This window comes from Dipodomys spectabilis, unplaced genomic scaffold, assembly GCF_019054845.1.
Source record: "Dipodomys spectabilis isolate Male_0828 unplaced genomic scaffold, ASM1905484v1 ptg000519l, whole genome shotgun sequence".
Classification (NCBI taxonomy): Eukaryota; Metazoa; Chordata; class Mammalia; order Rodentia; family Heteromyidae; genus Dipodomys; species Dipodomys spectabilis.
Window position 1 is genome coordinate 152,839 of NW_024871196.1, and position 72,089 is coordinate 224,927.

Genomic DNA, 72,089 nt, shown 5'->3' on the forward strand with positions numbered 1-72,089 from the left:
TATAGCTTGAAGTTTTTGAGTTTTGTTTTTGTTTTTGTTTTTTTTATGGTTGTGGGCCTGAACTCTGGGCCTGGGCACTGTCCCTCAGCTCTTCAGCCCAAGGCTGGCAGGCTAGCACTCTACCACTTGAGCCACAGCACCACTTCTGGCTTTTTTCTGCTTATGTGGTGAAGCAAGCACTCTACCTCTGAGCCAGCTTCCTAACCCCATAGCTTGAAGTTTTTAACTGAGCATTACCTTTTAAGGCCTGAAAAATCAAGCTGCTTGAATATTCAAGAGTTAAAAAAAAACCCGACCTGCCCGTGATACACATAATGTATAGAATAAGTGAACCAACAATGTTTTGCAGGCAGCCATGAGGAAAAATGTTTTTTTTTTCCCCTTGTTGTATACTAACAATCAGAGATGGTTCAAATAAGGAGTTGCACAAGTTTTGCAGTACAAACCTGCTTCCTACTTCTTTCACTTGTCTTTTCCATTTAGGAAATAGGTTGAGGCAGGCATCAGTGGCTCATGTCTGTAATGTTAGCAACTAAGGAGGTTTAGATATGAGGATCAAGGTTCAAAGCCAGCCCATGCAGGAAAGTTTATAAGACTTATCCCAATTAACCATAAAAACGCCAGAAGTGAAGCTGTGGTTCAATTGAGAGAGTGCTAGCCTTGATGGAGGGAAAAAGAAGTTAAGGGACAGTACTCAGGCCTTGAATTCAAGTACCTTCACAAAAATAAACAACAACAACAAAAAAAACAAACCAAAGGAAATGGGCTGAAATGTTATTGTGGATTATGAAACTGTCTTAGGAAACAGAGGAATTCTGTCTTTATAAACACAGAGAACAAAATATATCTACCTACTATAACTTGTGAGCTGGTTTTGAAGGCTTGGAAATGATCATGAAAGGGCTGTACAAAACTTTCACTTTTGTGATATGGAGCTCAAGAAAGGAAAAAAAAATCTCATCTTTAGGGGTGGGGTTTGCTGGTCAAAGAGCACTTCATGAGGGAGATGATGCTGAAGAGGCACTTGATATGCTGAGTGTGAGTTGAAAAGATAAAGAGAACGAAGTCATTCTAAGAAGTGGGAAGAGCAGGAAAATGCATGGCAGTGTGACTCTAGGAATGAGAGATTGAAGAGCCCATATACAGATGTCACAGAAAATGAAACCTGCAAAACACCTTTGGCCTACAGCTGGAGTCTGGCACTAGGTGGCAGAATTTAGATGTCACTGGTCCACATTTGCTGTGGTTTGGATATACATATATCTCCTAAATTCTTATGTGAAGACTTAACTACCCCAGGTGATGGTATCAACAGGTGATGCCTTTGGGGAATAGTGAAGTAGAAAACTCTGCCTTCACCAATGGAATTATGCTGTCCTTACCTAAAAGGCTGTCAGTTCTTCTGCCTTTCTTATCACATGAGGGTGTTATAAGAAGGAGCCCTCACCAGACACAGGATCTGCTCTCACTATTTTCTTGAACTTCTCTAGCCTTTAAAAGTATGAGAAATAAATGTCTATATCCCATAGATTACCCAGGCTAGGGTGTATTGTTGTGGCAGCAGGATTACACTAAAAAGACATACTGAGAATGAATGCAATTCTCAGATTCAAAATATTGCTCAAGTTCTTGCTTATAAACTGAACTTCAAGATATAATTGGTGAAGGTAGTACTCCACCGAGGAAGCAGTGGTCAGGGCCTGAGTTGAGCAGAGAGACCAGGGCAGTGATGAAGTTGACTATCCTACATTATCCAAGTGAGAGAGACTTAGTTCATGATAACAGCCTGAAGTACTGGTTCTGTCCACCCGTCAGGAACAGCTAAGGTGGTACAGGCAGATGCCTGTTCCCGAGGCATCTCCTCTGGATCTGGAAACCTCCAACGAATTCTTCTTTTCTTAAGGCTGCCCACTATCCTGTCCCAGTCTGACGCCTATTAGAACAGGAAGTAAATAGTATATTCTGTGTCAGACCCTGGGTAAAAAGTGTCATTTCCCTTGAAGTTGACCATTTAAAGTTCAGTCCTGGAGCCTAGTACCAAAACACCGTTCATATTGATGAGCATACTTTTTTTCCTTGCCTGATCATGAAGAAGATGAGTTCTCAGCATGTACTAAGATATTAGAAACACATTAATATCTGTCTCAGAGAGCTGGAATAAGAATGCAATGACTACCACTTCTTGGCACAGATATTCAATACCAAGTTCTCTTGGTGATATGCTCCCTATTAAGTAGAGAATATACTGTACCTGTCACTGCTTGTGAACTGGGGCTCCTTCCTGCCTCTTCTGCCCCTTCTGCCCACCTATGGCTAGTTTCTATCTGTGACACAATGGTTCAAACAGTTCTCATTTCCCCTGTGTCCGAACTGACTAAGAAAGAGAAAAACATTCCTACACTGTGAGCTGCATATTCCAATTCTGGTTTTCAAGGCAAAAAATTTCTTTGGCGTTTTATTTGGGGGGAGGTTGGGTTTTGCTTGGTTTAGCAGCCACAACTTGCTCTTGACTATATTTAGCTTCTAGACAGAAGAAAACCCTGAGCCCTTTTTCTATTGTTTGAATCTATTGTTTGAATCCAGTAAAAAACCTTTTCATATACTTTAAATTCCATCAAGTTAGATTCATTGTTGCCATCCTAGATTTTGGCACATTAACTATTGTGTCCTGTTACCATCCATATATCCTCTTCCAGTTAGATTGATTTTCTTTCAATCGTATTCTTTATTGAAGACACTACTAAAAATGTTTAAGTAGGACAGTGGGCAACACAAAGCCCGTGATTTGTCACAAAAAGCCTTTTAAAAGGTTGAAAGAAATTCATTCATTAGCACTCTGTGGATATGGGTATTCAACTGGATCTTAATTCACCTAATTGATCTAGAATCCAGTTCACATTATTGGACATTTCCTAATGAGGGATTTGCCAACTGCTTTGTCTAAATCTACACACACATTTTACACTGCATTACTCCATCTTCCCATCTAGAAATGCTATAAAAATGAAAACTGATCTGAAACTTTGAAATGGCTACAGAAAAACACAGAGAAAACTCTGGAAAGATAGTTTTAGGTAATTATATTTTGACTAGGTCTCCAAGTGCCCATAAAATAAGAGCAAGTATTGACAAATGGGACTCATTAAATTAAAAGGATTCTACACATCAAAAGAAACAGTTACTAGAATCAACAGAAAACGCACAGAATGAGAGAAAGTCTTCACTAGCTATTCAATGTATAAATTATTGCTATCCAGAATATACAAAGAACTCAAAAACTAAACAACAAAAGAATAAAGAACCCCATTAATAAATGGGCTAATGGAACTGGACAATTTTCAAAAGAAGACACATATGGCTGATGGATACATGAAAACATGTTCAATATCTTTAACCATAAAGGAAATGTAAATGAAAACTACACTAAAATTCCATCTCTCCTGATTTAGAATGACAAATATCAAGACATAAAACAACAAACAAATGCTGCCAAAGATGGAGGGGAAATCAAAGGGAAGAAAAAGAACTCTAACACATTTTTTGGTGAGAATGTAAACTAATACAACCACTGTGGAAATCAGTATAGAAAAAAACAAAAATAAATCTATAGATGCCTCTGTCATATTCCTTTTGTGTATAAATTCAAGGAAATACAAATCAATATATAAAAGATATTTCATACCCATATTTACTGCAGCTCTGTTTCAATAGTCAAATTGTGGAATGAGCCAAAGCACCAATAACCAGAGAATGAATAACAAAAATGTTATATATACATAGATCATATACTATTACATATTACACTATTAGATAGTATATGATACTGTAATGCTATTGTCTGGTATATAATATATTTTATATATTATATAATATGTCATAAAGAAAAATAAAATTATGTCATTTGCAAAAACTGGATGGAAGTGGAGATCAGGTTGAACAAAGTAAACCAAGTTCAAAAAGCCAAATATTGTATGTTCTTGCTTATTTGTGGAATCTAGACCTAAAACAATGATGCTAGTTATGATAATAATGGGGCATGAGAGGGGGGAGTTGTAAATGTTTCAAAAAATAATTACCAGAATCCCCAACTACTTAACTCTCCCCTTGGAGGGAGAAGAGAGAGAGGGGAAAATAAGCAGTGCTGAGGAGTAAAGAGGTTCAAAATATGCCATACAAATAGCATAATGAAATCCACTGATATGAGAAAGGAAGCGGAAAGGGGCAGAGTGAAAATATAAAGTAGCATGCCCAGTACAAGCTGTATACGTATGAGAATACCACAGTAAGCTCCCATGTTCTCAATGTCTGTGAATCTAAAAAGTGAAATTAAACTGTACAATGGCTTTCTCCTTGTGAGTACCGTTTTTATCTCCCACCCCCCATCTCAAATTCCACAGAGGAGCATTGTGCTCCAGGGTCCACATCCAGGCTATGCCTATGTGGACAATTTGCCTTACCAATTTGTACCCTGACTTCCTCATCAGTAAAATATGGAAACAATAGAACTCACAGGAAAGGACAGGTGTGAAGACTGAATGACTTCATCCTTTTCCAAGCGTTAGAGGCATTTCTAATCCTTTAGTAACAATTTATGATTCCAAAATCTAGAGAGAAGTTTTGGCAGGAGATAAAAACATTGAAATCTTTAGCTTCAACTTGATTGTAGCTACTGTAGCTTTTCTAAGTTACTGCTTTTCTTAGTTTATACAAAAATATTTATTGAGCTAAATCAAAATTTATTCTCTCGCAGCTAAGTAAACCAGTAGTCTGAAATCATGGGATAGGTTTCTGGGACTGTTAGAGAGAGAATCTATTCTAGGCTTGTCTACTAGGTTCTGGTGGTTGCCAGTAATTCTTGGTACCTGATCCAAATAAATTTACCTTCTCAGGTGGAGGAATTAGGACTTGGGCAAATTTATTTGGATCAAAGTCATTAGAGCTTTAATTAAGAATGTTGGCTCTGGGCTGGGAAGGTGGCTCAATGGTAGAGCGCTTGCCTTGCATGCATGAGGCCCTGGGTTCGATTCCTCAGCACCACATAAGCAAAAAAAAGAAAAAGAAAAAGAAAAAGAAAAAAAAGAATGTTGGCTCTGTAAAGCACCTTAATAATAACAATTAAATTATATTAAAAAGAATATTGGAGATGGAAGAAATTAAGAATTTTGCAATGAGGTGATCCTGGATTTACAATGTTCCCTAAATCCAGTGATTGGCGTCCTTATAAGGAGAAGGAAAGATAGAGTTGAGACACACAGAGACAAAGATGAACACAAGATGAGGATGGGACAGAGATTGGAGTGTTATGTCTTCAGGTACCAAGAATTATTGGCAATCACCAGAACCTAGTAGACAAGCCTAGAATAGATTCTCTCTCTAACAGTCCCAGAAACCTATCCCATGATTTCAGACTACTGGTTTACTTAACTGTGAGAGAATACATTTCTATTGTTTAAGTCACCAAGTATGTGATAATTCCTTATGGTCGCTGCAGGAAGTTGACACCAGGAAGGGAATTTATGTTTTAGTTAAGTAAAATGAGAACAGTGGAAGAAAAGACTATGCCATATTCTTGGGTCTAGGGAAGGAGATTGGGACCAGTTCAAGTTTCTGGAACTGTAGAACAGTTCTCTAAGGTTTTCTAGGAGAATGTGGCACCTCCAGACACCAGACATCCTGATAATCTGGAAACCTCAAAATTATTTTGACTCCATTGTCTCATTTCCATGTAAGTGTCTGCAAATATTTTGTTTTCCAGGAAGTCATACCCATAAGGTTTAGTCATCCTAATCCAGTAGTCTAAGAGCTGGCTTGCCAAATGTCTATACTAAGTCTGTCCCAAAGGAGGGCAGCCTTACTGACATGTGTTTGAACCAGGATTGTTTCCTCTAGAATGAGAAGAGAGAGCCAACACTGTACTTTAAAGCTTTTACTTTTTTTTTAGTCTCTATGTACCCTCCTCCAATGAAGGGAGTTCTTTCAAGATTTCTCCAAAGTCTGGCTCTGCTCTTGAAACACAATATTAATTTTGTTTTATTCTGTGTTCTCATAGAAGTTTGAAAGTCTATTAAAAGACTTATTACATTCTTTTATGGCTTTTCTTTTTTCAGGTAAGTGATCTTACCTGAAACACGATAGAGAAGGCATGACTTATTCACATCTGAATCACTAACACTTACTTAATGTAGATGGCTAGATTAAGTATTTATATACTTTTATATAAATTATGAAAAGCATTAATTTAAAAAATCTACTATAACTATCATCAAGTTTTTCTAAAGCATACAACTGCTGTGATTAACTTTAGCTCTTTAATGTTTCAAGTCATTTACATTTGGCAAAGGAACAACAATATCTGTGTCTTATATGAGTTTCAGAATTAGGAGGTGCTGACTAACATCTTCTCTGCAGATGCAATGGGCAGTGTCATGAGCTCACTGAACACATGGAAGGTAGGCTCTTCCTACTTGCAATAAGATCTTCACAAATGCTTTCCAGATTTAATCACCAAAGAAACCCACCAAGCCACATTTCTTTTGTCTGGTCACTGCAGAAAGCCAGATAGCACTCAATTCAATGTTATCATCCCATGGTTTGTCCAAATGTCTCCTTTCATCATATTTCACCTAGAGTTTAATGTGTTTAGAAATAGCAGAATGAACCAGGTGCAGGTGGCTTATGCCTGTAACCCTAGCTACTCAGAAGTTGAGATCTGGGGACCCTCGTCCAAGCTAGCCTGGGCAGGAAATTTCATGTGACTCTTATTTCCAATAAACTACTCAAAAGAGCTGGAAGTGGCACTGTGGTTCAAGCGGTAGAGTACTTGCCTTGAGTGAAAGAAGCTCAGGGACAGTGCCAAGGCCCAGAGTTCCAGCCCCAGGACTGGCAGAAAGAAAGAAAAAAAGAAAGAAAGAATGAAAGAAAGAGAGAGAGAGAAAGAAAGAAAGAGAAAGAAAGAAAGGGAGAGAGAGAGAGAGAAAGAGAGAGAGAATGAACCCCCAGTTGTACAGAAAACTCAAAGCTGCTCTAAGCTTGCATGCAAATATGCCCTCCAAAGAGGAGGTGAAACATTGAAGTCAACAGAAGTTGAGAGCAGAAATACAAAAGGAAGTCTGGGGTAGGTAAGTGGTGAATATTCCCATGGGAACATGTAGCTGCTGCCAACAAAAGCCATGGGAAAAAGCCACAGACTCTTTCTATGATTCAGGCTAGAATCAAATTTGTAAAAGAGTCAAAATATACATGAATCATCCCCTTTCATCCAGCATCCTCATGACTACCACCAAGTCAAAGCTGGCCAAAAGTCACCATGAAAACTGTGTGATGATAGCAGATGTCTGCTATTCCTCAACAACAGCTTTTAACACCCATCACCTAACACAGGAACTCCTTAGCTTATTAAGACCATCATGATCTGGCACCATAATCTCTCTCCTGCTGAATTTCTGACCACTTCCCATTTTTGTCATGGTGGCTTCCTTACTCCCCCTCAACATGCACGATCATTCCCAGACCCCATTTCTCTCACAGTTTGTTTCCTTCTTCTTCATCTATTCAAGCCTACTTATCCTTCGATTCCAGTTCTAGGGCCAATCTTTAGAATTCGTCCTGCTTGAAAACCATATTAGTATATCTCTGCGCTGAATATCTGTAGAGCTCCCAAGAGCTAGAAGGGCAAGCTAATGTTTCGATTTGAAAGCACATTATCATATATGGACACTCTGGTCCACATGCTGGGCTAGTCGCATTAGTGAGGTTTTTTTGGTTGATCTTGTAGCTATTTCCTTTCACCATTTTAAACTTTTCTTTTACTGTCCCAAAGACTATCTAAGTAACTAAGGGCTTTTTACTTAAAGAACCCTACCTTAGAAGAAAGAATCGGTGGATTCTAAGCTAGTGCAAATTCTTAGGAACTTCAACTTCAATCCCTTCCTAATTGAGGGGCTCTTGAACAAGTCTCAAATAAAACCTCAGTTACCAATTAGAGAAATGTAGAGTACAGGTTTTAGACCCTTTGACTACATTTTGGATGTAGTGATTATGGAGGTTCCAATCGACATCTCCATTGGTATGTGCTGAGTTTCCTCCCAGAATTTACAATAAGATAACTTTTGACAGTATCTAAACCTTGCTGGGGGTGAGGGTGGGGTGGGGGTGGGGCAGGACGGGAAAAAGGGGGATGGATTTAGGTTTCAAAGCCCAGAAATCCCAAACTGAACTTTAAAGGAATTTTTCATTGCCCCACCCCCTCTCCCCAAACCAATTTCAATGAAATAGCTTCTTTACAGTAGTTGTGTTAATGTAATAGGATTATGTGGCAGTTTTCTTTTCCAATGTGTTCAAATGTAGTCATTATACTTAACATGAAATCATATGAAAAATATGCAAATGAAAAAACTATAGTCACGGTATATTACATGCATTTGTAGAAATATCATAATAAAGGTCATTACTTTGTAAAACTAATACATGCTAATAAAAATACCATATTTTTAATTTTAAAAAGTCCCTGGAAGCTGGGTACTTGTGGCTCATGCCTATAGTCCTAGCTACTCAGGAGGCTGAGATCTAAGGATTCATATTCAGCTTGGGCAAGAACGTCTGTGAGAGTCTTATCCCTAATTAACCTCCAAAAAGCTAGAAGAGGAGCTATGGCTCAAGTGGTACAGAGCGAACCTTGAATATAAAAGCATAAGAGCAGTGCCTAGGCTCTGAGTTCAAACCCCAGGACCAGCAAATAAAAAAAAGACCCTGAAGGATATTTATTTTGACAAGTCATCAAACTAGTATCAAGTTTGAATCTCTGAACTTTAAATTGGATTTAAGTATATACATTGAAATGGATAGAGGCAAGAAGTATCTTGGTGCCAACAGATCCCTCAGGTACAGAGTTCTGACACTGATTCTATTTGGTGACACTTCTCTGATTCATCACCTCATAAAAATACTATGCAGACCCTCTGGGCACTGGTGGCTCACACCTGTAATCCTGGATAATCAGGAGGCTGACATCTGAGGATCACAGTTCAAAGCCAGCACAGGCAGAGGAAAGTCCATGAGACTCTTATCTCCTATTGATCGCCAGAAAGCCGGAAGTGGCTCTGTGGTTCAAGTGGTAGAATGCTAGACTTGAGCTGAAGAGCGCAGGTATGACGTCCAGGCCCACAGTTCAAATACCATGACAGACCCAAACAAACAAACAAACAAAACCCTCAAAAACAACAAAGAACAAAAACAAAATAATAGAACTATGTGGATCCGCTATTTAGCAAAGTTATCAACCCACAGCACATCCATAAACCTAGAATTTTTTTTTTTTTTTGTCAGTTGTGGGAGCTGAACTCTGGGCTTAGGCGCTGTCCCTCAGCTCTTCACCTCAAGGCTAGCACCATACCACTTGAGCCACAGTGCCATTTCCAGTTTTTTCTCCTTATGTGGTACTGAGGAATCTAACCCTGGGCTCATGCATGCGAGGCAAGCACTCTACCACTGAGCCACCTTCCCAGCCCAAACCTAGAATATTTTAACTGTTGTTAATGTGTGCAGGGCAGGTGATGCTGAGGTGGCCTTGGCTTACATGCATATCTCTCTCTCTATATATATATATGTATATATACATACCTACACATGTACACATATACATGTGTAATATATCCACTCATACATGCATACATGTACAGTGGCATTAGCCACATCACCTTCAGCAAAATGACTCTCACACTCTGCTTGTCACAGCCCCAAATAGCTAACACCAGAATGTCAATACATGAAGGATGTTTTTATTGTGCACAGAAAACCACAATATGCTAGAAAACAGTATTATATATTATACTAATTTGCTTTGAGATACTGATTAGCTGACCATCCATCATAGTGTAAATATGTAGGACATTCTTCTTTGATTGTTTGATTATTTCTTTAACCGGTTTTATACTTGAGGTGACAGTCTCTAACATTTATATTTCAGGGATAATACCAATAAATTCAAAAGTAGTAAATTCTAAGCCATTACGAATATTATATGAGAAATGAAACATTTAGAGTCTTAGATTTTCTAACAGCATGCTCATCTTATTATTTTATTAGTGAATTTGTGGGACCTTAGATTCTTCACAGTAGTTCCTAAGACTAGGACTGCAGGCTATAAGTTTATTTAGAAGGTAGTCCCAGGGTTCAATGAGAGACAATGAGACTGAGAACAACAGAGTAGAGGATACATTAATGAGTAGATTTCTGCCATTGGAAGCTGGAGCTCATTTCTACTGGCAACCCTGAAAGGTAATGGAAAGCATGCCTCAGAATTGTCCCACCTGAAAGGCAAGAATTTAGCTACTAACTGCCATCTGCCAGGGGAAGAGGGGCCATTCCAGTGACCTGTAGCTCCCTTGTATTTCCAGCTTATCTAATACCCAGCATACTCCCATGGTAGAGGTAGCTCGGAGGTGAAGGGATGTAGGCATTTTCAGAAAGCTATCAGTTTCTTATAGGAGAATGTTACGTGTGGAGGACATATGTAGAAGACACCAAATATACCTACTTCAGAGGAATAACTGATTATAAACACACTATTAAAATTACTTCTTAATAGGAGAAGCACAAAAACCAAGTGATTCAAATGTAGTTAGATAATAAAATCATAAAGTATAGTCCTACTTTCTTCCTTACAGGGTTCTTAAATAATTCTTTCAACTTCCAAGTATTCACTGAAGTTTAGGCAAAGGAAGGCCAGAGAAAAATCTATTTCTCTTCTCAGAAAACACTGTGAACAGGTCAGAGGAGGAGCTTTACAGAACACAGCCAGCAAGAGAATACGACACTTTTTTCATCATTTCGTAATGCCTTATTCTAAGAGGATAATGGTTCTTTCTCAGACTGTAAATGTGAATCCTACTGTTTTTTACATGCTGAGAGCCATACAGATACTCCTTTCAAAGGGAGATTCAGCCTTTCAGATACAGGATTCATGTACTAGTCTCTACAGATTATTTACTTTTTTTTGGTGGAACTGGGGATTGAACTGAGAGTTAAGTAGCCCTAGAGTCATGCCATACGCTCAGCCCTTTTGTTTGTTTTGTAACCAGGGTCCCACTAATTTGTACTGGGTTGCCTCAGATAAACCACAATCCACCCACCTCTGCCTCCCAAGCAGCTGAGACCAGAGACATGCACTATCATAGATAGCTTGCCTCTCTTTAGACTTTATGGGTACCTCTCCATGGGTGTGCTAGCCTCCAAAGTTTTCTTTTTGTCTTCTAAGATCAGACGGAATGACTAACTATGAGTTGGACTATTTGTATTTTCTAAATAGAACTGGGAGAGGTTCCATGGAGCTATGTAATGGTTGATGTTGATTCTGGAAAACTAGTTCTCATACAACTTTGAAGGTGACTTCTAACCTCCTAGCTTCACTGGAAAGTATTTTTTAATAAAGTGAGGAGGATAAGAAGGCACCAGTGAATGTCATTTACTAAAAGAAAAACAAAATCTGACTAGCACAGTATTTTGCTTCAAATAAAATATCTTCATGTTATTGCTATGGTTTAGTTGATGGCCAAAGAGATGTAATTATTTAAAATGTGCAAATCAGAAAGATTACAGTGGTCGGAAAAGTAGAAGTGACCAGGAACTTCTGCAGCATTAACTAAATAGAAGCAAATCAAAGGCAAATCATGTCTAAAAATGTATGTCTTTTTTTTTTTTTGCTGGTAGCTTTCTTTCTTATTGTGAAAATACCATACAGAGAGGTTACAATTACATGGGCAAGATAGTGAGTACATTTCTTATCAAGCATTGTTGCCTCCTCCTTTGTTTCCCCTTTCCATCTCTTCTCCTCTCCACCCCCCCACTACCCCACCCTCCTATTATCCCTCCTCACCTCCCCCACCCCCCACCCAGCCAAAGACATAATGTCTTGTACATCTCATTGTTGCAATGGGTCCACCTCTATCCCTATTTAAACAGCTTGTTTTTTCCCTTCCCCTCCACAAATTATATCAACATCAAATACAGTGAAAGCAGGGCTTATACCCTGGGGGAGGTACATACAAAGCAACAAAAATCATCTTATAAATATGTTGGAAACAATCGCAAGAAAGAAAAAAACATTTGAACCTTTACCTTGGGGTTCATAAAAATGCATGTCTTTCCAAAGAAATCAGTTTCCTCAAAAAAAGTTGCATTTATGTACTTTTGAAAAAATGTGTGATTATAAATCACTACATAGCTTCACATTTATTGAATTTCTGATAGGTGATTAAAATGAATAATAAGCTTTGATCAACCCTTTCAAATACATTATTTCCTTTAACTTCTAGGATTTATAGCACTATTGTAGATAGAGAAAATGACTTGAAAATGAGTCTAAGTTGTATCTCAAGAGGTTTCTCTAATGTTGAACCACTCCATTCTTGCTCAAACAGGTAAAATGTAATACTGATGATATCATATACTAGTAAGAATATTCAACAATTAGAACTTGAATATATGTATAAAATGACATAATCATCTTCATAAAGAGTTTCTGATGAAGGTAAATACACATTTACCTTCTGATCCAGCAATGTCAGTCCTGGGTAATTAGTCAAGATAAGTAAAAATACAAGTCCATAAAAGGAAGTGTTCAAGAATGATTAGAGATCTTTATCCATAGTAATAAAAAAATTAAGAACAGCCATGTGGCCATCAACAAGAAAATGAATAAACAAGCTGGAGTGTATTATCATTCAGGGACATAAAGAAGCAAGTTACTGAACGTACAGCATGAATGAATGACACCATCCTGGGAAAAGAAACTGGATATAAAGGGTATGTGATGTATGTTTCCAGTTATCTGAAGTTCTTGAAAAGGTAAAACTAAGACAAGATGGAAATACAATACTGCCTTTGGGGGCTGATGATCCAAAGGGAAGACTATCATGAGATAAAAATGTAGTAAGGGTACAGGAACATGGGAATAAACAGTTGTCAAAACTGGCTAAGACTTGCATATTTCAGTATATGTAAATTTTACTTTAGAAACATCTAAAAATAGTAACAGTGGGAGAGTTTGGGGATTGGTGGCATAGATGAAACTACAGTGGCAGAATACTGGTAATAGGTGAATTTTTCCATCAAAAGACAAATAAAAATAATCAAAAGCGAAGAATAGTCCAGGATGGCTGAAACAGAGACTTTTCCACTCTTTCATCTCATAGGAATTTTCCCAGACAGTGGTATCCTGAAAACACCAAATCTCTTAGTCACCTCTCATTCCAGAGCGTGGATGGTTACAATGACTGGCTAACATAAATGAATAATTGAAGACAGAAGAAAAGATGTTTATGTCTCAGATCTCAATGATTTACCAAATATTGTTCCCTCGGGAACCTGGTAGTAATCAGAACTAGAATTTAAACACAAGGAGGCTGAGATATGAGGACTGCAGTTTGGAACCAGCCTGGGCAGAAATGTCTATGAGATTCTTATATCTAATTGCCCACAAAAGGCCAGAAGTGGAGCTGTGGCTCAAGTGGTAAAGCACCTAGCCTTGAGCATAAAAGCTCAGGGACAGCTCCCAGGCCCAGAGTTCAAGCCCCATGACTGTTAAAGCAAACAAACAAAACAAAACAAGAATTTAAACATGAGCCATGTAGTAGAACATGGACTTACTGGTGCAGGTTCAGACTAGTATAATCCCCTTTCATAACTTGATAAAAGCTTCTAAAGTTGTAGTAACTAAATTATGCCACATCCAACCAACAACTATTAAAAACAATTATAAATATCTTATAAGATTGTGTTCTGAAAGTATATAAGAAACATTTTCAATAAACCATCCTACTTATCATTTGTTATTTTAAAACAGACTAATGTTAATGCTGTGTTTTAAGAATAGACTATGTTAAATTTCTTTATCTCGGGGGCTGGGAAGGTGGCTCAGTGGTAGAGTGCTTGCCTTGCATGCATGAGGCCCTGGGTTCGATTCCTCAGCACCACATAAGCAAAAAGAAAAAAGCCAGAAGTGGTGCTGTGGCTCAAAGTGGTAGAGCACTAGCCTTAAGCTGAAGAGCTGAGGGACAGCGCCCAGGCCCAGAGTTCAGGCCCCACGACCGGACCCCCCCCCCCCAAATTTCTTTATCTCAATGTAATAAATTGTGTGTGTGTGTGTGTGTGTGTGTGTGTGTGTGTGTGTGTGTGTGTGTGTGTTGTGTGTGAAGCTGGGATTCTGTGTAGACTTAAGAGTGAGTTATAGATTTCATTTTTGCTTTTTTCATATATATTTTTATTGTAAAGATACTGTACAGAAGGGTTACAGTTACATGAGTAAGGTAATGAGTACTTTTCCTGTGGAGCATTATTATTCCCTCCTTTGTCTTTCCCCTACAATCCCTTCCCTCCCCACTTCCCCATCCCCTCACTGAAGTTGTAAAGTTCATTTTCAACATAGTGTCTTGTACATCTTATTGTTACAATGGGTTAACCTGTATCCTTATTTCAGCATTTTGTTATTTCCCTTCCCCTCCACAAATTAGAAAACTGTATATATAAGCTGTAGGGCACTGGAATCAAATACAGTGAAAACAGGGGTTATACCATGGGGGAAGAACATACAAAAAAACACAGGACATTATAAGTACATTAAAAAGAACAGCAACAAAGATAAAACCTCTTGTGTCCCTATCTTGGGGTTCATTTCACTTAGCATCATCGATTTCATTTTTGCTTATTGGAAGGTACTAGGGCTTAAACTCTGGCCTTATGTCTGGCAGTCTACCAATTGAGCCTCACCTCCAGTCCAGCTATTTGCTGGTTTAGTGGAGATAGAGTCTTATAGACTTTTCTGCCCAGGTTTTCTTAGAATCAAGATCCTCAGCTCTCAATCTTTTGAGTAGTTAGGATTACAAATGTAAGCCACCAATGCACAGGTCAAAATATTTTTTATCAGTTGAAGGTCATGACTTCAGAAGAAAAGAGAAAGTGAGGAGTAAATAATAAGCTAGCTAGGTAGATATGTTGAATAATAGGAGTGGTTTTTTTTTTTGGGGGGGGGTCCGGTTGTGGGGCCTGAACTCTGGGCCTGAGCGCTGTCCCTCAGCTCTTTTCAAGGTCAGTGCTCTGCCACTTGAGCCACAGTGCCACTTCCGGTTTTTTTCTTTTTGCTTATGTGGTGCTGAGGAATCGAACCCAGGGCCTCAGGCATGCAAGGCAAGCGCTCTACCACTGAGCCACCTTCTCAGCCCCAGGAGTGGATTTTTGTAACCATTTATACCATGCTTTCTTTTCTAAGGGCCAGAGTGAAGGCAAGCAGAATAGATGAAGAAAAATTAAGTTATATATGGAGCAAAAACAGTCTAAATGAAGTTTACCCTAAAAATGAGAAAAAAGAAAACATTGCATCATATTTTCAGGAAATGGCAAGCCTCTCGTAGTAAAGATACATTTCTCTCATATTGTACAGGACCTCATCAAAGAATAAGTACCTAAGTACTTTGGGATACCACAAAGATTGTTAAAGGTGATGTAGCTTCACACAAAAATGTAGGCTTATTTTGGCATTCCATAGTGAGAATAGTAGGTTATGGGAAGAGACCAAAGTCTCCTGACTCTTGCACACACACTATGTATTATTCCACACTACAACACTGAACCGAGTTGATATGAATTGTTAAGTGACACTGAATACCCAAAAGAAGGGGAGGAGGATGCTCTTTGGATTTTTTCTTTCCTTTTCACAGAACTGATGACTTCATACAGAACCTTGTTTGTTGAAAGAAGCACATATTCTCTATGAATATAACCCCTCAATTGTATATTGTTCGAAAAAGATAATTCATACTTTTATAAAGACACAGTGATTATTTGTATGTGTACAATAATTCAACTGTAAGCTTAGTCATTAGAGATGGACACTGCCAAGTTGTAAACAAGAAATACAACTCCAGTTAGAGGTCAAGAAAGAGCTGATTTTCACATCAAACTCTAGTAGCCTAGGAAACACACACACACACACACACACATACACACACACACACACACACACACACACACACACACACAGAGTAAATATGTGAGGAAAAGGTTTGAAAAAGAGAGAAGCATACATGGACAAAATTCAAGGATATGAGTATTTTTGCTGATTGGGAGTGGTCTTAAAAGAATCAAGTCTTGAGCTGAGAAGGTGGCTCAGTGGTAGGGTGTTTGCTGTGCATGCATGAGGCCCTGGGTTCGATTCCTCACCACCACGTAAGCAGAAAAAGTCAGAAGTGATGCTATAGCTCAAGTGGTAGAGTGCTAGCCTTGAGCTGAAGAGCTGAAGTGACAGCCCAGGCCCAGAGTTCAGGATCCTCAACCAACAAAAAAAACATATTACATACTTAGACATTATAAAATGATCAATTAACAAACTTTACTAAAAGGATGAAAGATAAGGAAAGTAAAAGATCAAGATCTATTAATTAAAGTAGAAAGTAGTTGAGTCCAGAAAGGGCTAGTCAAAACATGGGTAATGAACTATTATTTTAAGAAGCAAAAAAAAAAAAAAAGTACTATGAGATAGGATCATCTCTAAAGAGCTCTCCAACATCCAACAGATATTTGAGTTAGATGTTAAACATAGGCTCTAGCTACAGGCTGCTCAGAAGGAAACCTGCCCAGCAATCACTTGGTAGCCATAAATCATTCATTTCAACTCTCCGAGGCCCTTTATTCTGCACTGAATACTGGGCTAATGTGATGCATCTTTCAGGGCTGATGTGAGAGTTAAAATAGACAGTGAGTATGAGACAGTTCACATTTGATAAAGCATGGTAGCTACTGTCTGGTTATTATTATTTTTTAAAACTTGAGACCCAACTGACAGCACCTCACACATGCTTTCTCCTCTGACCACCAGAAAGCAGACCAAATTAGGCCTTCAAAAAACAAAAACCCTCAACTCTGAAGCTTGAGACTTCAGAATGCTCTAGCTGGAAGAGCAAACCAACCTTCTTGAGTCTATCAGTCTTACCAGGACAAAACACTAATGAATATACCTTATGCAAGTTCTTTGGGTTATTTCAGATGAATTGACCACAATAACTCATGATCTCAAAAACTGCACTCACGAATAAATGCCTACTGCATTATAGGTAGAAATGCAGACAATGTGTCCATAGATGAGAAACTTCCATCTCGTGGAATTGGACTGTACCATTGCTGTACATAACGGCCCTTCAGTCCTCCACCAATGAGCTTGCAGAAAATTATCACTTCTTTTTTTGTTTTTGTTTTGTGTGTGTGTGTTTTGTTTTTTTTTTGTCGTGCATGGGGCTTGAACTCTGGGCCTGGGTGCTGTCCCTTCAGCTCTTCAGCTCTTCAGCTCAAGGCAAGTGCTCTACCACTTGAGCCACAGCGCCACTTCCAGTTTTCTGGTGGTTTATTAGAGATAAGAGTCTCACAGACTTTCCTGCCCAGGCTGACTTTGAACGGTGATCCTCAGATCTCAGCCTCCTGAATAGCTAGGATTACAGCATGCGCCACCAGCACCTGGCAAATTATCACTTCTTTACCAACCAAGATCTGGTGCGGCAAAACATTAAGATGAGATAAAGCTGGGATTTAGATGTTCTTCTCAAATCCTTTCTGTTTGAAATATTGAATAACTTTAAAAAGAATGAGTATGAGTTAGTTCTATGAGGAGGTTTATGAAATGTATTTCAGGCAGGAAGAACAGCCAGAACAAGGGCTGAGACAAACTGCCATGCAAGTACAGAGAAGGTGCTGGATAAAGGTGCTTGGCGCAAAAGGAAGAAGAGAGGTACAGGTGGGGGCCGCAGAGGGTTCCACCGTGAGGAAGTGAGAAGCCACAGCTGCTCCCACCCCAGTTAACCACAGAGCAAACAGGCACTTGGTGGGCAGTGTGCATAATTGAACACTGCCTTGGAAGAAGAAGGGAACTATCACACACTAAACACTTGCTGCAAGCTCTTTGCATATTCTATCTCATTTAGTGTTCCTACCACCCCAGAGCTAGATGTCCTTGTTCCTGTTTGACATGAGGATACTGGGGATTAGAGAGGTTGTACTTAACTTGCCCAAAGAACTACTACTTTGCAGAGGAAGGACTCTATCCACATCTGTCTGATTCTATGAGGCCAATGATCTTTTCTTTTCTTTTTTTTTTAAAGTTTTCTTTGATATGATTTCCCGTAATAGTACTTTCTTTTTTTTTTTTTTGCCAGTCTTGGGGCTGAACTCAGGGCCTGGCCACTGTCCCTGAGCCTCTTTGTGCTCAAAGTTAGAGTACTTTACATTTTGAGCCACAGCGCCTCTTACGGTTTTCTGGTGCTTAATTGGAGAGTCTCATGGACTTTCCTGCATGGGTTGGCTTTGAACCACCATCCTCAGATCTCAGCCTTCTGAGTTGCTAGGATTATAGATGACAGCCACAAAGCCCAGCTAATAGTACCCATTTTAATTATATAATTTGATGAGTTTTGTTTAGTACAACTATGTAACAGTCACTGCAAATCAATTTCAGGATACTCCCCTGTCCTAGAAAGTTCCCTTCTGCCTATTTGCAGGTAATCTCTGCTCCCTTCCCATCTCTGTAATTTGCCTCTTTGATTAGTTTTATAAAACTGAAATCATACAATATATGGCCTAAAAAACTCTTTTTATTATTTTATTGTTAAGAGATACAATTAGACATAATTATTATGCTATTTTTCTTTTGAAGAGTACTCAGAAACTGGGCCCATCATTTCATATGCCCTCAGAGATAATGATTCTCTCATATCCACAATTATCATGGTGCATCTCTTCAGTAAATTAAATACAAGTTTTTCAGAACATCATACAAAACATTTTTGTGTTTCTAAAGTCAGAGTTCCAGCTTCATAAAGCCTTAGAAAATAAACCGATGACAGATAATTAATTGAATTATTTCCATTTGGTTCAATGGTATTACGTTATAAGAGTAGGTGATGAAAAATAAGACCATATTTCAAAAAAAAGAAAAATATAAGGGAGGGTTTTACTACTGAATAAGCCCACGCTGCTGCCTTGTGTCTGTTAAGCATGCTTGAGTGCTCACTCTCATCGGCATCTATGGAAGAATGCTGTTCTCTCACCAAATCATATAGTAATACCATATGTCTTATTATTTTTACAAAATAAAGAAGAATAAAGCAAGTGAAATAGACATTTGTTTGTTTTAGTGGCAGTGGTGTTTGAATTCAGGATCTTGAGTTTGCTACGTAGATGATCTACCACTCGAGTGACATCCCCAGTGCTTTAGGAGATATAGCTCAAATGGTGGAACACCTGCTTGATCTCTTACACCCAGATCCGCCAATCTCTGTATCCCAAGTAACTATGATTATAGGCGTGAGCCACCATACTTGGCCCTCTTTCAGATTCAATTAATCAGATGATGAGCATACAAATCATGGCCCAAATGGCATGAGGTATAGGTAAAGTCTCACATGGAAGAAATATACTCAAACATCTATAGGTGTAATTATACCTGTTTTTTTTTTCTTTTTGGTCAGTTGTGGGGTTTGAATTCAGGGCCCAGGTCCTGTCTCTTAGCTCTTTCACTCAAGCCTAGTGCTCTACCACTTTGAGCCACAGCATTGCTTCTGGTTTTCTAAGGGTTAATTGGAGATAAGTCTCATAGACTTTACTGATCAGCCTCCTGAATAGCTAGGATTACAGACATGAGCCATCTATATTTATACATCCAAATAAAATTATATAGGGCTTGGTGTATCACTTACAGTGCAAATTCAGGATGGTTAAGACCTTGGATTCAATCCTTAGTCCACATACATTCAAAAAATTCTTCAGATTTTACAAGTTTCTAGATGCAACCCTGAGCAGGAGGCATCTCCAGATCTGGACAGAGTGTGCTGAGATGGTGGGTTACACAGAGAAAGTGGCCTTTCTCTGCTGTTGCCCACAGGTTTCGAGGATTAGAGTAATTCTAGCACTCTGATATTCTCAGATGAAAAGTATTGGGTGAGCATAAAGATATATGTATAAGGGAATATAAACAAACAGCATTGTAGTAAGTGGGAAATTAAATTTTTTAAAGCAGGTTATTAGAGTCACTTGGAGAGTACTTTCTGGGTACTTAGTCACAATAACTTGTTTATGGCAGGCACTAAAAAGGTTAATTCAGTTCCTTCAAAATTCCTAACCAAATTCTGAAGTTAAACTTAGGAGGCATTCAATGAATGGTGGTTACTTACTGCTTTGGTTTGCTGGTTGAGATCAAATCCTGTACATTTCTGAAGGTTTCACTTAGCTTCTTCTTCCTTTTTCTTTTCTTGCTCTTCTTCCACTGTTAAAAAGGTCAGATACATGAGGAAACAGGAACACAGATAAGCAGAGGAAACAGATGAACTTACATTTTCCATAATGTTCTTTATGAAGCTGTGCTATTCTTTTTTTGCCTAACTGGGACATAGATCCTTTTCCTACCTACCCTAAAATATTTCTCTACAGAAATAACCAATCCTAGCAAGGCATGGTGTCTGGCCTTTGATAGTTGGTGCTCCCCTGGCAAAGAAATATTGGTTATTTGGTATTTTGGCCAGTTCTTTGCAGTGATTATATGCCACAGTTTCCTGAATTCCAGCATGCCATCTTTCTTAGAATCAGTGTGTTTTGGAGCCTGCACCTATACTCACTTCATAAATCAGAACTTGTATACATAACCCCCCATACAGAGTAACCTTCCTTCTCTTGATAACATTCACACATTCTAGTTGCTGACAGATTCATCTATTTCTCTGATCTGCTACCTCACACAAAGCGCGTGTGACAGGCCAGTGAGGACATTTGCTTGATATGAAGCACTTGAGAGGCTGAATAGGAGAATTGTGAGTTCCAGAACATCCAATACAGAACAAAACCAGTCAAGTTCTTCCTAAATTTATAAGGATCCTGTACAGATTCAGATGTAAAATAAAAGTCTATTCTCCTTCATGTTGGATTCATAGAGTTACAGGAAAAGGAGTTTCTCACTGAACATAACATAGCAGAAGCTATCAGAAAGACAGCTCTTACAAGCAGTAGAGAACATGATGTTTGAAAACGGTGATGCCTGGGGTTGCAGGTAGCCTCCAAAATGCCTATACCTAAGGAGAAAATGTTTTAACATTATAATACTCCATTTTAGGAGCTTAAGATGATGATTTCAACAGTTAGTGTGTCATTTGTTGATTTTTTTTAATGCTACGTGCTTTATATTTAAACAGCTTAACCCTCTCTGTGTTGGCTTCATGTTTTCTTAACTGACCAAAGGGTGACCCAGCACTTGTTTTGACCAAGTAACCACATGCCTCTCTCTACCTCGCTCAGTCCCCAGAACCTTATCTGCCAGGAACAGCCTTTCTCTGCCCTAGGAAGGCCTCCCAGTTGCCTGCTTATCTATATGCTATATCCCTGGGGGTAGGGTAGGGGGGCAGTGGGGGCCAAGAGAAAATCAACAATGTTGATTTTGCCCTATATATAAATTATATTGGGTCTTTAAATGATCACTGAGACTTTTAAAGCTGGAACTTATTTACTTTCCACATATTTACTTGTTTAAATAATACAAGAATTTTATGAGGCAGCTACCACTATTCGGCCTGACCAAGACCAATGGTTAGTGCAGAATGGTCAGTACTTTCAGACATTTTGGCTCCACACATCCTACCCACTACATTGTTGTGTCTTTAAATCCACAAGTTCTGTTATCTCCTGGGTGGATTATTATTAGTTCTCAGTAATATGCTTGCATTGCAGATTTAGCCTGAGAGTTAGGAAATGTTGATTCTTATCCTGAGTGTTAAATACTTTTTGTATTCAAGCAGTTTTCTCACATTTTGGGCTTCCATTTTTTCTCAATTACAAAATAGGAGAGTTGAATGGATGGAACTGGAGGAAATTATGTTAAATAAGAAGCCCAGCTCTGAAAGGTAAACATTTTTGGGATGCCAAAAAATGTTGGTTTTGTATAAGTAGATAATAGAATAGTGATTCCTAAAGGGTAGGAAAGGACTACCCTTTGGTATTAGGCAGTTAGATAGGAGTGGTAAGTTCTAGTGGTCTATAACATAGTAGGGTAAATATAGTTTACAACAATTTATTATATGTTTATTATTAGGAGTCCAAAGGTTCCTAGTACAAATAAAAATGTTTAAGAATATAGAAATAATTACCCTATATTGTTCACTATGTACTGTACATGTGTACGAAATTATCACACTGTATTTCATATACTTATTGTTATTATATCAAGTTAACAAAGAAAAGGCCAGACACAGTAGCTCATTCAAGCCCAGCTACTCAGGAAGTAGAAATCAGAAGGATCACAGTTTAAAGCCAGTATAGGAAAAAAGAACCAGCTCACGAATACCTTCTCAGAGATACAGACATATATATATATATATATGTATATATATATATATACATATATATATATGTATATACATTCTTCTACATGCATATGAGGTATTATTTAGTAAAAATAAAGTTGGAGGGAACTTAATTTCATATCTTTTTATTGGTGCATTCATTAGTGAAATAATTCTGAAGCCATGAATGCTGTACAGTGTGAACCTATGGTAAACCAAAGCAACAGGGCCTATTTATTTAGGGAGCTTGCAGAGTGGAGAAAAAGGTAATGTACAATATAAGTACCTCTGTGAGTAGTGTATAGTGAAATGTATAGTGCCTTAATCTAGAAGAACTGAGCAAGGAAAAAGAACACATTTCTAAGAAAATGATCACTCATCTAATACCAACATTGGAGAACACTTCATTAGACCAATTGGTGTAAAAGGGTAGGGGAAATATCTCTGCAGAGGCTTAATTACATGGAAAGAAAGAGAGGTCAACAAGGGACCAGGGACCAGACCTGGGCCTGTTATACTAGATTATGGGTAGCAGATTTTAATTTGACCATGAAAAGGATAGGTCAGAAAATAGACACCAGGAGAAAACAGCCGCTTTATAATGACACTGCTAAGACAGGAGACAGTCCTGTATATGGACAGAGGACTGACTCTGGAGTTTCTTGGAGGGAGGGAGAAAATGTTTTTGCCAAGTTAAATAAAGAAAGAAGAGCCTATGTTAGTGGAAGATGTTTTTATATTTTCTGGGCCAGTTTAGACTTACAGGGGCTCTGTATACAAAGGCAAGACCTCAACATTGCATGGATATCTGTTCTATTCAAGCTATGAATCGAACAATTTTTAAAGAACCATATAGACTGATATTGACTTTTGCATATACACATTTAACAAAAAGAAAGACAAAGAGACAACATGGCTGTAACTCATTGAATTTTATTTCTTATTTGATGAATATGGGACTACATCAAAAGTTGTTATTTGCATAGTATCTATAAAATACGAATTAAATTCATTATGATTGTCCTAACGGAAGTTAATTCAAATTTAGTAACTGATTGGTCTCCCTTTCTCCCCAAACTTCTCCCCCTGTTTTCCTTTCTTCGCCTCCTTGCCCCGCCCCCATCTCTCTGCTTAGGGGGAATATAGCAGGAGGAAGCCATATTCCCAAGAATTACAAATTAGTAATTTGGGTATTTAACTCTCTCCTCAACTGATCAAGTAATTCAGAGAAAATCAGAATTACTAACCAAGGGTGTGTGTGTGTGTGTGTGTGTGTGTGTGTGTGTGTGTGTGTGTGTGTGTGTGTGTGTGTGTGTGTGTGTGTGTGTGTGTGTGTGTGTGTGTGTGTGTGTGTGTGTGTGTGTGTGTGTGTGTGTGTGTGTGTGTTTAAAACAAGGCATAGTTTATATCTAATTTTCTTTTGCTATGCAGCTACTTCCTATATCTAGCTCCCAAGTCCTGGGATTACAGGAATATACCACCACACCCTGCTTTAGAGTTGCCTTTCTAAGTGCTCTTCAAATCATAAGTTTTATTAGTCTAGTGTAGTTGGTGTCATCTTTGCCTTAAATGGGCTTATGAAAATAATTCTTGCAAGCTACCATATCATTATTTGAGAGCTAAAGGGAGACAGAACAGCTGGGCATTATATTGGTACTCAGATAACTACAGAAAATCCATCTTGCCATTAGAAAATAAATGACTTCTAAAATTCTTTAGCGTTTGTAAATATTTATGCCACACAGTCCATGCTTCCATGTGACTAAAATTTGCTTTAAAAATTCCTATTTGACCAAATTAAGATGGAAATTTCTCCTGTCTTACATCAAAACCACATATTTATAAGCCAACTATTCTTAGCTTACCTACAGATAAATGTTTGAAATTGTTCAGGTTTTAGGCAGTATTCCATTGTTATGCATAATAGTAAAATTAAATCCAATGAGCAGATACCATTAAGACTAAATGCAGCCAGGCCCAAAGAAACATAGGTTCCATGGTTTCCCTTATTTGCAATAACTAGTCTGAGTCAAGCAAAAAAGGTCAGATAAGTTGATGTTAGGGAAATGAACCCTAACATATGTATTCAAATGTTTTTTTTTCTTTCTTGCTATTGTTTCTAACACATTTATAAGATTATTTCTTTGTTGCTTTGTATGTCCCTCCCCCAAGGTATAACCCCTGCTTTCACTGTATTTGATGTTGGTATAATTTGTGGAGGGGAAGGGAAAAAACAAATCGTTTAAATAGGAATACAAGTGGACCCATTGCAACAATGAGATGTACAAGTTGTTATGTCGAAAACGAACTTTGGTGGGGAGGAGGATTGGGTGGAGGGTGGGGGGGGGAGGTGGGAGGATGGGAAGGGATGGGAAGGGGAAACAAAGGAGGAGGCTACAATGCTTGATAAGAAATGTACTCATTATCTTGCCCATGTAATTGTAGCCCCTCTGTACAGTATTTTCACAAAAAAAAAACACAAAAAAAGACTAAATGCAGCTGTCTTATGGCTGTTAACTTATGGCCGTTTCTATCTTCCAAAGTAAGGATGGTGGGGACTCTGAATAGGAGTATATTACAATGTAGTAGAAAAACTTTCGCCTCTTCTGCTAGACTCAAATGGAAGAGCAGATAACATTTGGAAGTTGCCTCCTTCGGCTGTTCAGACTCAGAATTCTAGTTAATCTTATCCAAGCTAAAATCCAACCATCACTACATAGGGTCTACCACCTACTGGGGTGCAAACTCAGGAGGAATTAATTATCATGCTCTAGGATGGAAAAATGAGATACAGAACAAGCTACAATTAGGTCTTAATGAGATACGTCAACGTGTTACAGAAGTTAAATGAGTGGCAAGATTACCTTTCAAATACATCTAATTATTCCGAGATGAAAGCAGAATAATTCAGAGGACACTAAACACTAGATAGCGAAGCTTCTAGAAATCAAAAAACGGAGAATTTCCCATGTGGTAAGGAAAGGCATCATTCCTTATCTTTCGCTCCTGCAAGGGGGGGGGGGGGGGAACGGGAAGAATCGCTCCCCAGCCGCCAAAAAAATTCTGACACCTGTGCTTCCTTGTGTGGTAGTGGTTCAAACCTTCTAGAAGTTTCCAGGGCCTGGTGCCAAGCTTTGGGTAGCATTTCCATAGCTTTTTCTTTCAAATAATTGTGGCTTCCAAGTTGACCAGTTTCTCTCCATCTACCCATCTTCTGTTCTGGAAGCTTTGGGGGCGTTCCATTCGTATCTTCTCTTCACCCCAAACACGGCCAGGGGGTGCCCGTTTAAGAGCGCTTCGATAAAGACGGAATTAACAAAAGCTTATCCTCCGGCAGCCGCAGGCCTTCGCTTTCATCACGATTTAAGACCTGTGGCAAAGAAGCTCTCTTCTGTGAGGATTAATTTTAATCCGAAAACTCCCCCCTGAGTAATAAGAAATCACCTCGTCTCTTCCTGCCCTCCGCGGACTGGACTTTTCAGGGCAGGTGTTTCCCTCTGACGTAAGCCTCTTTCTACAGCCTCCAACCGTTCAGCCGCTTTCCCGTCGCCCTGGAGACACTCCCGGGTTTGTGTCTCTACTTCCTTAGTCCTAATCCCGCCCACCGGCGATGAGATCATCTTCTTATTGGTCCAGGTACGTGCTCGTCTTCTCAGCAAGCTAATCAATGCCTGGCTTCTTACCCTAGGGATTTGGGAACCGGAAAGGACCTTGGCCGGTCCCGCGGCGGTAGGGCGGAGCCATAAGTGAGTGACGGCGCAACTTTCCAATAAGCAATGCCATAGTCCCTCCCCCCTCCCTCCTCCTTTGGCTTCAGGGCTAGAAAAGTGCGTGGATGCCGGCAGCAGCAATGAGTCCTTGGAGGCGCTGGCAGGTCCGCGTCGCCGAGGAGCGGCTGTTGCTGCTGCTGCTGGTGGCGGCGGCTTCTTTGCAGGTGAGTGGATGTGTTGTAGAATATTATTGCTCGGGTGCTTTCCGCTTTTGAATGACGTGGTGTTCAATTTCGGAGCGCGGAGGCCAGCCCTCCTCCCGCCCGAGCTGTTGGTGGGGATCTGATGTCCTCTCCACCCGCCTCAAGCTGAGCCCCGGGGAGTCCCCCAATCTCTCTCCAGTGTCCTGGGGCAGGCCCAGGGCAGGAGGAAGCCGCCTCGGTCGTGGGTCCTAGGCTAGGATGCATAAGAAGTTAGAGAGATGGTGAACTTACCTTCCTGGACGCCTGGGGCTTGATGCGGCCGAGCCTCCCCTAATAGATCCTAGAAGGAATTGGGGTTGGCGCTGTATCCGGGGCAATGGCAGACCTGGCTGTGGATGGATAAGTCGATGAATAATAATGATGATGATGATGATGATGATATGTTTGAAAGGAGAGGAGGTGAACGTATTCAGGAACCAAATCACAGGTTTACAAGAAGCCCTAAAAATAAAAAAAAAAAAAGGGAAATTTTTAGGGATTAAGGGGATGGGGGTTGTATTACCCCAAAGAGATGCATTGTTGAAGTTCATAGACTTTGAATGATAATTGATTATTAGCTAATTGCACTTAAAAAATTGTGGAGGATTTTATAGCTTGTGAATGGTTCTAGAATGTTAATTGAATGGGAGCCCTATGGATGTGGGGGGGAGGGAATCAAAGGTTACACTTTATCAGTAGGTATGAAGGATTTTTTTTTCTATAATAAAAGCAGATCTAGGATCAGTTTGTCTTTTACTTAAAATTTCTCTGAAGCCAGGCTCACACTTGAAGTGGCTCACACCAGAAATCCTAGCTACTCAGGAAGCTGAGATCTGAGCCAGCCTGGACAAGAAAGTCCTTGTGACTCTTGTCTCCAATTAACTACCAAAAAGCTGGAAGAGGAAGTGTGCCTCAGGTGGTTAGAGCACCACCCTTGAGTGATAAAGCTTAAGGGGCAGTGTATAGGCCCCATGTTCAAGCCCCAGTATGGGCACCAACAGAGAAAGCCTACCCCCTAGTCCAGGTTTTATATAATTTTGTATTCCTGTTGGACCTTACACACTGATGTTTCTCTAGATGCTGGTGGATTTTAGAGAATTCCAATTTCAACAAGTAGCTTGGATTAAGAAATGGTCAGTGAGAAGTAAAGACACTTTCGTTTTAGTCTTGAAGCTGTTACTATTTTTGTGATCATAAACAAATCATTTCATTTTTCAATTTTCATGTCTTTAAAAAATGCAGAAATTGCTTTAGATTGTTTCTGAGGTCCCTTTTCATATTTAAAGCCTTGTTTTAAAAATGAAGATGATTAGCTAATTTCCATTGCAAATATATAAGCCAAATCCCCTTGCAGTATATTATCTGCCCATAGATAAAAAGTTTCCAGCTTCAAAGACATAATTCTCTTTTGGGTCCTTATTTAAACCAAACCAAGCCAATCACTGTAGACAATTTGGAAAGTTCCGCCCTGCAATGTGGAAGAACATGTCATCCTTCATCCCCTCAGAGACAAGCACTGGTAGTGTTTGGGTAGAGCATGTAGTCTCTCTTCTCCTTCCTTGCCTGAGATTAAGAAGGCTATTTCTCTATAAGTGATAATGGATACAACTAAATTCATCAATGTACTCATCTTGGTATATCTGCATCTTAGAAAACAGAAGATGCAGAAATGTTGAACGGAATGGTTTCTTGAACATCCTTGGAATGACACCTGGTATGAGGCAATATTTGTATGAGGACACAAGGCAAAAAGTATTAGTGGTAACCAAACCCCTTTCTTTGAAACTTGGCTACAAATGGGGGCGGGGGGGGGGGGAATCGTACTTTATAGACTATAAATCAAATGTTTTATATGCTTCTAGAGCTGTATTTTTTTCATTACCTTCTTCACCCCCATTAGATTTTATTTCTGCTAATAAACTTCTCTCTAATCCCTTTTCTCATTTTACTTTATTCTTCAGTTTTGATTTTACTCATAACAGCAGCCAGGTAAGATCACTTTCATAAATTTATTGGTGTCGGAGTTACTGTAAGTATGGGGGTTAGATTTCAGGGCCTTGTGCTTGCTAGGCATGTGCTCTACTACTGAGCTTCCACACTATCTCTCACTTGTTATTAGAGGGCTTCACTGTAATTTATTTAATCTTCCCAATAGTCTTTTGAGAACTATTGTTTCTTCTCATCATTATGGATATGGAATCTGAGGCTTAAGGAATGTTAACAGTTTTCGCTGTTAGTAAGCAAGCAGAACTGGATGCATGTATTGTGTTAAGATACTTAATGCATCAAATTTCATTTTCCTTGAGAACTGTTCTAATTTATCAGAGACATTGTTAATATTCCTTTTTCTCTGTCCTCAGATATAGCCAGTCCATCTTTTAAAAGTTAGATTCTGGCTGAGCACCAGTTGTTCATGACTGTAATCCTAGTTACTTAGGAGGCTGAGATCTGAGGATTATGGTTAAAAGCCAGCTTGAGCAGGAAAATCCATGAAACTCGAACCTCCAATTAACTACCAGAAAACTGAAAATGGTGCTGTGGCTTAAAGTGGTAGAGAGCTAATATTGAAGGAAAAAGCTCAAGGACAGTGTCCAGGCCCTGAGTTCAAGCCCTGTGAATGACAAAAAAAGTGAATCTGATCATATAAATAGTATTTATCAAAATGAACTTCAGGAAATGGACACAAGAGTTTTTTTTTTAAAGTGAGCCAGGTGCCAATAGCTCATGCCTATAATCCTAGCTACTCAGGAGGCTGAGATCTGAGGGTCCTGGTTCAAACCTGCTTGGGAAGAAAAGTCTGTGAGACTCCTATCACCTATCACCAGTAAAGTACTAAGAAAAAGCAAGAAGTGGTGCTGTGGCTCAAATGGTAGACAAAAAAAACTTAGATTCCTAGTGCAGAGAATGTTAGAAGTTGCTCAAAACTGTACAGTGCGGATTTGGACCAAACCAGTTAAATGTCCTGGAGTGACAAATATTTTTAGCTAAGTGTAAGCTTTAGATCAAAATAATTCTGGTTCTATGCCCCTTAGTTTATATTACTTGATACCATATTTTGATTGCTCTGGTTTTGGAAATATAAGAACAACTTGTTTTAGGCTGTACTTTATCATTTGCCTGTCCTTTATGAGTTGTGATTCTAGAATCTTAAGTCATTAACTTGCAAACACTTGAAGGAAGCAAAGTCTTAGGAATTTTCAATTGGAAGACAGGATGGGCCTCAGCTGGGGGATATGAGACATCATTTGTTTAAATAAGAGGCAGGTGAAGGAAGTGGAAGCCATGTGTGGTGCTGCACACTTTGGAAGCTGTTGGAGATTCTGAACATCTTACAGATGAAACATCAGCCTTGCATCAGTTTCATTCCCCCATTATTGCCTCTGTTCTTGCCTTGCCAGATGAATGCTAATCAAGAAGCATGACTTCAGTTTTATGGTGGCACTTGAGGAAAAGAAGCATTTGTGCATTTTAGTTAAGTTAGCTTGAACTTCTATGCAGAATATAGAAAAAGGTCTTTGAAAGTCCTCTGTATCACCTAGTTATTCCTTTGTTGCCAAGACAGTTGAATCGGAGCACTACTTCTGAGCAGGTGCGTGCTCACCTGTAGTGAGAAGCACCTTGACACAATTTATGGGGATGTCTCGGAGCGAGGAAGTATCTGAATGTGTGAATGAAGGTGGTTAACAAGGGCAATTGCTTTTTCCCTCTGGTTCTATCTCAAACCTATTCCTATGTAATTCAATGAAACAAAAGTTTGTTATTTAGACTGATGTAAATGTGCTCTCGTTGTCTTCTGTGAGGACTCAAAACAATTCTGAATGGGATTCTATTACTCAAAGTTCTTTCAGTTCTGATCAAAACTAACATCTGGTGATTTGGTAATGTTGGGAGTGTCCTATAAATGGATATTAAGGTCACATGCTAATGTGAGTATGTGATCCAGCTAAGCAGAGATCTGCCTGCCTAAGACACAGCCTGTTTTTGTAGTCTATAAAGTGTGAATGGTTTTCACATTTTGACTTGCTGAAATTAATCCAGTAGTAATATTTAATGTGCATGGAAATTTTATGAAATTCTGATTTTAGTGTCTGTACATAAAGTTTTGCAATAACATTTATTCATTTGTATATTACCAAGAGCTGCTTTCAGCGACAATGACAGAATGATACAATTATACGTAATGATGACAGATAACAAATCCTTAAAAATGCACTATTTGCCCTCATAAGGAAAATGTTGCTAAGATCTAAGATAGGTTGTAATATCTTTCACACTTATCTCTTTCATTTTAAGATGGGGACCAGAATTATTATGTAAACCTCACTAGTATTCATACCCCTCATTCCATCTCTTTCTGGAAGTGCTACCTGATCCTCCTAAAATATGCTGTTAAATATCTATAGAGTTCATATAAATATGAAGCATAATTGTATATATATTTTCTTTGGCACAAAGCCCTTATTATGTCACTTTTCAGTCTTATCTGTTTGGGCAAATCTCCTCCTACTTCCTGGTTATACCTTATACTTAGAGTGACCATATAATTTTCCAAGCAAAACACTTAAGTATGAAAGGAGCCCTTAAGGGAGGAAACAGGAAACAGTCCTGGTTTAGACATATCAGCATATATAGCCACCCTGCTTATGCCTGTATCTAGTTTGAATGGGCTTTTTATTCTTTATATGCACCTGTTCTTCATAGCTCCCTTAGGCAGATTACTTTTCTTTTTTTGATATATACCTTTTATTGTAAAGGTGTTGTACAGAGGGGCCATAGCTACATGAGCAAGGCAATGAGTCCACTTCCCATCGAGCATTGTCACCCCCTCCCTTACCCTTTCCTCCGTCATCCCTTCCCTCCCTACTCCCCAGCTCCTCCCTACCCCTGCCAAAAGTTGTAAAGTTCCTTCTCAACACAGTGTCCCTCACATCCCTTGTCACAGTGGGTCATCCTGTATCCCCATTTTCAGTACCTTGTTATTTCCCCTCCCCTCCCCAAATCAGAAAAATGTATACACAAGATGCAGGATACTTTTCTAAACCTCTTACGTACCTTTTCAAATCTAGCTAAAATAGAACCATGTCCATGAAATCTTACTCAGAGATCTCTCCTTGCCTCCTTTATGAATGAAGCACTCCTCAAATTGTGAACTACGTTCATCTTTAGGAACACACACATACACACCCACACACTCACACACAATTTCTTGAGGAAGGAATTGACTGGATTAGATTGAAGAAACCGAGTATGTGGGGTTTCCCATCTGTGAACTATTCATCTCAATATGACTAAAGCATTGAGAAAAATTAACTTCGAAGGACAGAGCCTTTTCGGTTCCAGTGTGGCAGTGTAGCCAAATGGTTTGAGCCATTGGTGTAGTGAATTCCAGCACAGCCATTTACAACCTGTCTTACCTTGGGCAAGTTAAGCTCTCCTCAGTAATCATAGAACCTTCTCCATGGAATGACAGTTGAGGCTTCAAAATAGTCCTGGGAACATGGTAAGGACTCTATGAATGTTGGCTGTTGTGGTTAACGACATCACGCCATCATACTACCATTACAGGTGGGTAAGAAAGTATCAAGACCCCAAACCAGGATGTAAGAGCTGGAGGAAATGCAGTGCCAAAATTTTAATGAATGACTTTCTGTTGATGGGTGCAGTCACCTTGGGAGAGGGGTCACAGCAGTGTGGGGTCCTAGGAGAAGATGGTGTCCCTTTAGTAAGAAGTAACTTGTACACAGTCTTTTGAAAAAAATCAATTCAGTAGATTTGACAAGCACTTGTTAGAGGTGTCAGGGCACTGGGGAAGTTATAGCTAGGGACCAAGAAAGGGAAGGTGAGGTAGAGTTGTGTAAGAGATGTTTGTTGACTAAACCTTTAAGCCAGCACATACTGTAAAATAATCCAGTATCATGTGGTCCCCTTTAGGGGTATGTAGTAAAACTATTGATTAAAAGTAGTTCTTTCTTTTTTGGGGGAGGGGGACCCAGTCGTGGGGCCTGAACTCTGGGCCTGGGTGCTGTCCCTCAGCTCTTCAGCTCAAGGCTAGTGCTCTACCACTTGAGCCACAGCGCCACTTCTGGCTTTTTTCTTTTTGCTATGTGGTGCTGAGGAATCGAACCCAGGGCCTCAGGCATGAAAGGCTAGCGCTCTATCACTGAGCTACCTTCCCAGCCCTAAAAGTAGTTCTTAACTGTCAATAAGTCTTGCTGAGGGATTAAAGAAGAATCTTCAGAAACAACAGCAGGGCTGACTTCACGAAAAACGAAACACAACTTGAGTTTTTTCAAAAATCGTTTTTCACTTGCGGGTAAAAGGTATGTATATTTTAGATCCATTCTCATAAGTTGGGGTGGTCACTATTTGGCCCAACTCTGTGCCTTTGGATTTATATTTTATGAAATGGCAGCCTATTTTTGGAAGGGTAATTTGTGACTGGAGATGATCCTGTGATGTGAAGCTAAGTGAGCCTAGACCCTGATGCCAAGACTAAAATCCACAGGAGTATGAAGAAAGAAGACAGGGATTGGAGGCAGAATAATTAGGTGAGAGGCCCAGTTTGCTACTTAGTGGCCATTTGGTTTTTGGTTTGTTTGATCATTTTTTGGGGTGTGTGTGTGTGTGTGTGTGTGTGTGTGTGTGTGTGTGTGTGTGTGTGTGTGTGTGTGTGTGTGTGTGTGTGTAATGGGGCTTCAACTTAGGATTTCACACACTCAGTTTTTTTGCTGAAAGCTGGTCCTCTACAGTTTGAGCCATGTCTCTACTTTTGGCTTTGTGTTAGATGATTGGATCTGTCTGCCCATGGCTGACTGAGCCTGGATCCTCAGATCTCAACCTCCAGTGTAGCTAGGGTTACAAGTGTGAACCACCAGCATCCAGGTAGGCCATTTGTTTTTGAAAAAGTCAGGATCTCTGTAGAGATCATGGACATCTGTGAATATACTAAGCTCTCAGCATAAAAGTACGTGCTACAAAGCCATGGTGTATAATTATTCTTGGCGTCTACTTTGAACTTGTCCTTGCTAACTTCTCAACCAGCCAACTGTTTTTGCTTTCATGGTTAGCCTCAGTAGCACAAGTAGAATCTATTGATGTTTTTCTGAGTCTGGTCAGCACACCTGCTGATGCCTTGTGCATGTCAGGTGACACACGAAGTTCTAGAGAGCCAGCTGTAAGCCCTTCCTTGATAGCACTTACTCTACCAGGACACACAGAACTACTGACAAGTGCATGACTATGGCACCATGGGGCAGTGCAAGACAGTATCAAGCAGTCCTGACCTATCCCAGGGGGTGAGAAGGGAGGACAGATCTGCCCCGAGGAGGGCCCTCAAAGCCTGGCTCTCAGGCCAGGAGTGTGAGCATCACCTGTATCTTGGAGGGAGGAGAGGAAGCACTGTTCTCACTGATACTGGGGATTTCCATGCACATTAACCTTTGAGAACCACATGCCTAAAGCTAAAAAATGTTTAGACTCTAGAGCTCTAAAGCTGGGTTGTCCAATCCAATAGCTGTTGAACACTTGAAAGTGGCAGGTGAGATGTGCTTTAAGTGTAGAATACACATCAAAAACTGAGAAAAGGAGTAGAAAATATATCCTTAATAATTTTATGTGAATCATATGTTAGAAGGATAGTATTTTCGATCTATAAAGTTAAATGAAATATGGTATTATTATTTTACCCATTTCCTTTCTTTTCCGTGGTACTAAGGTTTTTTAACAGTGCCTCATACTTTCTAGGCTGGTGCTCTACTACTTTAGCCATTCCTCCAGCCCTACTTTTTCGTGGGTTAATTGGAGATGGAGTTTCAAGAGCTTCTCTGCTCAGGCCCAATGATACTCTGGATCCCAGACTCCTGAGTAGCAGTGATTATAGGCATGAGCCACTGGTGCCCAGCTTCTTTTCAGTTTTTGATGTGGTTTTTAGTAGGTTTAAAAATGACATGTGTGACTTATATTATATTTTAATTAGACCCAGCTGATCTGAAGGATGAACAGAGGTTTCCTAAAGCAGGGAGAGAATGAAGTGGCAAGAAGGTAATAGTGACTGGAAGTTACTCAGAGCATATTTTATATATGAATTTTTAGCAGATGAGATGATCGTTTGGGTGTTAGAATATTTAGCCGTGTGTGGCAGTAAACACTTAGAAGACAGGCAGTAGGATCACAAGTTGGAGACCAGTCTGGACTATATAGTGAGATCCTGTTTAAAAAAAATCAAAAACAAAAAAAGCAAACCAAAAATATTTATTCTTCTAATTTCCAGGTTCTCTCTGGTCTGACTCTAGCTTGTTTACCCTCCATCGACTCACAAACTCGTACACCCATCTCGAGGAACCCATTGTCTGGTCTCTCCCAGGTGTAGGACTAGAGCCTCATTAGCCTCATGGTCATTCTGCCCCTCCACAGGCAGTCCCTGATCAAGCTTTTGTTCTCCTCTGTCCATTCCTAGGCTGAGAATAGACATTGTGCTTCCTAGGCCTCTGAGATGCTTCCAACTTGAGCCCTGAACCCTGATCACTCCCCTCTTCTGATCACTGTGTTTTTTGTTCTCTGTGCACCAAAGTTCAAACCTATTGCTTGACAAGAAAGGGGAATTGTAATTCTATGATAGCCTCTCAGTTACTTGCAAATTACCTCATTTCGGTTTCTTTCCTATCCCTGAAGCCTTATACAAAAGAGGGTTCCCCTTTCCTAGGAATTTGTTAAAGAAATTAGTAGAAACTGCTTATAGATTCCAGCGAACTTGGTCCCTGATGGTTGTATAATTGTAAGTGAATCACAGTTTAAGTGGCACAGAAAATCCCTAGTGAATGGAAGTTGCCAAGAATGGCAGAAAGCGAGACTCTGATGTCCATATAATCTTTCTTCCCAGTGTAGAAAAACACTGAGGTGGAGGAGGAGGGCATGGAACATGTCAACCTGGCAGAGTGTATCAGGGTAGACTTCCTGTAGTCCACTGCATGGAGAATGAATGCAGGCTGGGGCTGGGAAGGTGGCTCAGCAGTAGAGCACTTGCCTTGCATGCATGAGGCCCTGGGTTCGATTCCTCAGCACCACATAAGCAAAAAGCAAAAAGCCAGAAGTGGTGCTGTGGCTCAAGTGGTAGAGCGCTAGCCTTGAGCTGAAGAGCTGAGAGACAGCGCCCAGGCCCAGAGTTCAGGCCCCACAACCGGACCAAAAAAAAAAAAAAGAATGAATACAGGCTGACACAGCCAGGTCTGTAGACATCGATCCTTAGACAAGCAGCTGAGACAAAGGGAATCTGAAATCATTTTAGTGCGGTCTACGCCACTTTACTAGATTCTTCTGCCAAGATGTGGCTGGTGTGTGTAGTGTCTGCCCAGTTGGGGAAGAGGAGGCCGGGCCTCCTTATCAGTGTTGCTCCTCCCACCCCACAGACCTGCTCCCCTAATCTGTTCAGACAGGCAGTCTCTCTGCTGCTTGTATTTGATACCGTGTTTTGCATCCGGATTTATTCCTTCCCATAGCTATATCTTGAGGCCGGTAGAAGACTTATTTGGGTGAGTACCACTTTTGCTGTTAATATCACTTTACGTCACTTTTGATGCGTTTTCAAATATTGAGCCAATGTGTTTACATTCCTAACATTTGCTTGTATGTGGTATAGCCTGGAGCATTGATAAACTAGTTGCTACCAATCAGTGATGCATAGGAGAACCACATGGAGTGGTTCACTGAGTTAACATGTTTACAACTTCCATAATAAGAAGGTAGGGCTGGTACGCATTTCTTTCGCCACTGTGGAAAAGCAAAGAGAGAAGGATGCTGCCAGTGTAGAGTCATCTGCTGGGAGCTGGGAGTTCCTAGCTCATTCATTTACACATCGACAAATCCTTTCATTAAATCCTGTCTACTTACCGTAAGTATTATAAACTGCCTTTTTATCTGGCGGAAACACAGCATGCCATTAGAATGAAGTGTTCTGTTTTTTTTACGTCATACAATTAGCATTACTATCCAGCCATGTAAGTCAGCTAGGTTGTCTGTAATTAACTTTCTGGAGAACATGCCTCTAGGTACCACAGTGTAGGAAGCCCGGATAACTGACGTCAGAATTGTTCAAAGGCGTCTCAGTTTTCTTTAGAAACTGGCTGTTGTCAAATTATGGCCCCATTCCTAAGCTATCATTCGAAGGTGTAAAATAACTTGTGCTTTTTTGTTTTTTTTCTCACCAGATGTATTGCTGGTCTTGAACATTATCCCATTTGAAAACACCAAGGAGGGTCAGTCACCAGGATGTCCAAGCATAAACTTATTATGTTAAGACATGGAGAGGGTGCTTGGAATAAGGAGAACCGATTTTGCAGCTGGGTAGATCAGAAACTGAACAGTGAAGGACTGGAGGAAGCTCGGAACTGTGGGAAGCAACTCAAAGCACTGAACTTTGAATTTGATCTTGTGTTCACATCTATCCTTAATCGATCCATTCACACAGCCTGGCTGATCCTGGAAGAGCTGGGGCAGGAATGGGTTCCCGTGGAGAGCTCCTGGCGTCTGAACGAGCGTCATTATGGAGCCTTGATTGGCCTCAACAGGGAGAAAATGGCATTGAATCATGGTGAAGAACAAGTGAGGCTCTGGAGAAGAAGCTACAACGTGACTCCACCTCCCATTGATGAATCCCATCCCTACTACCATGAAATCTACAGTGACCGGAGGTACAAAGTCTGTGATGTACCCTTGGAGCAATTGCCACGATCTGAAAGCTTGAAGGACGTTCTAGAGAGACTCCTTCCTTACTGGAATGAAAGGATTGCTCCTGAAGTGCTAAAAGGCAAAACCATTCTGATATCTGCTCATGGGAACAGCAGTAGAGCCCTCTTGAAACATCTGGAAGGTATGTCCCTACTTTATGTCCCTACTTAGTAGAGGTAGTTAAGTTTGATATAGAGTTAGCCTTAATTGATGCACTGTTTATATAACAGAATTCCCTTCTTTATGTCCCTTGGACCCTTGAGATTAAGAACCATTTGTTGTATAAATCAAAAGTCATATGCCTTTGGCATTCATGGTACCTATACAAAACAAGTTTTTAGGCTTGAGTCACCAGAGGAGCTCAGTATGATGCGGAATATCAGTTTTTGAGTCAGTAGGTCTGGGGTGCAGCCTGAGCATTTGCATTTCTTAAAACATTTCCGGGTACTGCTGCTGCTGCTACTGCATCTGCAGCTAAGGGTTCTACACTTCAGAAGCATTGATCTAAAGGCCCATAAGACTTTGTTGTTGTAAGGTGAGGGAATTATAAAAATGGAATTGAATGTCTTATTTGACTTTTTCAAATTAAGTGATTTAGTTTTCCCACTTTCTTCCAATTTTAAACCATTACAGCTATGTTTTTAGACCTAGGTTTTCTAGGGAATTCTTTTGTGCCATTGCTGTTTCTTCAGACGAGACCTCCTTACTAGGAGAATAGCTGGTTTATTTATTTATCATAACTCTAAAAGCTTGTTATTGAAAATTGCCTTTGTTTTATTTAAGCTTATCTTTGAAGGGGCCCTAATTCAGTCTGTAATCATTTCCACAAAAGAATTTGTGTACAAACTTTAGCAGCATATTTATGAAAACCAGAAACCAGATCTACCAGTAGATCTACCCAATAAGTGTGTCAATTAAATATAGTCTGTCCGCACAATGGAGTATTTATTATTCAGCACTTAAAAGCAATGAAGTAGGGCTGGGAAGGTAGCTCAGTGGGTAGAGTGCTTGCCTTGAACCCAAGAGTCCCTGGGTTCAATTCCTCAGTACCACAAAAGCAGAAAAAGCCAGAAGTGGTGCTGTGGTTCAAATGGTAGAACACTAGTCTTGAGCTGAAGAGCTGAAGAACAATGCCCAGGCCCAGAGTTCAGGCCCCATGACCGACAAAAAAAAAAAAAAAAGTAATGAAGTATTCACATGCTCAGTAACACAGATGAACATTGAATCATTGTGACCATCATACATGCTATGATTTCATTTATAGTACATGTCCAGAATAGGCGTTGTAAGTTAAGAGTACAGTAGTTGTTAGCTAGCATTACAGTGAGGTAGAGGTGAGGATATTGAGAGTAAATGAGCATAGGGTTTCATGTTGGAATGGTAAAAGTGTGCTAAAGTTATGGTGAGGGTTGCAAAACTCAAACTACTATGTTATTGAAATGTACACTTTAAGTGGGTAAGTTATATCTCATCAAAGCTAAAAATACTCAATGGGATTGAAGGCTAATGGAGTTGTCACTGGCTAGAAAACAATAGCTTGTGCCATAACAAAACATGTGCACAGGTCTAGAATGTACAATAAGAAGAAAGTGAAAACAGCTCTGCCAGCTGGGTGGAAAAGGACTCAGGCTCTCAGAGGTGAGTCGTGTTAGTCTTGGCTGCTTCCAGCGTTTTTCCTGAAGCCTTCTTTAAAAGTCGGAGGTATGAAACTCAGTCTCAGAGATGAATAAAATTGAAATAACCTTAGTTTATAATTCAAGTGTGTATATGTACACACTTCATGAAAGTGTGTGAAAGTGTGTATCATCTGTTTGGAAGATAATTAATTTAAAGCAGAGGACTTGGTGTGGGAAGGAGGAAATTGAAGGAATGATGTCCCTAGGGGTAGAACACAAGAGGGCTGGAAGCTGTCTTCAGGAAAAGGGAGACATTTGAGAGGGACAAGCAGAATGGAAGGGATAGGGTTGGTGACAGAGCAAGATGGCAGACAGATGCTCAGGAGGAAAGTTGGTCGGAAAAGCTGCAAGATGCAATTAGATGCATATGAGTGGGTGTGATGATAGTGACTCATCCACAGAATGACGTGAAGGTAGTTTGAAGTTTCCCCATCAACCACCCTACGTAGGAGGACTTTGTGCCCTTTGGGCCTGTGGTATCCCTCGTGGTACCATTGGGGTGAGTCCCCGGATTCTCTGCTGTTGCTCTGATTCCCCTTTCGACTCAACTCCAGAGGACTCTTATTTCTTCTGCATGAAATAGTCTGAGATGGAATTTAGAATCACTTCATGAATTACTTAGCCTCTAAACTTCAGTCTCCATTAATCAAGTTACTTTTAAAGAATACACTGAAAAATAGTGCTTGCTTTTTCTTCTATATCATCTCTGATAATTTAGTGAGATTTCAGCCATTTAAAAATGTATTAACATGTACAGATGCATTTACTCACCAAAATGGTGAGTAAACAATATTATAACGTCTTACTGTCTTCCACACCTGACCTTCTAATTCCCAACCTTGAAGCATTTTACTGACTTTAGATGCTAACTTTTCAAGTCTCAAAAAAAAAAAAAAAAGTGTGAAGCTAGAAGTGGAGCTGTGGCTTAAAAAAAAGTATGAATCTTCTTTAATTAGGCAAGAAATACAAGATTTTCTTATAAGAAGGATTACCTTTCAATTTCTGTGTGTGTGTGTGTGTGTGTGTGTGTGTGTGTGTGTGTGTGTGTGTGTCAAAATCTATCAAAATTAACCACATTAATTGCCCATTTACAGTCAGGTGATAACTTGGTTCATTTTCTGGTTCATACCTGTTAGCTCAGTACAGTTATTAAGTAACATTGCCTTTTCCCTTCACAAGTACCACAGCTACAGTATATTAACTTTCACAAGTATTAATGATCTGAAATGGACATAACCATAAGCATAGTAACAAATGTCAGTGCTCAAATAGGCTGATGGGCCGACCTCAACCCTACCAGATGACTTATTTATGTAATATCTTATAAATTGTATGCAATCGGAGATTGCTTTACTTTTTTTTTTTTATGTTTTTTGAGACAAAGTCTCATTTATGTAACCCAAGCTGTCCTGGAACTTGTAATCTTGCTACCCAGAAGTAGATTGCTGGGATTATAGGAGTGAATCACCTTGCCCAACTAGATTGGTTTACTTTTTGATATGATAATTCTTAATATATTCAGAAGAAAAAACAAGCCATGAATTTTCTTACTATATAGGAAAAAAGTTCCTGCTCAAGGGTCTACTTTACAGATTTGGGGGAGCATAAACAATTACCTACACTATTTCAATAAGTCCAGGTTAAAGTTGGATCTGCCTCTGACTGGTTCAGACACACTTCTCACAACACACTATGAAACCTTCCCACACAGAGCATCCTGCTCTGTAATGTTCCAGACAGGTTGGTGTTACTTTTTCAGTGGTTGGCATAGTCACTTCCTGTTTGCTTCCTCTGGTCCACACTGAAGGAAATGCCAGGTACTAGGCTGAGCACTGGATATGGTTTACACCTTGTCAGAGGAAATGGATTGTTTAGTCTGGGCTCAAGCAAAGAATTAGGCAATTTCAAGTTTAGACTCAGAATGGCAGCAAGACACTCAGGAAAGGCAGACGTGATCTCTTGGGAACTGCGTGCAGCTGTACACACAGCCAGGCAAAGAACCCTGGAGATGAAATTAGAGAATTGGGAGGAAAGGTCAGCTGGGACTAGCTCCTGAGGACCAGGGACTGACAAGCATGTCACCTTTGGCATTTAGTGTGGTATTTTCAGAAGCAGCAAGTTCAAGCTTTTCTCTTGTGAGCAGATATTTGCCTAATGGTTAAAGTTTTCAAAAGATACACCAAATCTATAGACGCCTTTATTTCTCAACATTAAAAACGATTAAGTACAAAATTAAATGGTGGAATGTAGTCTCTGTCTTATTCTAGTTTAGAATTGACCTTCTTGTCATCACATTAAAATGCTCAAATAACCCATTTTCAATGGCTCTCCTCAGCCTATCTTTAAGTTATCCATACATGGTATGCAAATTTTAAAGTATTAAAATTATGGGCCAGTTGCAGTGGCTCCCGCCTATATTTTCAGCTGTTCAGGAAGCAAAGATCAGAGTATCAAGGTCAGACCATGAGAAAGCTGGTTGTAAGAGCTTATCTCCTCCCTTACAGGAGAATCAGCAACACTGCCGTCCAGGTTGGCCACAATCCTGGGCAAAAACATGAGATTCTATTTGAAAAGTAACCAAAGCAAACAAAGACAAGATGGTGGTGGTGGGTTAAAGGATAGAAGGCTGTATGTCCAAACCCTAGTACCACTGGAAAAAAAAAAAGCAAAAATTAAAAATAGGTCGATTGTGTATGATATTGAGAATCTCTTTCAACTCTTACTGGTGAACACAGAACTGTCACCACAAATGGTTGTCAGTTTAAATTTAATTGTGCCTGACTGGACTGGGAAGGGAGTAGAGAAAGGGTAGCAGCTCACAGTTGAATCCACTGGAGCTGTTTCTGTTTTTCTGGTCCGAAGTGTGTGCATTACAGGATTGGGTTTCCTTTCACCAATCTTTCTGTCTCACTAAATGTTTCCTCCTGTTTCCTGAAGTTCTAAGATGTTTTCAAGCAAACTGTTTAGAGAAAACCAAAGAATATAGAGGAGACATTTTATTTGAGTTGTTTACTTATCAGCAGTAGATAGAAACAACTTTTTGTTTCTATCTTTTGTTTCTTAGTTTGGACTAAGAATCTTCCAGCCCTCTTTTTTTCTCTTGTTAAATTCATGGAGAACACAGTCTTTAATCAAGCCCTTACAGGAGATTAGATTTAATTTGAAAGTCCAGAAAGTTAGTTTTCATTCAATTCACCCATGATGCCCACGGGCCAGAATGGCTCAAGGGACATAAACCGTCTTTGAAACAGATGACTTCCTTTGAGTCTTTTTTTCCCTGAAAATGTCAACAATATTGTATCTCTAGCAAAGACCTAAGAGTGCTTCCCCTTACAGATTTTATAGTAATCCTTACAGCCCTTGGTTGCATGTAGTAAGTGCATTTATCAGCTCATGCCTGTAATCCTTGCTATTCAGGATATTGAGACATTGAGGATCATGGTTCAAAGCCAACCCAGGCAGAGAACTCTATGAGACTTTATCTCTAACCAACAAAATGCTGGCTTGGAGGCATGGCTCAAGTATAGAACACAACGTCTGGGTTCAAGCTCTGATATTGGGATGCACACACAGAGATATTCAAATAATAAATACAATTTAGAATGTCTTTTGTTGTTGTTGGTAGTGGGGCTTGAGCTCTGGGCCTGGGCGCTGTCCCTCAGCTCTTCAGCTCAAGGCTAGCACTCTACCACTTGAGCCACAGCGCCACTTCTGGTTTTCTGATGGTTTCTTAGAAATGAGTTTCACGGACTTCCCTGCCAGAGCTGGCTTTGAACCATGATCCTCAGATCTCAGCCTCCTGAGTAGGTAGAATTACAGGCGTGAGCCACCTGTGTCTAGCTCTGGTTCTTAAAATGTTCCAGTCCTTTCAGGAATTAAAGACAAGTAACATGAGTGGCTCATGCCTATAATCTCAGCACTCAAGAGGCTGGGGTTATTTTCCTTAAAAGAAAGATAATGGGAAGAAACCTCCATGGAGAAAATAGATACAGGGGTGAAAACTGGTTCTCTGAAGAACATTCTTAGACTGTATTAAAAAATCTGAGCCAGTTATCAGAAAGGATGTGATACCTGGTCACTCATTTTACTTTCACATGAAGTTCTTGGTGAATGAGTTTTTAATAAGACATACATTAATACCACTCTAATTGGTTCAGCCTTAGGAGTCATATTTGTTTAACTCTCTTAGGATAAAGAATATTGCTTATGCCTAAATTTAGTAATGAGAAATGGCTTCCCTGTAGATTTTCCTAATTTGCTATTTTAAAGTTTCAATTGCTTAAGTTTCATTGATTAGTAACTGATTATTAACCCATTTAAATATTTAAATATTGATTAATCTATAGCGTGAATGGCTTGAGTATTCATTAAAGTAGAATGTCATTTATGTATTGGGAACACTTCTTATTTAGCTTTTTTTGGTAGATAAAGCATTAAGGTTTGGGTAGCCTTTGTTTAGTGAACTCACACCCAAATGTAGTTAACTAAGCCAGGGAAATGAGCCTTGAGGGTGGTGTTAAAGAGAGGACCCGTTGGATCTGCTTAGATCTGAGGTCATGGTCAAAGAAGCAGGTCCCGTGTGGACACTAGGCCCTTGCCAAACACTTAGGACTTTGTTTCTAAGGTCCAGACAGTAATGCTTATTAATCCTTGTCTGTTGTGGTCCCAGTGTGTTAGCTGATTCTATGGGTTTGAGCACTGGACATTTCAGTTCAAGTCTGGAAATACTGGACGCTGATATCTAGTCAGTACCTACCTAGTTTTTCACAAGGGAAAAGCAAAATATAAATCTTCTCCTCTTTTGTGGAGGTGAAAATGACCATATATAGGTGAAATGAACAGAATCTGAGTCTTGTGCTATGAGAATAAAGAAAAAAAATTTAAGCAAGCCTAGGCATTATCCAAAAAAGAAATGTACTCTTCAGTTGACATATATAACTGTAACCCTTCTATGTATACAGTTAAAAATACCTAAAAATAAAAAAGCAAGCCTGGGTCCATTTTTACTGCCTTAATGGTCTTGTGACTTGAGCAAGCTTATTTAACTTTTCTGGATCAGTTTAGTATTTTTAACAGCTGTATTGTACGTAATTCACCATTAGAAGCCAGATGTGGTAGTGCCCACCTGTAGTTACAACACTGATGAAGATGAGGCAGTAGGATTTCAGTCAAATTCAAATTCAACTCTGACCATCTAGTGAAACTCTGCCAAACAACAACAACAAACAAACAAACAAAAAACAAATAACCAATCACCATTGAAGTGTATAATTCAGTGCTTTCAGTAGATAGTTGTCGTATATACTAGTCCTTGGAATATCAACCGTACAATTTCTGGTCCCTTATATAAAAAGACATAGTATTTGCATAGAACCTACACACACCTGTCCTGTACTTGAAACTTCCTCTATATTTAGTTATAATACCTAGAACTATGTAAATACTCCCCACACTGCATTCTTTAGGGAATAATGACAAGAAAATACCTCTGTGCTTAGATATAAATGTAGTTTTCCCCCTCTCAATAATTTCTATCCTTACGTGATTGACTCTGTGGATGAGGAACCAATGGGTGGAGGACTGACTGTATTCAGAGCTTTAAATCCATGACCACAGTCAAGTTTAAAATATTTTCAGAGGGAGGTAAGCTTGGTCAAGGAATACTAAAAAGCAAAATCCTGGTATGATATTTTACAGGACCGTGTCAAATGATAACCGTTACGTATTGCGTATCCCAGAAAGCTAGAAAAAGGATTTTGAATGTCTTCATCAGAAATGATGGTGATAAATTTGAGTTGGTAGACTGTTCAAATGGATTTAGATTGATAGTGTATTTTTAATTCTTTTCAAAAGGGATTTTGTACTCAGCTGTCTCCACTCCGCCCCCTCCATGTTTCCAGCCCAAGGCAGCAACCAACCTGCCCTCTGTCATTGTGGATAAACATTTTGTATGAAGTGTTTCTAGGTTCATCCATGGTGTAGCTTCAGTCAGGACTTCCTGCCCTTTTATTTCTAAATAGAGACACTGCATATATTCTTTGGATGATAGACACTAGATTGTTTCACTTTGGATTATTACGCAGAATGATGTTCTGAAGCTTTGTGCAGGGTTTTTTTTGTGTGTGTGTGTTTTGTTTTGTTTTGTTTGGTGGTGGTGGTTTTTTGCCGGATATGGGGCTTGAACTCAGGGTCTAGCACTGTCCCTGATCATCTTTGCACTCAAGTCTAGCGCTCTACCACTTGAGCCACAGTGCTACTTTTGTTTTTTCCTGAGTACTTTGTTGGAGATAAGAGTCTCATGAACTTTTCTGTCTGGGGTTGTCTTCAAAATGCAGTTCTCAGATCTCAGTCTCCTGAGTAGCCAGGATTACAGGCATGAGCCACGTGCTCAACTTGTGCACAACTTTTGATGTGGACTTATATTTTGTTTCTTTTAGGTACAGGCCAAGGAGTGGAATTGCTGGATCACATGTCAGAAATTTCTAGATTTTTTTTTTTTTTTTTTTTTGCCAGTTGTGGGGCCTGAACTCTGGGCCTGGGCGCTGTCCCTCAGCTCTTCAGCTCAAGGCTAGCACTCTACCACTTGAGCCACAACACCACTTCTGGCTTTTTCTGCTTATGTGGTGCTGAGGAATCGACCCAGGGCCTCATGCATGCAAGGCAAGCACTCTACCACTGAGCCACCTTCCCAGCCCAGAAATTTCTAGATTTTATTCCAAATAGCCTACAACCTTTTTCACCCATCATTTTACAATGCATAATGATTCTAGTTTCCTGTCTATAATTTGTATATAATTTGACTTTTATTGTAGCCATTCTAGTGGGTAAAAGGAGGAGGGTATCTCCTTGTGGTTTGAGTTTGCATATCTCTGAAGGCTTTTCTGGTGGTTGTTGACTGTTCATTTATGTTTGGAGAAACATTTCTTCACATCTTGTGACATTCATCCCTTTACTTTTGATGTATAATACTTGTTCATATATTTTAGATATAAGTCCTTAATCAGGTGTATGATTTTTTAAAAAGAGAACTAAAAAACCTCTTCCTTTCTAATCTGGGTGCCTTTCATTTTATTTTCTCACCTAGCCCTGCCTAGAACTTCTATACAATATTGAATAGAAGGGCAGTGCTAATCACAATAGAGCTCTGTCTCCTAGAACATGTCCTAAGGTTTATTAGTTAGCACAGAATCTCTAAATGATGAATCCAAAATGTTGATGTGAATTTTTACTTTCTACTTTTCCTGGTAAACTTTAGTGAAGCATGATCATTTTTCTTACTTATTGCCTAACAAATTGATTTCTACAGTAAACATTTAGATTGAAAGAATTTATAAAAAAAATCTAGTGAGCAACATGTTTACAAACTCTGGGAACTGCAAACATGGATCTTGAAGAATAGACAAGTCTTCTATGTCCCCATGACTCCAGGCCTCTGAGCTACCTCTGCTTTTCTCAATCAGTAATTCATTGCTGCACTATTCACAATAGCCAAGTCATGGAAACAGCCCAGATGCCCTACAGTGGATGAGTGGATCAAGAAAATGTGGTACAATAGAATTTTACTCATCTATTAGAAAGAGTAATGTGCCATTTGCAGGAAAATGGATGAACCTACAAAAATTATGTTAATTGAAGTTATTCAGACTCAGATAAACAGCACATGATTTTTCTTATCTGTGGAAGCTAGATCTAAAATGCAAACAGATATGATTAACATATACAGGTTTTATACATACAGACACAAACTGATTAAAGGATTGTACACTTAGGGGAGGAGTCCAAAGATGTAATTCTTCTGAACATCTAATGAACTGTTTAACACAATGAATACCCGGACGCAGAAGCATGTTTTTGTGGGGAAGGGTAGGGAGGCACAGGAATGGAGGGAGAGAAGCTGAGCAAGTGCAGGCAATGTATTCAATGTACATTATGTACAGGTGAGTTACGTAACTTGAATATAGGGACAGGCAAACGAGGGAGAATGATGGGAGGTGACATTGATCAAGATGTATCGTGTACTCATAACTTGGTATATGGAATTGTAATCTTTGTACAGCCACTTCATAATTTATTTTTAAAAAGCAAGATAAAGGAAGTTGGTGCTGGAAGAGAATTTCCAAAGGGAAGAATGGTCATGGGAGGGACACATGTCCCCTACTGGCAATCTCCAGGACTTCCTATTGGATTTAGGTGTGCCAAGTGCTGGATTCTAAAGCCTCCACGTCACCTGGTCCCTAAACTGCATGCTGCTGCATCACCCCATCCCCACTCCCCCCACCCGCTCCAAGGGAGGCACAGGGCACCTGCTGCAGCCAGCTGCCAGCGGGCTTTTCTGACTTGACTGAGCCAGAGGTCCCTTAGGATCTAGAGCATTCACCATCGTCCCTGCTCACCAGGTGCTGTGAAGCCTGACTGTCTGTTCTTGCCAGTGTGAGCATGTGGCGGTGATCCCAGGGCCTGGTAGTCATCACACTAAGGCCAGGGTTTGGCAGGGCAAAGCAGTGACTCAGCAGCTCTCCCTGTAAATCTCCTGCTTAGAAGGGAAAGAAGAAACTGCCACACACATTTCATGTGTTCTCATATAAGGCATCCTTTCCTATCCCACAGCAGGTAGAGATGCTGAGTGTGGCAGAGATCGAAGGCTCAGAGAGATTACTTGCCCAAAATCATAGAGACAGAATACTTGGAAGAGACAGCCTTCCAAAGTTAGGATCCCTTCCATTGAGTATGAACAGTTTCTGTCCCAGACATGAAATCCTTACTGCCCTCCAGCACAGGAAAAATCCACAATAACTCTGTGGGGGTCTTAGCTGGTACTTATGGCCAGTAACTAATTAAAATGACAAAGTATACTGATAACTAACTGGTAATTACTAATTCTTCCACAGATAAGTAAAGACAAACCCTTGGACTCTCCTCAGAACTTGCACTACTTAGATTCAGTCTATTAATATAGAGCAGAAACTATGAATGGACTTTAGAAGTTTAAGCAATTAGTTTTATATATTTTTAAAAAACAGAAATTTGAGTGCTTTTAATCTGCAACACTATCTTCTCCCTCCCTCTCTTCCTGTCTCCTTACCGTCCTGCTCTCTCTCCTTTCCATCTCTCTTCTCATACCTCACTTTTGCCTATTTTGAACTCCAAGCAAGACTTGAGAGCAATTACATTACACAGGAGCGAGGCTCTGTATGATCCTTTTATGATGGCAATGAAGATGAAATGAATGAATACATATAAAATGCTAGCAATATACCTGGTATGTTCTCAGAATGTTAGCAGTTTAGCTCTAAAAGTAGTAATGTCTGTGGCTCATACCGGTAATCCTAGCTACTGTGGAGTCTGAGATCTGAGGATGACAGTTCAAAGCCAGACCAGGCAGGAAAGTCCACAAGACTCTTCATGTAACTACCAAAAAGCTGTGGCTCAAAGTGGTAGAGCAGTAGCTTTCAGCACAAAAGCTTAGGGACAGTGCTCAGGCTCTGAGTTCAAGCACACTGTCACATATGTATGCGTGCGTGCGCGCGCGCGCACGCACACACACACACACACAAACACCACATAAACACCCTCTATTCAGAAGAAAAATTAACCTCTATCTCACAAGTACTTAACAGAAGTACTTTACACTTACCTTCCTCTGCTAGCAGTTGGGGTATTAAGAGACAATAGAGCCAGGCCTGTTTACACAACAAGCTACATAGTCCTTTCTACTTCCCCCAGGCTGTGCATCTGGGCACCTAGGGTAGAATTCCTGCTGGACTGGGCTAGCCCAGGCTGTTCCAAGCTCAGTGCTGGGACACTTAGTCACTTTCATGTCAAAAGAGCTGGATTCAGAGCTTAACAAAGTCCTAATTTTATGAGCAGAATAGAGAAGAAGCTGAAAGCAGCTTTAGAAAGGAAATACCCCAGAACTGGTTACCCAGAAGGCCTGTACTGTTGATGTGAATTTCTATCTAAGTATACTCCTCCTCCTTCCCTTCCCTCCCTTTCTTCCTCTCTCCCAGTTTCTCTATCCTGAAATCATAGCTGTTACAGTTGGAACCTTACACAACACCTGACATAGTCTTAGAAGCAAGGTTAAAATATGGGTCTAAGTCAACAGGTAGTTAAACAATTAAACAGAACCTTCTCCTGAAATTGTGTCTCACCCTGACCCTTCCTCTTCTGACCCACAGGTATCTCGGATGAAGACATCATCAAAATCACTCTTCCCACTGGAGTCCCGATTCTGTTGGAGCTGGATGAGAACCTGCATGCTGTTAGGCCTCACCAGTTCCTGGGTGACCAAGAAGCCATCCAAGCAGCCATTAAGAAAGTGGAGGATCAAGGAAAAGTGAAACAAGCCCAAAAATAAAGTCCTTTGCAGTTCTGTCGAGGAATAGATGCCAAAGGAGTGGCAGGCATGCAGTGTGTTCTGGGTGCTGATCTATTTTTCTCCCTCTCTCTCTTTCCTGATTGCATCTTCCCTGGGCTAGGCCATGTGGTACAGTTGGTGTAGGTAGCCAGGTAACTTAGCCAGGTCCAGAAAAGGCTTTAGGATGCCTAAGTGCTCATGTCATAAGCCTTAGGAGTTAGCTTCCCTTACCAAACCAGTAACCAGTAGGGTTTAATCAAGGTTGTTAAGTGTCTGAGATGAGAAAGTAAAAAGTAGAGATGAAGGTTAAGGTATTTTGTAGTTTAACAAATCATCCCTGAGTAATTGACACTTTTCCAATAAATCAGTTTTTAATAAGACTTTCTGAAATGATAAGTATTTCTAGGTAACACACTATGCATAAATATTTATTTCTAGTCTTTTCCTCGAGGCAAAGGGATGCTTTGTCAGTTAAGATCAGAATGGGAAAGTCACAGATGGGTCCCTTCAAGAAGGCCAACTCCCGCCTGAGGAGCATTAGCAAGGCCCTTTAGCCTCCTTAGCGCAGTTATCCTTGGTTTCACATTCAGTAGAATTCCTCTTTGGCCATTAGAGTGAGCAAGAATATAGACATTGCTGGGTGTTTATGTTCCTTTTTTGTTTTGCTTTGGTGGGTTGTTTTTTTTTTTTTTTTTTTTTTACTTTGATCTTTGGGTACTCGTAGTTGGTTGCAAATAAAATTCTCTGACAAAAAAAATGACATTGCCAAGATGCCCATATGTGTGTGCTAAATTTCAGAGGTAGGCCTCTGAATTTGTCTTTGATTCTTGCCTTCTTGTCAGCTTTGCACTGATTTCAATACCCAGGCACTTCTGGTTTTCTATAAATTGAAGGTTGGGGCCAGTGAAGGTAGAGTATAGTGAATGTGACTGTTATTCACTTGGGCAAGGGGAATGGCATATTAGGCCTTGTCCTAAATGTGTGGAGTCATTAGGTAAGGGGGAAAGACAATGATAAATACTGTAGCTAGGATAGGCTAAGCACACAATTGATTGCTTATCAGTCTTAATACTACTCTCTTCCACAGTATATTGTGAGCATGTAAGCCATCATTTCTTTTAGATGTTTCCTCTGTTTCAGAGCAGGTCCACATATTTCAATGATAAAATCATGTAAAAATCTCTATAACTATTAGAGATATTTTCCATAGAATTCCATTTGTAGATTTATTTGTACCCATCTTATAGTAAAATTGGTATCTGAAGGAACGCACTCCACAATCCAGGCTTCTGCTAGGTCTTCATTTAATCTTAAATTTAGAACTCCCTGGGAATGACCAAAGAAGATGGACAAAGTGAGCCTGCTTTGCTCATAGCTGTCCACATCTGTGCTGTATAACAACATGGAATGTGGATATCAGAGTTAGAATGCGACTCTCAGATCTTCCTAGAATTTCAAATCTGGCTAGAACCATTGGCTATGACCATTTCTGAATAGCTTTCTCTTTGGAATTGGCTTCTTGAGTTTTTCAGCAGGTGCTGGACTCGGATTTTTCTCTTGCCCCTTATCTAGGCATCCATTCTAAAGGACCATGGGCAGCAAGATGTGTTGTACCCAAAGTGATGGACACTTCCAGAACCTCTGGAAACTTAAATACTTCCTCAGATGGGGACAAGTTATACTGATATGTTCTGATATGATTTGCCCTTAATTGTTCTTCATATAAATATGAACAGCAGAGACACTTATGAAATCTTCATTAAAAAATGAATTTTAACAACTCCAGCACTTCAACCTTAGGACCACCTAGTGAAGCTGTTATCTTTACCCTGTTAACGGATGATCTGGGATTTCTGATGCAGTAATCTGGAAACCTATCTGACTTATATCTTAATCTTGACATCCTTCTGAAGCTGGCATAGAAATTAACCTTTTCTTTTGAGGTAAGGGAAGTCAACAATAAATTTGGTCCTTTGAGAGAGAAGCTTACACACTGCCAATCTAGGTTTGCCCTGGGTTCGGCTAGACAAAGTCATCTGTACTCAGGCTGAAATGATTGTGTCATTATGGGGGCAATGTGGTAAGATAAGAAAAAAAGCCAGGGCTAGGATGTAGCTCAGTGGCAAAGCGCTTGCCTAGCAAGTGCAACGTCCTGGGTTCGATCCCCAGTACCAAAAAAGAAAAGACAAAAAAGAAAAAAAGCCAGAGCAGCAACAGCTGCTTCTAGAGATCTAACTTAAATATCTTCACTGAATAAGGTATACCAAGACACTGAACATTTGTTCTCTAAAACAGCATTTGTGCTCCAGAGAAAAATGGAAATTCCTGCACTGTCTAGCACTAATTTCTTCTTAGATAAGAATATGAAAAGATGGTCGATGCGATTCACCTCCAAGTTCACTCAGATGGTTTTTTGTTTTTTCACAAAACCTGCAAGTTATTTCTCATCTTAGACCACGAACACTTAAGACATAGGTCCCCCTGTGCACATTAGTAGCAGTGGTTAATAGCAGTGGTTTACATCCCCTATACCTGTGTGGAGAAGACTTTTGGTTGGAGGGGCGAGTCAGTTGGGGGGACAGGCGGGATTTGAACGTGTTAGAACAAATCTGTGCTGCACTGCACTTGGCTAGCCTGGTGGCTGAAAGGAAAAATCCTCCTGTCATGTTGCCAATTCTGGTAAAGAAAGGTCAGAGATCAAGAACCCTTCCCGCTCTCATACACAGGCACTGGTGCCCACTCTCTCTGTAGCTGTAGACTTTTATTTTCTTAGGTCCTTTCTGGTCTTGACCAAATGAGGGAAAACAGCTTTACTAGACAGAACATTGATGTATGTGCTGTGGGTTTTAAATGCATTTTTACTCCTTAATAAGTGACATGTGAGATTCTTCAAAGTTGAGCTTCTCTCGCTCTGGGAAGCCTTCCTTTGTCCTTAGAAACATACAAACATTGTCTCAACAGGGCAGAAACTGCTCCTGTTTCCACTTGGTCTTTTACATAATTGGGTTTTGCAAATTTGGGGCTCAGTTATCTAACACTCCTCTTTGCCTCACACACAGCAGATCTGTGGTGGCAGGTGCCACTTCGTACTGTAATCCAGGAGCTTCCATGTTTGGCCTGAGAAGTCAACCATGATCCCAAGGGAACTATGAACCATTGGAAACATCATATTTCAGGCTATATGAATGCACCGAATTCCTGATTAATTGATGCTGGTTAACACACACACACACAACAACAAACCATCGAATCTTTTTTAATGACAAGGTTATAAGAGCTGAATTGAAGTCACTCCTTTTCTAAAATTGGCAAGATATTATTTGAGAGTGCTCTCATAAGTGGTTGGTTGTGACCTCCCCCCAAATGTGTTAGGAACTGAAGCCCCTGCCCATATTACTGGTATTTGGAGAAGAGCCCTTAACTAGGCGATCAGAATCAAATGAGGCCATGGGGGATAGCGGCATTAGCAGCTTTACCAGAGACCTGAGCTGTCCCCTCTATCCAAATGCTTGGTGCCCTGTGCTATGTGATGGTAGCATAAGGTCCTCACCACATCCTAGCAGAAATTAGTACCATGCTCTCGGACTTTATGGCCTATGGGCTATGTTAACGCTATAAATTATTCTATTTGTGCTATTCAGTTATAGGGACAGAAGGTGATAGAAGGCAATCTAGCTATATATATGGCCTAGCCCCAGGACCTTGAGTTGCTCAGCCCTCCAAATTATTCTGAGTTCCTTTGGAATATTTTTTCAGACAAGCCAGAGTGCCACATCTTATTTGCAATTTACATGAGTTGGAACTGACTACGTTTTCATTTACTGTGACTTGACAAATTTTAAAATTACCTTTATTATAAATTTTAAACATCTACATAAAGAGATAGAAAAAAAATTACACATTTGCCCATCCTAACTACGCTGTGACCACTGCCATGTGCCATTCACTCCTCTACTCCAGTGAGCTATTTTGAAATGAAAGACAAACATCAAAGAAGGTAGATTTTGGAAACGATGAAAGAAGATAAAAGGTGATTCTGTGTTTTTGCTTTTCAACAGAAAGTATATGCAAATGTGTATGCCTGCGTGTATTTTCTCTTTCCAACAACCCCAGCCTACCCACTGGCTCTGGTGGAAGCCATAACCCAGTAATAATTGTTAGCATGCCTTGTTCTCCAATCTTGATTCCTAAATACCTCAGAAACAGGCATGTTTGGAATGTTCCACGTTTGGGGCAGATCAAATACAAGGTGAGTTTGGAACATTTTAATGAGTCAGAAGACAATGCCCAAATGGGACAAAGAAAGTTGACTGAGAGGACCAAATTTGGAACAACTTGGAATCAAGGGAATAAAAATGAATGAATTTTTAAATAACCTATCTTTTAAAACCCATAGATTTTATTTATTTTTTTTTTTTTTTTTTTTATTGTCAAGCTACTATACAGAGGGTCACAGTTACATGAGTGAGGTTATGAGTACACTTCCTCTTGAACATTGTTACCCCCTCCATTGTTTTCCCCCTACCATCCCCTCCCTCCCTCCCTTCCCCGAGGTTCTTTTTTTTTTTTTTTTTTTTGATTGTGATTAAATGATTACATAATTTCAAAGTCACAAGTTCATTCTAACTTCCCTGGAGCAAATTGTCTACCACAGTCTGTAATATATAACAGTGTTCACATGTTATATACCATATTTGTGATCAGCAGCATGAGGATATTTAGTAGTGGTTCAACCAGATGAGCGGGAGTTCTTTGTTTCTTAAGTCCTGTTAGTTTTGTCGTATCACTAACCTTTTGGATTTAGCATCCACTTATGAGGGAGACCATGTACCGTTTGTCTCTTCGTTCTTGGCTTACCTCGCTCAACATGATTCCTTCTAGCTCCATCCATTTCCCTGCAAATGCCATTATTTTGTCATTTCTAATGGCTGCATAATATTCCATTGTGTATAGATACCACAATTTTTGGATCCATTCATCTGTGGTGGGGCACCTAGGTTGTTTCCATATCCTAGCTATTGCGAACAGTGCTGCAATAAACATGGAGGTGCACGTGTCCTTGTATATTGGTTCCTGTTGTTCAGGGTAGATGCCTAGAAGTGGTATGACTGGGTCGTAAGGGAGGTCAATCTTTAGCTTTCTAAGGACCCTCCAGACTGCTTTCCAAAGTGGTTGTATAAGTGTACATTCCCACCAGCAGTGTAATAGGGTTCCTCTTTCTCCACATCCCCTCCAGCATTTGTCGTTGGCTGATTTGTGGATGTGGGACATTCTGACTGGGGTAAGGTGGTATCTCAGGGTTGTCTTTATTTGCATTTCCTTCACCACCAGGGATGATGAACATTTCCTCATGTGTTTCTTTGCCATTTTTATTTCTTCATTTGAGAAGTCCCTCTTTAGTTCCCTTGCCCATTTAGTAATTGGTTTGTTAGGTTTGGGAGGGATTAGTTTCTTGAGTTCCCTGTATATACAGGATGTTAACCCCTTGTCTGATATATTGCTGGTAAATATTTTTTCCCAATTAGTTGTAAAACCCATAGATTTTAAAGGAGAGTAAGGCAACAAAAAGGTAAAATTGGGGCTGGGAAGGTGGCTCAGTGCTTGCCCTGGGTTCGATTCCTCAGCACCACATAAGCAGAAAAGCCAGAAGTGGCACTATGGCTCAAGTGGTAGAGTGCTAGCTTTAAGCTGAAGAGCTGAGGAACAACAGCCAGGCCCAGAGTACAGGCCCCATGACTACAAAAAAATAAAAAGTAAAATTATAGAGAAGAATGCTCTTTCAATATAATAAATTCAAACCAAGATCAGTGGATGTTAAAGGCATTGAGCTTTAGAGAAGTGATAATAGTCCAGCATGAATCTTTGTAACTCCCAAGCAGCCATCATGTCTCTCCTTCCATGTTCCTTCTGGGACTGCTGAGGGTTTATGGCCTGAGATGAATTGTGTACAACAAAAGTCAAACGGATTTTGTTGGTGTTGAAGACTTATGGTGAAGATGGCCACTTGCACCTGGGTTAGCTTTTTGTCTCTACGACAAATACCTAAGAAAAACAACTATGAAAGAAGATTTATTTTGGCATATTGTTACAAAGATTTCAATCCGTGATTACTTGGCTTTATTGTTCTGGGGCTGTAGTATAGCAGAACATCATGGCAAAATCCACGTGGTAAAGAATTGTTAGGTACCTTTTGGTGGCTAAGAAGCAGAGATAGGAAGAGGCTAGGCATGCCCCCAGAACCCCACTTCTTCCATCAGACACCCACCTTCCACAGTTTCTACCACTTCCCAATAGTCCAGTTATGAATCTACTGATTAGGACAGATCCAATGATCCATGATCCAATCACTTTCCCTACAGCCCTACTTCAGAACAGTTCATTGGGGATCCAAAGCCTTTGACACATAATCTTGGTGTGGGGGAATTCATTGTCCATATCGCAGCAATATCTACGTTTTCACACTCTGAAAAACATGCTTTCTGAAAAATCTATTCATAAACAAGCCTTTTTCAGCATTTCTGTGCTTATTTAATTCTAATTTTAAATTTTCAAACAAAAGGATGTAATTTAAATACAAATTAAAAAATTACCTTACGGCACCAGTGGTTCATGCCTATAATTCTTGCCACTCAGGAGGCTGAAATCCAGAGACTCAAGATTCCAAGCCAACCCTGTAAGCATTATGCCCACCTTTGATCCTCAGCTCCACCCAGACCTGAGCTCCTCTCTGCCCCTGAGTTCCCACCATACAGGTGGCCCCTCCTTCTCTCCGCCCAGACCCACCTGAACTCCCATCTACCTCACTTCCTACCCGGAGACCCTGCTGCTACCTAGATAGTGGAGGCTGTCATATGCTCTCTGTCTGGGGCAAATATAGCTCCTCTAATAAACCTTGTAATAACCTGTTTCCTGTGCCTGCCTGCCTCTGCGTGGTCCCCTGGGATGGGTGTGACAGATTCTTTCAAACCCAAGCAGAGAAGTCCACAAGACTCCATTTCCACAATAACCAGCCCAAAACAAGGCTGGAGGTACAGCATGAGTGAAAGGGAAGGACGGAAGGAAGGAAGGGAGGAAGGCAAGGAGGGAGGGAGGGAGGGAGAGAAGGAAGGAAGAAGGAAGGAAGGAAGGAAGGAAGGAAGGAAGGGAAAGGAAGGAAGGAAGGGAAGGAAGGAAGGAAGTTCTACACATCCCAGGATGTGACATCAGCATTAGAAGAGCCTACTATCCACTGTTAAGAAAGTGGGCATCATATGGTAGCAACTAGCCAAGACAGAGGGTCACTGGTAGAGGGTCATCTTCCCCTCATGCTGAAGTCACTTCAGCTGAATGAGTTATCTTTCCACTAAGTTTACTCAAGTATTTCTCATGAATTTAACCACACAACTATTGCAAAGGGAATATCTACCTAATCATAGTGCCCACTATCTTCATGAGAGGAAACTTCTTTGGATACCTTATTGAGCCAGATAAGCAATCAGACAGGAGCTAAAGTTTGTATTAGTCAAGTTGATTGCATAAAACCTATGTTTTCATGGGAAGACTTTCTAAAACAGTTGACCTTGAGACCCATGATTGAGGCCAGTCTATCTTGATATTGGGTCTATAGGATACTTGTTAGAGTTATCCAGTTAGCCACTGGCCAGAGGTTGGTTAAACTTAGTATTTTTATTTCTGAAGCTCCCCAGGAGCCTGAATGGGATTTTAGGGAACATTATTTACAATATAATTGTAGGTACAATCTCAGCAATGTTACTGTTTTACCCGTTTTTAAAGCCTTTATTTCTGCATCTAAACACTGGGGGTCACTATTTATTCATAAATGTTTCTTGAATTGACTGCAATTCTAGCTCTGGCTATTGACTTTAACAGGTCATGCCAAGAGAGAGGCCTGGAATTTCTCCTCTGGTGGGATTTCTTTCTCTTGATTACATAACTACAGAGCCTGGCCTGTGTAACCGTGAACATAAATAGTAACATTATGTGTCCCCATGGGATCTTAGCCTGGGAAAGAAACAGTCACTTTTAAATCTAAAATATAAGCCTGGAGATTTGTCTCATCGCATTGGCTGCATCAGTATACTTGGCCATTCAGGCAGCTCCCTGGCCATTACACTCGACTTCGCTTCTGATTAGTTATAAACTCTTGGTTATGTCTCTTCTCACTTTTCAACCTATCCCCTCTCCATCCCTATTGCTGCTGCCCTGAGTCTAGCTCTTATCTTTTATTTCCTGAAATACTTCAGCCGTCTTCGAGCTGATGCTCCTGCCTTCACTTTGACTCTTCCTAGTCTTCAGGCAGGTGTCAAGGTGATGTCTCCAAAGTTCCACCCCTCAGAGTCTGGTGCAGACTCCCTGTTGCTAGACCAGCATCGTTGGGCTCTGTCTTTGCACCTGCTGTTCCTTTGGCCTGCCTGGTCCTCCAGCACCCACTCCACCTGACCCTCCTCTTATTCTTATCCTCATGGATGATGTTCTTTCAGCACAGAAAGGGACCCATGGAGCCCGGTGACTCACTCCCAGAATCTTACTGGTTCACTTTTCTCTTTCCTTCTCTGGGAGGAAAATTGACTAGATTCATGTCTGAGTGCCTTCCTTGACAAGATCATGCAAACTTGCCCTCCATCATTCTCTGGATTTATTCCCTTAAGTGCTAACTGCCCATCCTATAGATTGATTCTTCAGGATATTTCTTATAGCATTTGATCATTGTCCTGTGTGAACCATGGTTGAGGGTCCTCTTACGTCAGCCTATGGAACCATGGAAAATACCCTTGGTCAGCAGGAAGGCAGAGGAGGCCTGTCTGCACAGACAAAGCCTTTCTCCACAGGCAACTGCTATAACTGCATGGTTATTTTAGGAGTCATCCCTTGTTTTAATTCCAATTATAGAGTTAAATGTATTAACTATGTTGAAAATAAATGGAAAAGATTCCCTAATCTCACCATCCTAAGAACTGTTTGTTCCTTTCTCTGTATTTCACACAGATACATTGTTAATTTACATGCCATAGTGCATTCTTTTACTAATCATGAGCATTTCTCCTTGGTTTGTAAGCTTCAAATAACCTAATTCTACATCTGAAAAGTTCCATCATTTGGCTAGAACTTGAAAGTGTCCCCATGGGGTGGGAATAAGATGCTTTCAACTTTTTTTCCTATAATAAGTGATGTTTAAGTATTTAAGAATGTTGCTCAAACTAACAAACTGAAAACTACTAGTAATATTTTTAAATATGTAAAGCCATGTTGTATGACTGAAAATCACTAATTCAAGAAATGGCTATGGTAATCTCTCTGAAAAGAGTTCAAATTTAATATATGACTAAACTTTGAGTGCTACAGTGTGTGCCAGTGTGTGTTTTTGCATGGGCATGGGTGATCCAAGCTGAAGAAATAGTAGAGGCAACAACCTTAAGGTGTAGAAAGCTAAGAACTAGATAGATGGGGAAGGTCCATGTTACCTGGGAAGAAGCCGTATGACAGATAATGGTTACAATCAGGTATCTTGGATCCCATTAATGAGGACAGACATGGCATGTGATCAATCAGTGAATTATTAGCAGAAGCCAAATAAAGCCATGAAGAGATGCATGAAAAGAAAAGTCTTCTAAGCCAAGAATTTTCCCAGTATCCAAGTCCTTGTCCCTGAGGAGCTTCAGATATTTGAAAATACAGTCTCTCTGGGTCAACATATACATTCTTCTATTGGGAAATATAAGCCCTATGAGAACTGAGAATCAAGAATCTCAAAAGACATGAGAGAGAGCCTTAAGGAAGCTGTGAGCATCAGTGTCTTTAGTTAGAAATAGCAGACACCAGCCACTAGCCTACACAGAAGAGGAATTAATCCAAGAACACTGGGTGGCTCACAGACGCTTTGGGATGGTTAGAGTATTGTATTTGGGAGGCCACTGAGCTGAGAACAAGTCTCAGATCACATCCTGCGATTGCACCAGGAAAGACTCAACACCCTAGCCACTGGGGATGGATACTGCCATCTTGCTGACAGTGCTGGGCACTGGGTTCTATTCCACTTGCCAGTACCCTGGTGGATTGCCAAAATGGCCACACATTCTTTCCCTTGCATCCATCTGTGTTCCCTTGCCATGGAATTTTACTCTCCCCTCCAAATCAGGGCTCGCCACTGGCCATCTTCTTTCCCTTTTCCTGTGTATTAGTTCAAGGCTGACCCAATTACTAAATTAACTGAGCTGAAATCAGTAGCTGTATCATGAGCAAGGACAGGAAGTCTCCTCCACAGTGAGAAACACCCACTGCTCTCCAACATACAGCAGGCCTTTGTGTAGTTTGACTATACCACATCCCTACGCCTCCAACTGCAATTCACTTTTTTCCCCACCATTCCTGTCTAGAGTTAAAGGACAAATTCCATGGGTGTGCAGGCTACTGAGAGAGCTCAATTCCAGTTCATGAGCTGAAGAGCCTCCTGGGCCACATTAGGCCATGAAGGCACTGCTGTGCCTCCAAAGAACTTTGTGCTGACAAAGATCTCTGGTTATGACCACTTCCTCCTCTTTATACTGCATTGGAATTAAAAATTGGCTCTGTTCAAGACTCATGCAGAGACCTGGACCTCAGTAACTCCAAAACACACACCCTTTTGAGAAATTTGTAATTTCATCATTTCTTGACCAAAGACTCTAACCACAGAAAGGCACAAATTTTCCATTAGGATTTGTTTTACTGCTTCCTTTTGGTGGGTATACTTTCTTCTTTCTCTTTCTCTCTCTCTTGCTGTCTTGCTCTTAAATACCCAGTCATTACATGACGTATCAGTTTTTCAAAACTGATTTTAAAGTAAACTTGTTATTAAATATACACATTTTGCCTTTCTGTCTTTCTAACTAATTTGTAGATATGATAAAGATATATAGAATACTCTATGGCTTAGAAAAGCAAATTTAATTTTTTTATTTGACCCATGAACCTTAATCTGGGCTTTGAAGTCTAAAAATCTAGGATTACCCACTCTCTCCCCTACTTTTACAACAAGTTGGTGCAGAAAGCCAGGGACTTCAGTCTCCAAATACAGGCTGTGGGTTGCAACTGACAAGAATTGTTTCTTGTACAGCAAATAATTTGTAACAATTAAGAATCGTGAAGTTAATGAAAAGCAATTAACCTGATGGTGAACTTTGTCATACATTTTCTTCCTGAAGTGATCACATCATGCAGGTATGAGCCTTAGATTTCAGATTACAAAAGAGAATGTGGAGCTATGATTACATACAAACTCAACCAACCTGGAATATGCCAGAAGATAGAAGGAATGCAGGTTAGAGCCCTGGGGCAGAAGGAGGAAAGAGATGAGTGAAGGAAGGGATTTGTGGGGAAGACAAGAAAGAAGGAGGGGATGCCATCCTCAGGGCCTCTACCAAGTTGAGGCAGGCTCCAGGCTGGCCTTGGACAATGCTGTGGAGTGGGGGCAGAGCTGGTTTCTCTCCTTGGACTGTTGATCTTGAACCTCTGTGGATCTAACCGAGCCTTAGCCTTCCACCTCTAGCCTTGCACAATATAGAGTCACAAGATGTCCCGTTCTGAATTACTCCTCACTTCCTGGAAGACTTGACACCACAGCAGAGTTAGCAGAAGCTGTGGGAAAAGATTTGGGCCGAACAGGAAAGGGGTTTTGGGAGGAGGGTGCCTATGTGTAGCTCGCTACCAGTCAGAATTCTAGAACATGCACGGAGGAGCTTTTGAGACATGAAAAATAATTGACCAAAGACGTTTCGAATTCTATTTGTAGGTCTAGATTTTGAGAAAGAGATTTCTGCCTTTAAAAGATCAAATTAGAATTTGTTCTGAAGGATATGCATTAAGGATTCCTTCAATGAATACCCAACACCATCACAAGCTCCTTCCCAGTCACTAAGAAAGTTTGTTTCCCCTTGGCTGCCACAGATGCCAGAAACTCCTGCAATCAGGGACAAAAATCTTTATGAAAACATTAGAGATAAAAATTAGTCAGCAAACATCCCCAGGGAACAGAGCATTCTGAAGTTATTCCCTCCCAGGGAAAGGATGGTGCATGAAGCAAGGGGAAGAATTCTTGGTGGCAAATTTCTTCCTGTTTTGACAGTGGAAAGGGATGCTGAAAAGGAGTAGAGGCTGCTGCTGAAGAAAGACCTGGAAAACGAAGTCTTTGAGCCAGTAGCGTGTACCAAGGGTAGGCCTTGGGTATCTTCAGTTGGGTGGAGGGGATAGAAGGGAACAATTTCAAGCTGGATGTAAATATACTTCTGTCTCTTCCTGTTGTTGATGGTAGATAATCACATGCTTGCTTCTGTGGACATTTTGGTGTCTTTTATAAGCAATGTTTTTGGGGTAGTGGACAGCACAGGACAATGAAGTGTAGAAACACTAGCCATAAAGAGCCCCAGGTTTAGTTCTACCCCAAGCATGACCACCAATTAGCTGAATGACTATGGCCAGCTGCTTCATCTCTGAGGCTTAAGGACTCAAAACAGTGACTCTAGATCCAGTTTCTCTTCTTTCCAAATCAGAACACTTTGTGTGTGTGTGTGTGTGTGTGTGTGTGTGTGTGTGTGTGTGTGTGTGTGCCACTGTGCTGGTACTGGGGCTTGAACTCAGGGCCTCACACTCTTACTTGCTTTTTTTCCATTCAAAACTGGTGCTCTGCCCCTTGAACCACACCTCCACTTCTGGCTTTTTGGTGGTTAATTGGAGATTCGATCTTAGGAACTTTTCTGCCTGGGCTGGCTCTGAACTATGATATTCAGATCTCAGCCTCCTGAGTAGATAGGATTACAGGCAAAAGCCACCCTTATCCAACTCAGAACACTGTATTTGTAAGTGGAGGAACAGCCCTGAGCTCTGCCCACTCAGCCTCCCATCCTCATCCAGCCTGTGGGTTGACTCTTTTGGATCCTGTGGCTCGGGTTTAGGTACCATCCCTTCCATTGCCTCCAGCAGTAACTGCCAGTTAGCGATCTGGTGGTCCTGTTGTAGGGTAGGGTCCAGAGGAGGACCTAGGAGCCAGAGGAGGCTGATGCCAGCAGGCTTTGAGTTCTCCAAACAGTGGACAACTTCTTTCTTAGCTGTATACGCTGCCAGAGGATATAGAAGCTCTGGGGATCTTTATGAAAAGTTATCTGATTATGCATAGCTTTTATTTGTTATTGCTTTTGCCAATAATCACATATTTTCCTGACTTTTTATTGAGCTCTGCCTTGCAAGTTTAGCTGCCTCTGGTCCTTTTCTCCTCTAGCAATCACAGGATCAAGACAATAAATATTGCCCCTGTGTTCCTACTGTGTGTCACAGCTGGCTCAAGGGATCAGAATAAATATATCTCCTACAGTCACTTGGTAGAGCACCACCTTTCCAGAGCCCACTTCCAACACAAAGACAGAATAGAGAGGGAAATGTCTTCTAGTCCTGAGCCTGATAAGAACTCAACTCACCTCACAGTGCGGCCTTTAGAGACGCTATACACACATCAAGGAACCTTACCATGTCCCCTGCTCCCTCCATTGACAATAAGCATCTAGTGAGCACCTACCCTTTGGGAAAATAGATGATTAATCATGAGAAGAAGTAAGAAGTGACATACAAAAATGACATGTAACAAGATGGGTTCTTTCTTTTTTTACCTGACTCTGGAACAAGTCATGTCCAAAGCTATATTACACATGAGGCAGTGTGGTACAAGCCCTGAAGCACTAGGCAAGGGAGAGGAGAAAGTGAATTCAGAGTTAAAGGATTCCTGCAAAGAGATAAAAAAAGAATATCCACATAGGGAAAACTCAGTTAGCCCAGCAACCCTTAATGCTAAATAATGGCAATACTGGGCATGATGTGGACCAGGACCAGGTGTTACAACTCTCCCCAAGAGAGGCAGCAGTAGGCAAGGGTGAGGATTGGAGTCTGGGGACTGGACATCTCAGGGGCCACCATCAGTCTGTCCTCAATTTGTCAACAGCAGGCTCAACATGAAGCTTCCCTCTGATGCAGAAACCCAGGATTGCCTCATTCATCAAAAAACTCAATGGTTCTGAGATACTCACAAAGACACTAAACCTGCTCCAGTACATTTTAACTTGTCCCCATGTCCTTCAGAAAATCTATCAGAGCAGTTCTAATGTCAAAAGTAAAACTGAGCAATAGAAATGAGCGTTTCTGCAGAAATTATTCTGGGTAAGCCTTGTGTAGTTCTTTGTATATATACTAGTGTATCCAGTAGGCCCTATTCTGCTCTCCTTTTTAAAATTTTTGTTTTATTGTCAAGGTGATGTAGGGCTTGAACTCAGGGTCTGGGTGCTATACCTTACCTTTTCTGCTCAAGGCCAGTGCTCTACCACTTTGAGCCACAGCTCCACTTCCAGTTTTTAGGTGGTTAATTGGAGATAAGACTTTCCTGCCCGGGCTGGCTTTGAACCTACATCCTCAGATCTCAGCCTCCTGAGTAGCTAGGATTACAGGTGTGAGCCACCAATGCCTGGCTATGCTCTCCCTTTATGTGAGGAGACTGAGGCACAGAGCAGTCAAGACCACACAATTACGACTGGTAGAGTTAGGCTCCAAACCAGGGCAATGTAGCTCTCCATCTTATACATTCAATACCATGCTTTGCTCGCTCTCTGTTATAAAACAAAGTATAATGACAGACACTCAATGACATTTGGGGTTTTCTTGGACATCCTGATCAAGGCTCTTACAAAAGAGCTGATGAGGGCTGGGAATGTGGCTTAGTGGTGGAGTGCTTGCCTAGCATGCATGAATCCCTGGGTTCAATTCCTCAGTACCACATAAACAAACAAAGTGGAAAGTGGTGCCATGGTTCAAGTGGTAGAGTGCTAGCCTTGAGCAAAAGAACCTCAGGGACAGTGCCCAGGTCCTGAGTTCAAGCCCCAGGACTGGCAAAAAAAAAAAAAATGCTGATGAAGCAGAGGTAGATGGTGTAGGCTCAGAGCACCTCAGAGTATGGTAAGGTATCTAGGAGGTTGTCATGGCCACTCTATACATGCTTTGCCACCACTGTGTCGTGATCATTTGTAACTTAAACAACAACAAAAAGCCAGCAGCTATAGGAATCTGGAAATAATATTCCCTAACTCAAGGGACTAATGCATTGGTTTAAAAACGGTTGACATTAAAGCTGGTATGTGAGTTTACTGGGGCCGTTGGCAGAGATGCTAACAATTTATGGAATGCATTTTTCGAAAGGATGGGGGGGGGGGGAGTATTATGTCTTACAAACCCAGAGTTGAGAACACAGCTCAAAGGGGTGAGCATTAAATATCACACATTCAGTATGCATAGTTTTTCAGGGGAATTGGTTTGCTTTCTTCCTTTGCTTTTTCTGTTTTAGCTCTTACCCTAAGGATCAAATTCAGGCCATGCCGGATGTACCCAAATCATTTCCATCTGTTACCCAGGACGACCCAGAAGGCCTGGCCTTGAGGGGCAGCTCCCAGAGAGAGCTGTTTGTAAAGGGACCAAACTGTAATCCTGTCAGCCGTGTTTCGGTTCAGCCTGGTTGCAGGTCCCACTAGTACGGTCTCTCTGGTTTTTTATTTTTTTCTTCTCTCTCTTTTAAATGGGCTGCTTTGTGTTATGGACCTAGATTAAAATTACAAAAAGAAGCCCTTTATTTCTGTCCCATTTCCTTCTCCAGCACTCCCTCCCTATTATATAATAATGTGCTTCTCATGGCGTAGAAACTTAAGACAGATAGGCATACTAAGATGCAAGGGTTGAGTGATGTGGTCTGGCTTGGCTTCTTTGTTTTGCAACAAGAAGAAAGACATAAATCTCTGTCCAGTGGAAAGGCTCCAGTGGCTAATGAAGTATTCAATCAAAAGAATCCTAGGCTCTTTATTGTTGTTATCATTATTTATATTGTTGTTGTTATTGTTGTTAAGAATCCCTTTATGGTAATTCTGGGACAGCTGCTTGGAACTGTCCTGCTTAAGCCCACGTTTTCACTGCTCCCCAAATCACTGAGACCTGCTTAGGTCTATGCTCACCTCCACCCTGATCAGACATGAGCAGGGAGCTTGCCCAGCTGTTCTGAGGGCAGCAGCAGTGTTTCCAGGGTACACGTTAGCCTTCATTATCCCTGGTTTCCACGTCTGTGGACTCAGTCAACCTTGGGTCAACTATATCCAGGGGGGAAATTATCTGTATTGAATATGTGCAGGCGTTTCTCTTGTCATTACTCCATGAACAATACAGAGCAGCATCTCCTTTCCTACCAGTCACATTGTGTTAGCCATTGTAAGTGATGTAGGAATAACTGGAAGTCGGGGGGGAAGATGTGCCTAGGTTACAGGCACGTTTGCCTTCTCATAGAAGGGAGTTGAGCGTCCTCAGATTTTGGTGTCTGCAGTGGGTCTTTGGGACCGATGATGCCCCAAGAATATGTGGATTCACCAGGACATCAGCGACAAAATGGAAAGGGGACACGAAGTAGTGACAAGCAGCGCTAGGCACTGGCAGAGCATGTAGGGAACACTAGCTTGTGTTGGGTGATTCTCACAGGAGCAGCTAGAGTGGTATGGGACAGTGACTGGCTGTGTGTTTGATGAAGAGACCAACATGGCAAGTTGGCTGGGCTCAGAAAGAGCGGGTTCAGTGAAGCATAAAACTTTTGTGTCAGCTGGGTGTGGACTCCATAATCACCAGGGGCACCTCAGTGCTGAGTCTGGAAGCCACTGGAATGAATGAACCCACATCACCAAGGAGGAGATCCAAGCTTACCTGGCTCTGCGCCAGTGCCTCAGATGAGCTTTAGACTTAGGTTGTAGAACCACAGCCGGAGTCCATCCCTCTTACAAATGAGGACTGACTCTCTCCTTCTGCATGGCTTCTTTTCAGATGGAGACGCAGCATTTGAGCCAGCATTGCTGCCTCTTTTAAGGCAAGGAGGTAGAGAGCAAGCAGCTGCAGAATGGGAGAAACAAATGGCTAGGAAGTAAGTGTCCCAGGCTGCAGGTAAAGCTGGTTTGTTTTCTTACTGCCTCCAATTCTTTTCATGCATGTTTGCATTGGACTCAGGTGTAACTAGGCCAGGAGAAAGCTTCCTGAGGAAGGACATCTTCACTTCACAGACCCTGTGGTGCCCATCATAAATCCACAAGTGAACCCACTGGACAGTAAAAGAAAAAAATGCAGTGGGACATGATAAATTATTCAGGTCTCTAAGCATTCTTAGAAGAGGATCACAAAAGCGCTATAGCTATGTGCATCTGATCGTATAAAATAATATTTATCAAAATGAAATCCATGGAAAGGAAAACGAGGTTTTTTATTTTCTTTGTTGTAATTTTTTGTTTTCTTTTCTTTTTGTCTTTTTTTTGGTCATTTATCTGTCTTTGAGAGAGTAAGGAGGGCACAAAAATAGCAGAACAAAGGGTGAACAAATGCAGCAATGACACTCACTAAACACTGTTGAAAATGAACTATACAACTTGTGGGTAGGGTTGGGAGGGAAAAACTGGGAGAGAATGAGGGAAGGGGTGACACTGTCCAAAAAGAAATGTACTCTTTATCTGGCTTATGTAACTGTGTATTACCTCTGTGTATTACCTTTACAATAACAAAAAATAATTTTTTTTTAAAAAGTGACTCCATGAGTTGTTCTCTGAAGCAGCTACTTTTCCTACCACTGCTCAGTGGAGGACCCACACTAATGATAGCATTTCTCTGACATCAAGGACAGAGAATGAGCTGCAACTAAAAGCATCGGCCTCCTCTACACTGACTCATGGATAACACCAGAAGCAGCCAAACAAACCACTGTATAAGGTAGGGCCAGCTTGATTTAGAGCATGTATAAATTAGGAAATGTGTAGCACTCAATGGAAAAATATTAGATTTATCAGCAGAGCTGATAGACAAATTTGGCATTGGGTGTGCTCAGACCTTTAAATATTTACAACCAAGGACAAGCAGGAGTAAGAGACTTTTCTGATGGAGTAGTGTACGTTTCAAAGAGCCAGAATGTCTGCTAAACCTGTGATTCCATTCCACACTGTTTCTATAAACAGTAGCCAAGCTTTCCTGGATTGCCTTAGTAAATGTTGTATTTGAACACTTAGAATGTACACAGGGGCTGGAGACCTAGAAAACAACCCAAACCCAAGAGCAGCCACCCAGCAAAGAGGTTTCTTTGTTCATTGCACTAAGATGATGGACTGAACCTGTTGCAATTTAACACCCATGGATCCTAGAACCCCTTTGCCAATGCCCTGCATTTAAGGTAGGTATTGGAAATAGAAGACATTTACATCCTTGTAAAAAAAAAAAAAACTCAAGCTACTCTCAGGGAGTTATGCCCAACACCCAACTTCCAGCCAGAGGCTCACTCTAGTTAGGGTGTTGAACATTTCCCAAAGGTCCATGTGTTAAAAGTTTGTTCCCCAGAATGCTAATATTTGGAGGTAATGGACCTTCTGAGATCTGTAGGTCATTGGCAGATATTTCCTTCAAGGAGGATTTGGGACCCTCGTCTCTCCCTCTACCTCTCTATTGCTTCCTGGCCATCAATTGTATAGATCTTCTCTGCCATGTTCTCCCACCAGGATGGACTGTCTTGTCACACACCCAAAATAATAGGATTGATCAGCTACAGCTGAAAGCTCCAAAACTGTGAGTCAAAATGAAAGTTTTCTCTTTAAAAATGGATTCTTGCCAGGCGCTGGTCGTTCATGCCTGTAATCCTAGCTACTCAGGAGGCTGAGATCTGAGGATCATGTTTCAAAACCAGCTGGGGCAGAAAAAGCTGTGAAATTCTTATCTCCAATAAATCACCAGAAAACCAGAAGTGGTGCTGTGGCTCAAGTGGTAGAGTGCTTGCCTTGAGCTGAAGAGCAGGACAACACTCAGGCCCAGAGTTCAAGCCCTACAACCTACCCTCCCCGCCCCCCCAAATATTGATTCTCTCTGGTGTTTTCTTAGGAGTGATGAAGAGTTATCCAACTTAAAGCTCCTTAGGGAATTTTGTTTTATGTGAATTTTTCCCCATAGGGATTTTTGAGAACTTGACCTTGACAGTGTACTATAGAGAGGGAAGGAACTAGACAAGAATGAGATATTCAGAGGGAGAGATAATAGGAAATAAATGAAGGAGTGGGTAACAATGTTTGACAAGAAATGTACTGATTACCTTACTTATGTAACTATTAACCCCTCTGTACAGCACCTTTACAACAAAACAAAAGCAAATAAAAACAATGAGCTGCTCCTCTGAAGCCTCTGCAGACTCCCTTCCTATGCCCTCAGTACTCACCAGTGATAGTGCCTGTTCCAGTGGGGACTGGAACACTGGGCACCCTGCAAAACAGTCCTAGCATTTTGAAGCAGCGCATCCAGAGTTCTACCAAAGAGAAAAAAGGATTTGGGGAGCTGGGATTCAAACACACACACACCTGCTAAATCCCCAATGCCTCACTAAAGTAGATGGTAAGAAGGGGTTGGGCTGTCTTTGAGTAACTATGACATTAATATGATGCTTTTAGTTTCTGAGTAATGTGTTTCTGAACCCCAGATTCCTTATGTGTAAAGCCTGACTAATCACTCATCCACTCAGAGTTATAGTCTGGGTTGAATGAGATAGTGCGTAGGCGTTGGGTTCCTATTGTATGTGGAACACAAAAGACTAGGAATTCCGGATTTTGATTGTTGTGAAAGTGTACAGCCAAAGAGGTGTCAGTTGAAGAGATTAGAGCATTTCCAAAAGGAACATCAATGACTCTGGGAATTGAGAAGAATCTCCCACTCAGGTTTGATACATTTCTAAATTAACCATCCAACAGTAAAAACAATGCTTCAGGATGACTGTAAGAGTCTGAATATTGATGTGCTCCATACTGCTTGAAATAGTGAAGCAATCTATAGAATTGCAAATATGAACAATTAGGGGAAGAAGAAAGAACGTATTAACCCAACTGCCAAGACCAGCAGGAGAAGCCATCCTTCCTTCAGCAGCCCATGAACAGCTACTGGGTGCTACAAAGTGATTCGTGTCCCTCTCCAGGAGGCACTTCTGGAACTGGAGACTAAACTGAATACATCATGGACATACAGAGATCACAGACATTTCTAGAATGTCAGACTCCTACAGGACACAGGCTAGCAGAGGAGAGTAACATGGCTACAATGTTTCAGCAGCAACAGTTATCCTACTGTTCCTCATTCTCAAACAAATTACACTTATTAGGAAAGCTTTTGCAAATACAAATTAATTGAAAGTATAACATCTGATGTTAAATTCCAATAGGATATATTTTCCTCATAACATATCCAGATCCCAGAGAACATTGTTTTGAGAAAAAAATTCTAGAAAGATGAAACAATGGAAAGAGAGGTGGAGAGAGAGCTACTGCTAAGGCAAAGATAGGAGAATCATGATTTGAGGTCTGCCCGGGAAAAATTAGCAGAAGATTCTATTTGAAACACAAATGAACCTGGAACATAGCTCACGTGGTAAAACAAAGCCTTGATACCAAGCTCTAAGACCATGCAAAACAATGGGAAAAATGGGTGTTTAATGTTTTTTGTTGTTGTTCTTAGTTTTCTTGTACTTATATAGCTGTGGGAGTTCTGTGGAAAGGAAGATAAGGATTCAATTTCAGAGTAACTGGGGCCAAATGTTATAGCATTTGAAGACAGAAATGGTTTTATGAAGGGAATTTGAAGATCCAGGCAAAGGCTTCTTAGTATTTGAGTGTTCTACAAGACAGTGGTGCCAGACTTCTGGAATTTATGAGCCAGAATAACTTTTTTTTTTTTTTACATTTGGGAATGTGGAGGCCAGGAAGAGGTTGACAGCATCTTCTTTTGCCAAATAAGAGCACTGAAAACATTCTACCATCCATCTGGTATCTCTGGTCTTTCACAAAGAAAGGGATTTTCTATGTGTGTATATATGTGTGAGAGAGAGACAGAGACAGAGAGACACGATGAGAAGATAAGCTAAGAACAACCTCCTCTTCAGAAAAGGGTAACAGGTAGGTCTAACACTGTAGGAAATTCTAGCTAGATTTTGGTCAACAGCCACATATTGCCAACCCATGATGTTCTCAGGACTGCATTTTCAACCTCCCATGTGCTTAGGAGACCACGCTTCTCATTCTCTCCAATGAAGTGAGGAGGAATGCATGACCTCGCGGCATGGTGTGTTCTTTCTGTCTTCCTTTCTCATATCTTGAAGACAACAGAGGCCTGCGTCGAAGATGCTCAAGTCCTAGAAGAACCAGCCGAACAGCCCTCACCTCCATGAACAGGATTGTCAGGTAAGCCTTTATTTTCTTATACATATATGCATTTACTTATGATTCAGTTGTATGTATTAATTTTTGGCCCAGCCTTTGCAAATCAGTAAAAAACTTTATCACACATTTAAGAGCTCTTCTTAAACGACTTGGATTTTGATGGCAGAAGAATCAAAGTTAGTGAGTTCAATTATTATGAACTATGACTGTGTTTACGTGTTGTAAAATAAATTTTCTGAGGCGGGGTGTTGCTGTGTAGCTCAGGCTGGCTTTGAACTCATGATCCTTCTTTTTCAAATTGCCAACATATGAGGCTGGCCTTGACTTAAGATCCTCCCGCCTCAGTTTCCTAGTGCTAGAGTTATAGGTATGTACTACCATGCCTGGCTACATATTTAATTTTATAAGGTCTCTAGCATAAAATCTAGTTGTTACTGGAAGCTAGAAGGTGCTTTTATAGGGAATATCAAGAAATGACATCTGCCACTTGATGAAAACAGTTACTTCCATTTGATCTATACCAAACCATCTAGTTTGATGCTAGCCTTCCAGAATTCTGCTGCTTTTTATGGGCTGGTTGATTTCCAAGTTCATATGTAATACTTAATGCGAAATTATCATGATCCTTGAAAAAATATTTTTTAAGTGATCCAGAGTGCTGGGAACTGGTGGCTCATGCTCATTCTAGCTATTCAGGAGGCTGAGATCTGAGGATCATGGTTCGAAGCCAGCCTGGGAAGGAAAGTTTATGAGACTCTTGTCTCCAATTAACCACCCTAAAACTTGGGCCGTGGCTCAAAATGGTAGAACACTAGCCTTGAGCAGAGAAGCTAAGGGACAGCACCCAGACCCTGAGTTCAAGCCCCATGACTGACAAAAATAAATAAAGAAATAAAGTTAAAGTGACCCAGTGTGCAACATTATGAAGATCTGATAGGTAGGACCAGATATCAATGGTTTGAAAAATTGCTCCTAAGTTATATATATATGTGTGTGTGTGTGTGTGTGTGTGTGTGTATGTGTGTGCATATACATATATATACATATATATACATATATATAGTATGTGTGTGTGATTGACAAAAAGAACCCTATGAAATAGTTTCATATTTCTTTTAAATAAAGAGCCTTTGAACTGGTGTCAATCCAAAAATCAACTGAAGGCATTTGACAGGTAACAGTAATATTAAGAGCTGTGAGTTAACCAACAACATACAATGGCAGTATTTCAAATTTTCTTGTTACTTTTCCATAATGGTATCATCTGTTTTTGTGTGTGGTCAAATATCATCCAACATCTAAAAATTCCTCAGTATTTTCAGGGCAATATATGCTAAGAGGAACCTCAGAATGAGTTTACACACACACACACACACACACACACACACACACACACACACACCCTCAGTCTTCATGCATTAAAAGTGACACTTCTCAACAAGGCTCCGTGGCTTATTCCTGTAATCCCAACTACTATGTGTGGGGAGGGAGGAGTGGAGACAGGATGCTCAGTGTTCAAAGATGGCCTGGACAAAGTTAGCTAGTCATTGTCTCAAAATCAAAGTTCTAGGGGCATGAATCAAGTGGCAGAGCCCTTTCAAGGCCCTGGATTTAATACCCAGTATCCTTAAAAATCAAGGAAGAAGATAAAGATAGCAACACTTCTCTTACTCATTTCGATGACTGTGGGAACCACTAGTTATTTACCTAAGAACCTCCTGAGATAGTACCATATCTTCACATAGTACATATCCCATATTTATT

General features: G+C 40.5%; 1 protein-coding gene across 3 annotated transcripts; it reads left to right on the top strand.

The window, feature by feature from the left end:
* Positions 1-26,168: 26,168 nt before the first annotated feature.
* Bpgm (bisphosphoglycerate mutase) lies at positions 26,169-49,828 on the top strand. Of its 3 annotated transcripts, none has more exons than XM_042670117.1 (3): positions 26,169-26,295; positions 36,516-37,177; positions 48,890-49,828. In XM_042670117.1, exons 2-3 carry the CDS (start codon positions 36,577-36,579, stop codon positions 49,066-49,068), a joined length of 780 nt encoding a protein of 259 aa, XP_042526051.1. In that variant the 5' UTR covers positions 26,169-26,295; positions 36,516-36,576; the 3' UTR covers positions 49,069-49,828. The 3 variants fall into 3 exon arrangements, with proteins under 3 accessions (XP_042526051.1, XP_042526054.1, XP_042526055.1); XM_042670120.1 differs by lacking the exon at positions 26,169-26,295 and adding an exon at positions 34,937-35,029; XM_042670121.1 differs by lacking the exon at positions 26,169-26,295 and adding an exon at positions 36,111-36,199.
* Positions 49,829-72,089: the final 22,261 nt, after the last annotated feature.

What these genes read in the sequence shown, in the direction of transcription:
- Bpgm (XM_042670117.1), top strand. Translation starts at nt 36,577, where the DNA reads ATGTCCAAGCATAAACTTATTATGTTAAGACATGGAGAGGGTGCTTGG. An exon ending in CCTCTTGAAACATCTGGAAG is followed by an intron (nt 37,178 to 48,889) that starts GTATGTCCCTAC and finishes TCTGACCCACAG; the next exon opens with GTATCTCGGATGAAGACATC.